Genomic DNA, 72089 nt, shown 5'->3' with positions numbered 1-72089 from the left:
AATGGGTAGCAGCAAGAAAGAAACATATGTTTACAGATTTTCCCTTTAAAAATCTGGGTATGCACTTTTCCCACAACCCACACACCTTCCTATTAAATAGGCATTTTTAATGCTGTTGCCTATTTTCAACCTTCATTCACTATTTTTAATCACTTGTATGTCAATATCGATTTTGATGCAATTCAAGCATATAAGTTTCATCATCACATCAATATATAATTTTCAAAGATTGTTCTGCTGAACACACAGAGGTGTTTGTCTTCAATTAGACAATTACGATAAAGTCGCCATTTAGTCATAAGTTGCAATCTTATGACTATTGACAAATTTTATTGATCTTCATCTCCTAAAAATATTTAGAAAAAACTGACTTTGATGAATAATGCTGTTCAGAATAAAAGTTGAATAGACGGGAAGTCCCCATGGAAATGGTTGCTAAGGTAATGGTATGGCTGGCATCTTGGTAATGCAAGTGAAGGTATAATCCATCATATAACACTATGCAAATGCAATATGACTACCCCTATCATTTCTTTGAGGCCTAGCACTTGTAATCATCATTCATTGCCAGTATGAACACATAATAAAAACAATTTGCTTTGATGTCAGCTGGGAATGTTGATTGATTTGATGGTAGACAGCTTGTATGATTAGATATTTATGATTATTTTCATATTGATACACCTTGTTTTTTTATTCTGCTTTCCCTTAAATTACATTCTACTCTCATTTTCTCTCCTTTTTGAATTCATATATTTCTCTGTGTCACTTTTCATATCCTAGTTGCTTTGCAAATGTAACCCCCCCCCCATTAAAAAATGTTTGATTTTTCATAGAGTTCTGCATTGTTCAATGTTCATCCATTTTAATTCGCCACAATTTTTACAATTTAAAGGTCAAGTCCACCCCCGAGAAATGTTGATTTGAATAAATAGAGAAAAATCAAACTAGCAATACGCTGAAAATTTCGTAAAAATTGGATGTAAAATAAGGTAGTTATGAGACACTTTTGCTTATTTTTCACAAAACAGTGATATGTACAACCCAAATGAGAAAGTTGATGTCCCTCACTCACTATTTGTTTTTTATTGTCTGAACTATATGATATTTCATTTTTTTTTATAGATTTGACCATAAGAACCAACTTCACTGAATCAAATAGTATTAAACAATGCTCATTCCACATTATCGGGGAGGAATTAATCATTGTTTCACTTGACAATGAGGAGAAAAATAGAATATTTCATGTAATGAAATACTTAAGAAATAGTGAGTGGATGATGTCATCAGTCTCCTCATTTGCATACCCACCAGGATGTGCATATAACTGTTTTGTAAAATTAAGCAAAACTTTAAAATTTCATAACTTTCTTATTTTACATCTGATTTTGATTAAATTTTCATGGTTATGTTTGTTGGATTTTTCTCTTTTCATTCAAATCAACTTTTTCTTGGAATGGACTTGTCCTTTAATAAAAAACAACATAAGCATCAAATCTTAACAACTTTTCTTTATCTTGCTTAAATTTGAAGCAAAGTTTTGAACACAAATACACTTTCTTGTTTTTCTACTGTATATTTGTTAGAAAAAGGGCCCTACTTTAAAACTAATATACTGTAATGATCATTGACATTGCCATGTAATATTATCTCTGATGGCATTTTGCCATATCTACTGTCCTCAAAATGTCATTTTATCCTTCATGTGTGACTGTCAATATTTCAATGCATACGTTGCTGGGTAATTTTTCATACTGCTGATAGCAACATATAGTGCCTATTCATTTACAATTCATTAAATGATGCAAATAATAAAACAACAACTTGAAAATATATATGAAATTTTATCTGTTATTAAAGATAATAATCGTACTCTGTTTTTAATTTATTCATTCCTTAATGATCATTGCTGTTGTTTTAGACCTACCCTTTTACAATTCTTATCATTTACATAGATCTCTATATCCAGTTTAGTTGCAAATTTGCTTGATACTGTTACTGGGAAGCAATAAATGAATGGATGAGGAATTCTGATTCACTGTTCTCCTGTAATATAAATGGTTAATGATGCAGTGACTCACGCATTCTGGACTCATTTATTGTGGGGCTTGAAGTGAGGTTATCTTTGTGTCGTTTTACGAGATCAAGGAGCATCTGAGTGTTTTATGCAATCGAGATGGTCAAAAGAGTTACACAGACAATCATGGCTTGACCTATAGATAATTAGAGCAATTAATAACATGACTGAATTAAGGTAAAAGCCAGACAAGGGGCCTTTTGGGATCCACGGACACCCCCTCCCCCATTGATGCAGTTCCAAGGGGGATTTGAAGGCCAAATCCGCCAATATTGTGGAGGCAAATGCATCTTGTCTGCTTTTCTTTCTCATTAATTTTCTTTTCGTATGCAAAGTTTGTATCCCTTATATTGGCCATTATACAGATTTTGATAATTTTGCAAGGCTGGAGATAATGGAGGTACAGGCCTCTTATACCCTTTTTACACAGGCTTAAATTTCCTTAACCCATAATATAGGTGGGGCTAAATTGCCATTTAGCCCCACCTATAGTACAGGGTTAAGCTTAGCCCACTTTCTTTTTACACAGCATTTTTGCAAAGTGGGCTAACCCCACCTTTAGTACAGGATTATTTGGCCTTGCAAAAAAGCAGGGTTATCCCAGCAATTGCGGTGCTAAGAGCGATAGTACGGGGTAAAGATCGCTAGTGTAAAATGAAAGTGGGCTAAGCTTAAAGATAAATTCCAGTTTTGGTAACGATCTCAAAATGACTTTTTACAGAATCTACATGTAATATAAAGACCACCCAAGTGTCTGTTTGTATGAATAAAAAATATGTGCCAAAGGATTCTGGAAGAAATTGTGTAATTGCTGAGAAATCAGCAAAATAAGCGCGGATTCGGTCACTTCCGTCGGGTCTTTATTCCAGCAATAATAATACACTGTCCCACGTGCGCCTATCTGTGTTGGTTATCTTCAGTGTGAACATTTTTCAGCGTAGATTTCAAGATTTCACAAAGTTCAGTTTATGTAACTGTACCAGATCTAGATCCTGACAATTAAGCCTGGTTTTACAGACTTTCTCATGAAATCAGTGTTTACTACAACTACTGGCATTTCTCTTTAACCCCGTACTATAGGTGGGGCTAAATTGCCATTTAGCCCCACCTATAGTACGGGGTTAGGGAAATTTTAGCATGTGTAAAAAGTGTACGAGTGAAGTACTTGTACTATGAATGATCGACAAAAACCACTAGTCCGGGGTTAGCGAGTTTCGTGTGTGAAAATCAAGCATTCCTTATCCGGGGTTAACAATAACAATTTGGCATGTGTGAAAAGGAAAAAAAATAGTACGGGGTTAAGGAAAGTACGGGGTTAGCGATAGTTCGGGGCTAAGAAAATCCTGTGTAAAAAGGGTATTATTTACAAATGACATTTTTTCAGGTAGGGTTGGCAATTTTCCGTCTATTTCTGTATTGATGGGGTAATTTCAATTAAAAATACAAGCCATGTACCATATGCTGAAATCAATTTCAAAATCAGGGTCCCGTAACGCAATGGTTAGCAATTAATCGTATGCTTGATTTTCACGATTGATTGTACATTGTAGTCAATGGAATCAATTGTAGAAAAGTGTTTTACGATAATTGCTAAGCTTTGTGTAGCGGGCCCCAGATCTCATTTTGTTTAATATCATACATGTTCCCAGGCCAGCTTCAGTGTAAGTGAGATCACATGTCATAAGTGTTTTTTTTATAAAGGGCCTTTCATATCGTTCCATGCAAGCTTTGCGGGTGATTGCTCTCAACTCATCCGCAAATAAGTTTAAGTATTTAAAACTTTTCTGCATGCTAATCAGAATTGCGTGCCTTTCTGCGGGCGACTGTGTGTGAGATGCGTGCAATCAAGATACTGTCAATTGATGCGGGCGACCTGCACAGACCTGCCAACTACTCTGAAAATTTCTATTAAACATATCAAATAGGGAAAGAAAATTCCTTTTTGTCCAGATATTATGTATAGTCATCATTGGGATATATGTTGTGACTCCCATTTTTCAAACAAATCACTCCTATTTTGTATGTTTACAGGTTGGAAGGCTTGCCTGCTAGTAGAAAAATTAGATACCCGCAAGTCACACGCAAGGCTTGCACAGAACAATGTGACAGGACCATAACATCAGAATAAGGAAGAGGGTTAAAATATACTGAAATTGTTGTATTTGATTTGCTTATAGCAATTTCTCATAAATTAGTTTAATACTCATCATATCATCCAATTTTTAAAGTACATGAACATGTAGTTTAATACAGACTCATGGTGAAATACATAACCAAATATTAAGTGCTTGTGATATTTCATGATTTCCTATTGGAATTATATGGGATTTCCTTATTTCTGAATTGCAATCCTCTTTTCGGTCAACATTTGCTTGAATTTTACAGGCTTCTCAAAAAATAGTTGTTGATATTGGAGTAAAACATTGTTTAGTTTCATTACGGATGTATCAAACATATTAATATTTGTCGAGTCAACTTCAATTAATTTTAATCCCGGTACAGTACACCAACAATTGGCCCACACAGCACCCTGGGATAGCAGCTGTTTAGTTTGTGCAGGGACCTTGGTATTTGTATGTATGCAAATTCATACCCACTTTGTTATGAAAGTACATGTATAACTACAAGGACCTGTTCATACAAGAAAATATATCCAATGATTTATCTTGCTCATTCACACCTGCCTGAACCTGTACCTTGATTCATAAAACTGTTTGTATAGTTATGCAGGACTTCATGAATGATTGGAACATGGTCTTGGTTGCCTTAATAACACCTCAGTGTTTTTTTTTTTTTTGGGGGGGGGGGTCTGTACCCTTTTGAACATTGCTATGGATAATGGACCTGGGATGAAAACCCTAATTTGTTCGTCTAGGTAAATAATTGAATAGTTCTAAATTTGAAGATGCCTGGATGATCAGAAATCACAAGAAAGTTGACCTATTTACATGACCTAGAAGTGGTCTGAGCAAGCTACTCAGTTGAGTGTCCCAGTAAAGCGTCTTTGACAAGCACGTTGACTCAGGTAAAGGATGTGCTGTCACAATCATTGTCATGTCTTTGAAAGGGTTGTAATGTATGCAATTCATTAAATTTTAGATGAAATTTCATTTGTTATCTTGCACTTTGTTAAAATATCAGATAATATAGCTTTGTACCTCTGATAATTGAATGTCTCAAAACAGTAATCAACATTTGGCCAAGATTCGATAAGTGTAAAAAGTAGTAGGGCCTTTTTGGTTGCAGATTGTTTGAAAAATGACCAAATGTGTTGATTATTCTAGTTTTTAGTCTTAATTGATATAACTCAAATCATTGACCTCCCTCTTCCCTGCCCAACATCGCCAAAATTAGCAGTAGTAGTGAAAGTGTAGAAAATGATGTCATTTTGCTATGGTCCAAAAGCTCAAGTACAAGTGGTATTGAAAAAAAAACTTGACAAAAAGAACAATATAATAAAATAAAGAATGTTTACATGTCTCCATCTAGTCTACTCAAAGAGTTTGTTTCCCCTCATCTTCTATTCTAATCTGGAGTGGAAGTTTTACCTTATCTCCTTTTAAGATTCTGTTATCCTCTTTATGATTTGTTTACAAAATATTATTGTGGGTATGATAGGGCCAATATCTTGATTTTATGGTAGTACTATAGTGTATGGACATGTCTAAAAACACAAAGATTATCCAACTGACTCAAACTGAGTGAAGAAAAGATCATGCTATAGTAATGAAAAGACTGGGGGAAAATGGGAGAGGGAGAGAGAGGGGGGGGGGGGGGGGGCTGGAAGACTTCCAATAATATGTGGTAGCAAATTCCTGGTTGAACTGCTATTCCCTGATGATTAGTCCATGATTGGTCAAAGGAACTTTTGAAACCACACCTCCAGACACACCCCTCATTGCATGTCATTATGCAAATGATCCAGGGGCCAATCATGCTTGCCCTCTAGTCTCTCTCCCTGACTGCTGTCAACCATGGAAGACTGAAGTGTATGAGCATGGAGCTAGTCTATGGTACGCGGAAGCTGAAAAACTGTGTCTGATCATAGAGCTATAGCTCCATGATCTGATCATGATTGTGTACCTTGAAAGCCAATGCACTGAACATCAATTTTACAAAAAATTAAATAAAGTTTCTACTGATGTCTGGCCAAATGCTTACAGTACAATCCCTATTACCATGGACCTACTAGAGATCCATGCTATTACATACATGTAGTTGCTCCTGCAGTTGTTTCCTCTTCCACAATTTGTGAAATGCCAGGGTCACTTTTGTGACCTTTTATGCAGAAAAGAGGACAAAACATTTATGTAGATTTCGAAAATGCCATTGGATTCCAATGGCTATTGCCAAACAGACTTACTATTGTTGAATGGCCTTTACTGGAGCAGGACTCCATGTAATGCAAACTGGTATCTTTCTCTGTTCATTGAAACAGCTCTCTTAAAGGGAAAGTCACCCTGATATTATAAAGTTGATTTTAGTAAATACAGGAAAACAAAGAAATTCTTTAAAGGATTTTCCATATTGATATAAAAATCTGTAAGAACAGCAGAGCTGTGAATCTACAAATTTGATTATGCGATGTCTCATGATGCTAGCAGCTGCCCCATTTTGTCAAAATGTTCATTTTTCTTTGAGGCCTATGGTGAATCGTTCTTTATAACTAAGTGTAAGTCCATGGTTTTTCTTAGAATTATAGAAATGAATAGAAATTTTATGCCTGTATCTGTTGATATATTAAACATACAGGGAGTCCTACATATTTATGGGGGAGCTGCTGATGAAATCGAAATAAAATAAAAATCCAGATCTCTGTTATTCTCAGTGGACCTTACATGTAGCTTAACCTTTGTTACACCCAGTAAAAAATGGCATAGCACATTGCCTGTCACTCTAACAACAAGTTGTCTAAACTTTTTTAATTGTTTAAACTTTTTTTAAAATTGTGTTAACTTTTTTTAACAACTTTTTTTAACAACTTGTTCTGAGAAATGGGCTTAAACAATGTGCTTAAAGTATTAAACAGCATTTTTACAGTGTAAATGTTCATGTCCCTGTTATAATTTTGCTTTTAATTCAAAGAAAGACAACTTTATTTTGAGAAGCAACGATCGCCATAAATGGGAATAATCTGAGTGAATGTGTAGCTACAAAGATGTGAAGTTTCTCAAGTGTTTTCAATAAACTTGTTTAAAAGTTGAAGTGATAGTTATTAGAGAGATGGGCTTAAACAATGCGCTTAAATATTAAACAAAATTTTTACAGTGTAATTGCTTTAATTCAAACCCAGTTGAAATTTTAGAGAGTATTCAAATTCTTAAAACTCAGTAAAAATTGAACTGTAGATTTTACTAGAAACTTTTTTGTGCAGAACAAAAGTATAATGTATAGGCCCTTTGCAGTATTAGATATCCTCTTCACAATCCAAAATGATAATACATTATGAGAAGGAACATATTAACTAAAAGACCATTCAAGTAAGTTATGAAATAATATACAAATTATGTAATTGCGTTGTCAACATCGGCACCAGTATTTGCACTGATCCCCTCCCCGTCCCCCCCCTTGAAAACACTAGAGAATCTTCACATCTTTGTAGCTATGTATTCACTCATGTTATTCCCATTTTTGGCAATCTCCTTGCTTCTCAAAATAAAGTTGTCTTATACGTACAGAAAATGAAGGCTACAAAGAGATGAAAGATAATGGTAGATAATTCATCATCAACAGAGCCCCCTTCCCAGTCTTTAGAGATAGAGAGAGAGAGAGGGGGGGGGGGAATGGATTTGACAATCGAAATCAGCTCAAAATTCAAATTCTTTAATTACTTCTGATTGTACAAACTACACTGTAGGTCTGATCTGTTTCAAAGATGCAATTAGCCAGGCTAACTTCCTGTTATATTTCAAGATTATAGTTCTGAGTCTGTCTCAGTGAATTTCTGTAAAACATAAGTATATGGAAAATAATCCTGCAATATTTTTTTAGATGAAGATCTACTCTGGTTTCGGCTAAGGATAAATCACTAGGGATAATTCATTTTATATCCTACATAAATTAAATCCTGTTTGCTGATTGGTTTGAATAGCATCATGTGACCAAACATATTTTCACTATTTTGCGATAACGTTGAAAATGAAATGCCCACAGAAGAAAATTTACTATTCCGTGACGTTAGTGATGGAAAAGTGCACTATTCCATCATTGATGCCATCGCGCAATGCGTGCAGGCACATATGGGGGGGAATGGAGCACTAAAGTTCCCTACCAAAATCAATTTCATGTGAGTGAGCAAAGTAAGCGAAGGAAAAGAGTTAAACATTTGATCTTGATCTTGACTCTTAAAATTTTTTTTTTTTGGGGGGGAACACCAATTTCAGCATTACCTGAAATTCTGCATATTAATGAGTGGAATATCTTATTGCTACTATATGAAGGTGACATGGGCTTTAAATTTCAATAATGAGTTGTGTCCTGAACATTACGGAGATTGGAATTCAGTAAAATGCCAGTCTGCAAATCTGAGTATCTACATCCCGATAGGAAACCCACAAAGATTTAACTCAGTTGCCTACTTCCTTTCTCAACAACGGGAAAAACAATTGAAAACATCGACCAAGGTGGCACATATATGTATATACATGCCTCTACAAATTACAGTTTAGGCCAAAATAATTGTAAGGAAATCAATGGTGATGCAAGTATGAGGATTTGAGGAAACCGATCTGGGTAAATTTTGTTACACTATCTTATCAAGCAGAACCAGGACTACAAATACTTCCTGCTTGCTTTTCTCTCTGTAAACTGGTATACATTTCCTCATTCACATTAGTCACATTTGTAGTATAAAGGTGTACCATGGCGTTCCTGGTGTTATGTATATATCTTAAGGTAAAATAACACTCAAATTTTTAAAGTTTGAATTAGGTTATGAGCGTCTGAACTCCACCTTCTCCCTTTGCATAATCATACCATGATCATACTCATAAGGTGCATTCATACCTGCCTCTTGATGAAAAGTAATAATAAAAGCTGAGGATTCAAAGTGCTTGCTATTATTAACCTGGCTTTAAGTCGAGCTACCATTACTGGCGCTCACATTTACCTCACCTGGGTCGAGTGCAGCACAGTTTGGATAAAGTTCTTACTGAAGGAAAACATGCCATGGCTAAGAATGGAACCCATGACCCTCTGTTTGAAAGGCGAGAGTCAGAACCACTAAACCATGACATGCCCACTTATGCTAACACCATTTTATCGAGGCAAAGCGATCTTGAAAACTACATCGCTAGGTGGTTTTATGAACCAGTCTGGAAGATCGCTTTGACCGTTCTCATTAAACGTTAGACAAGTTTCCACTAAACTAGTTTTAGGAAGGTAGCGAGAACGGTGTCTAATACCCCTTTCATAGTGAAGGCGAAGTGGAGTTACTCCGGAGTAACTCCGGGTTGAGTTGATCCGCTTGTACTGCGGACCGACTTTAAACCCTCTTTCATATTGGCAAGCACCGCAGCGGTGTATCCGCAGTCGTTGCCATGGTTTCCAAGCGAGTTCGCGCCATACGTGTGGCCGAATTCCCCAACAAGCGATTCGCGCCGAAATTTGTTTTGCAAATGCAGTTGCGCTAGATAGCGATGTGTGCAGCGCGAGCGTCCGGTACTAGATACTCTACTATACTGGCTAGATAATCGTTGGCTATATGATATCGTAATCTGTTCGCTTCCATATCACAATGTTACTTTTGAGTCAGTTCTTACTTCTGACGATTGTGATGATGATTGAACTGGCGGCAAGAACACGGTTAAAAATGCGGGACATTAACAATTCGTTCAACTTACAACTACGGAGATCATAGCGATAAGCGCATACCGCATTTCCGGTGCAGAGTAACTCCGTTTGTAACCCTCTTCTCAAAGTGGGTTGAGTACTCCGCTTTGAATCCGGATCGAACTAATCTCAGAATTTTCATATTGCCCTCCAAAGTGGAGTAACTCCTCCTGGACTCCGGACTAACTCCACTTCGGCTCTCACTATGAAAGGGGTATAAGAGATAAAAGGGAACTTCTTGTACAAGAGGAATGCTATTAAAGTGTGTCTCACGATTATTTATATGGTTTATGGGCAAAGTGTGAGAAAATCTTATGGCCATGCTTCCTTGTAGCAAATTGCCCTATGTATCATAAATTTGAAGCTTATTGAAGTACAAAGATTTGATATTGTGTTCCTCTTGCCTGGTTTGAGTCGCAAATATCACTTGAAATCGATAGAGGGGAATGAAACCCTTGGAACAAGGTAGCTTGTATAAAAAAACAGAAAATACAAGAATAAGATCTATTGAATTTGAGAAAAATTGGACAAAGTTATAAATAAGAAAGTCATGAGCATTTGAATGCTAATACCGCTAAATATATAGAAATCTTCCTGATAGTGGTGTGACCATGATGTGCAATATCACATGTAAAAAAGACTGTATATGAAAGGCTTCCTCCAAACATCTCCTTTTACTCATTTTAAAGTTACAAACTCTTCTTTCCATTATATTAACCCTGTTTCACGTGTCCTTCCATTACATAATCAACTAATGCAGATTGAATTGATTAGTACAATTTAAATAAGATCTTAGCACAAAATAAAGTGCAAGGGGGCATTTAAAATTTTTTTTTGGCAAACTTTCATTGATTCAATGAAGGGCCTTCTGGCAAAAGTTTTGCAATTCAAACAGGTGGAATAGAATCCTTGAACAGAATTAGTAAATAAACAGGCATATTAATAAATTTGTATTTTAGCACATTTTCCTACAAGTACAACATCGGAAGACCCTTATCAATTAATCCTATCAATGATTTTATACATGACATTTTAATGAAATGATGTTGGCACACAATAATTTCCAGTAAATGAAAGAAGTGGGTGGTTTATTAAAAATAAATCTCTATTTCTCTTATTAATAAGTTCATATCAATTACAACAAAATATGAATTTAATTACTTCACTGTAATTATACCACAATAAGCTTTCACTTTTGATCTTTTGATGTAAATTTGTATTTCAGTTTTGTTACAAGAGCTGAAACTGGAATCTAAATGATTAATGTCCAAAGAGAAAATGAAATGACCATATTTATATGGTCCTGTCACAATCATGTAGCAAGTATAGCTGAAGTAGATAAGTGTCCCAAAATACATTTTTAGTGGTTTTATTAATTTGGTTGCAGGTTACTAATGTCACCCACACATCTTGAATTAAAATGATAATTAAAGGAAACAGAAAGTTAAAATGTATAATGTCTGATTGAAAACTTTTCTTCTTGGGATAATAATTAAATGTATTATCAAAGGGCCATAGATCACTATTGAGAAAAAAAAATGATTGGTGCTTTTTATAATTATGTGCATATCTCCATAACAGACCAGTCCACATTTTACACCATGAGCCAATGATTTTGACTGCGTTATTTTAATTGTAAATGTAATTTTCACATTTATGTGTTATTCCCTGTGTTTACAGCCAACATTTCAGTATTGTGAAACCAGGCAGATGTCAGTGGATCATGGTTGGATCCTGACCCCACCAACAAACTCTTGACAGAACAGATCATGGGAGCTTTTCATGACAAGTTCTAACCATGATTTTCAATGATTGATTTGTTCTCAACCAATCAGATGCACGGATTTGCATAAACTCATAGTATTTGATGGTGAAAATCACCGACAAAACTTTTCATGAAACTCTCCATGTTGGTTTTTGAGGCAGAGTGTGTTGAGATGCTTTGAGAGAGTAGGGATATATTCTCCTTCATTTCCCTGCATTGCCATTATCCAGCTAATTACATTCTTGTAATATCTCAGAAGTCGTAATGCATATATTTCCTTGTAATACTTTTAAATGTTGGTTTCCGTTATATTCATCTTTGAAAGGTCAGTGCATGGTATAGGCCTATAAATTATTGGCATTTACTATTCAGATACTTCATTTAAAAAATAACCTCTTTGAGTTAAAGGCATCATAATTCTTATCAGATGGGAGATAACATAAGTAAATTAAAGAGCGTGTTTGTAGGCCTTGTAATTGTCTGTATACTTTTGGTCTGACATTCCTATGTAGTTGGTTACAAATCTATACTAGTCTGCTATGCAGACTCTGAATGGCTCGTGAAGTGGGATCTGCAGCTGGTTTGCGAAGCAAACCAGCCTGAAAGGGCGAGCGAAGCGAACCACCTAGTCTGCTATGCAGACTCCTTGAATCAGCTGTGATACACACACTGCAGATGGTGGGTCTACAGTTGTAGACTAAACGGATACCACCCCCTTCGTAAAATAGAAGAGAAAAGAACTTCCGGAAGCATAGCTTTACAAGCTGTAATGTTAGCAGTGAGATATGAATTTGAGTTTAATAAACCCCATCTTTTTTCAAGGAAGTTTTTCCCTGCTTGTTTACATTAAAGAATTCTTATTTCACAACTAAATAAATTTGTTGACCATTCCTTATTTATCTTGAAAGAAGGAACTAAAACAAAATCTGTGTGATATAGAGTGTATCCAAGTTTCCAACTTATACCCTTTTTACACAGGATTTTCTTAACCCCGGACTATCGCTAACCCCGTACTATCCTTAACCCCGTACTATTGTTTTTCCTTTTCACACATGCCAAATTGTTATTGCTAACCCCGGATAAGGAATGCTTGCTTTTTACACACGAAACTCGCTAACCCCGAACTAGTGGTTTTTGTCGATCATTCGTAGTACAAGTACTTCACTCGTTCACTTTTTACACATGCTAAAATTTCCTTAACCCCGTACTATAGGTGGGGCTAAATTGCTATTTAGCCCCACCTATAGTACGGGGTTAAGCTTAGCCCACTTTCGTTTTACACTAGCGATCTTAACCCCGTACTATCGCTCTTAGCACCGCAATTGCTGGGATAACCCTGCTTTTTTGCAGGGCCAAATAATCCCGTACTATAGGTGGGGTTAGCCCACTTTGCAAAATGCTGTGTAAAAAGAAAATGGGCTAAGCTTAACCCCGTACTATAGGTGGGGCTAAATGGCAATTTAGCCCCACCTATAGTACGGGGTTAAGGAAATTTTAGCCTGTGTAAAAAGGGTATTAGAATACTTCTACAAATCCTTGCGTCCGTCTGTGACTTAAAAAGAATCAAAATATCTTAAAGACCTCAAAGGAACAGTAATTTGTATATAATTTATAGGCCAAGTCCCTTGAATGCATCATATGTGCATTGCATATAGATTATAGCGATGTTTGATTTTTGTATAAATATATGGTGTGATATGATTCTCTGGAGAATCATGTCAATTTATCAATAGGACAGTCTGCACCAGCCTGAGTTTTCAAATAATCACGCTATTTCTGATCCTGCAAATTATCCCGATCTGAACAATCTCGAGATTATTTGCAATGCAGACGCAATTATCGCGCTATTTCGTAGGATTAATCTCGAGATTGCAATCCCAAGTCAACTTGGGACTATTTGCAAAATAGCGCGCTATTTCATGAATTATCGCGCTAATTCGAAGGTGCAGACGCACTCGGGATTATTTATACACGGCAATGCATCGATGCCTCGCTCGAGCAGGAATTGCTCTTCTTGCGATGGTGGAGACGGGATTTCTTGAATCTCGAGATTAATCGCGAAGAGGGTCGATCGGCTAAAATCTTGAGATTGGGCAATTTCGGAATGGTGCAGCACTGCCTTAAGAGACAAGATCTTCCAAAAGCATAGCTTTGCAAGCTGTAATGTCAGCAGTAGGCGGTTTCAAACCGCCTCGATCACAAGAATCCCCGTTAAATTACGAGAACTTTTTAAGGCTAAAAAATACCCGTTAATCATTCCTGCATTCACACCGCCCCGAAACACATCCTTCGGGATAAGTTCCCGAAGTTACGAGCATGCGCAGTATGGTCTGATAAGCAGGAAAGGCGCGAGATTCAAAATCACTAGCCCAGCAGCCACCCACGCCGCCGCGCCCAACGACACGCTGGGCTAAAAGTTCCCGTAATTTGCTTTCACATCGCCAAAATACCTGCGACCTTGGAAAAATCCCCACGAAAGTTCTCGTAATTTCGCCAAGTACCTACTATTTAGCGGGTATTTTCTTTCGGGGAAATTACGCGTAGTTTGCTTTCACATTACCAAAATACCTGGTATTTTCTGATCGGGGTAAATTTCCCTATCAGAGAATACCTGGAACTGGCGAACTTCGAGGCGGTCTGAAACCACCTCCTGAGATATTAGCCTATAATTTGAGTTTAATAAACCCCATCTTTTTCAACTAAGTTATCAAGGAAGTTTTTTCCTGCTTGTTTACATGAATCACCAATAAATAAATTTGTTGACAGTTCCTTGTTCCTTGTTTATCTTATTAAGAAGGAACTTAAAATTTTGCTATCTGTGTGATATAGAGTGTATCCAAGTTTCCAACTTATACAATACTTCCACAGATCCTTGTGTCTGTGACATAAAAAGAATAAATATTTAAAAGACACTTAAAAGGAACAGTAATTTGTATATAGGCCTAGTTCCTAGCTTGAATGCATTTGTGTGTGCACTGAAGTGATTCATGATTCTCTTGAGAATCAGGTCAGTTTTATATCAGTGTCTTACTTTTTGTAATTAAAGATCTTTTACAGCAAAGGCCTTCTTTTTTCAAGAATATAAGTTTTCAGCATTCCAAAATCATTGGATCCCACTTTTTCCACAATGTCAGTCTCTGGATCAAAGCTCAAATTTATCTTCAAAAGACTTCCTGAAATAAATTCTACAAATATAGACCTATAAGGCCAAGTAAAATAAGAAAGTAGTTGATCGTCCTCGCGCGCATCACTTTTGGCCGCCGCATGAAAATTTTTGCTATTTACTATTTTCTAAAAAAAAAAAAAAAAAAAAAAAAAAAAAAAAAAAAAAATTGTGTTGTTTCTCGTCCTCGCCATCTTCCCTTTTTAATTGCAGCATCAATTTTCTTGTTACTAACTATTTTTATGGCTGCTGAATAACGAAAAAAATCACAAGATTACTCTGGGATCTCTCTCGCAACTTCAAAAACAATTGCAAAGTCCGATATCGCCGTTATTGCAAAGTCGATATCGCCGTAATTGCAAGAAAGAAAAAAATTCTGATTTGTTTTTGTATTGGAATTTTGAAGATACCATCATAAATTAGCAAGGAAATAAAGTTTGCAAACTCGGAAAAGATCGCGGATTTCTTTATTTTTATTGCATTTTCGGGGACCCCGCTTACTGAATCTGAACTAATCCGTCGCATGCTCTGGAAATATGGCGCAGATATATCAATTCTAATGACGTAATTTGTATTTCAGCGGGGTTTTTTGGTGAGTGATAGCACCTGTAGTCCTGTACTTAGATGTGTGTTACGGTGATTGTGTGCTTGTGACTCAGTTGGGAGAACTGCATGTGTGCTAGGATGATGTGATTGACTGTGCTGGCGTGACATGTGAATTTGTGAAATGCATTGAATTTTCTGGCGAGTTTTCTAATGTCTGGAGGCAATGCATCAAATATTCAATTAGGGATTTAATATTCAATATCAATTTTAAAAATGAATAAAAATTGAGCAGTAGTATTAAACATTATGTAAACGAACAAGCACCCGAAAACTGCGATGCGAAACCATGCCCAGAGCTAAAAATGAGATTGGCTCTGGAAAATTGAACAAGACTCCATGACAATAAAAAAGACCCCCCCCATGCATTTTTTACCCTTAAATAAATTAAAATGTTTAAATTATTCACTTGACATGAACATTCTGTTTGACAACAATACAGTACCAGTATACATCAGTAATAATACATCAATAGATTTTTATCGCACAATACATTTTCCATAGATTTCCAATCAATCGTAGATATTTATACATAATATATATATTTCTAATCATTCATTATTACTATTGAGCATACATCAATCACATAATTCGAGCTTGACATGGCCTGACAATCATTTGAATAAAAAATAGCAAAAAAAATAGTAAATAGTAAGGACCTCCCTCATCACTGATATCAAAAATCGGACCGAGAAAATGTCTCCGTGTTCTTAAAAAAAATAGTAAGATAGCAAATAGCAAGGACCTCCCTCATCACCGCTCTCAAAAAACCCGGACGATCAACTACTATCTTTTTTTACCCCTCTCTGTTGGCCTAATCCTATCTAGGCATAACAACCCTTTGACAAGCTGTGCTATCAGGTATCGGGTATTATTATCTTCCGACTTGTTCTCCTATTTCTTGTTAGTGTTATAAACATCACCTCAAAACATCCATGATTTGATATATGAATTTGACCTCTTTTCGTGAGACCAACTGCTAGGAGGTGTCACCTATAAGTTTTTGACCTTTGAACTTGATCATTATCTGGTTCTGCCTTGAAACAATAATGTGAAAATATTACATTTCATGTAAAATCTAGAGGTACTTTCACACCTGCCAAATAACAAAAACGGCTGCTATTTAGCCAGTACAATGGTAGAGGATACCTGTTTGAATGAAATTTGTTTTATTAATTTTTCCCCTCTTAGATTGAATAATAACCCAATTTGCCTCTTTAATAATATTTTTGTGTCTGTATTTGTCCATAACATACATTTTTTATCACATGGTAGGGGCAACCTTAAGAATTAAGAAGTAACAACCAAATTATTGCCCAATAATATTTCCAGAAATGATATTGTGCCAATATGCCTACTTCTTGGAAATTCTAAACCTCAAAAGGATGTTGATTATGATTCCAGTTGTGGTTGACCTGCTCAAGTTTTCTTCCATTCTTAATAAAACTACAACACAATTTCCTCAGTGTAGACACATCCTATCTGGACCCTCTCAATAGGTGGTTTCAGACCGCCTCGAAGTTCGCCAGTTCCAGGTATTCTCTGATAGGGAAATTTACCCCGATCAGAAAATACCAGGTATTTTGGTAATGTGAAAGCAAACTACGCGTAATATCCCTGAAAGAAAATACCCGCTAAATAGTAGGTACTTGGCAAAATTACGAGAACTTTCATGGGGATTTTTCCAAGGTCGCAGGTATTTTGGCGATGTGAAAGCAAATTACGGGAACTTTTATCCCAGCGTGTCGTTGGGCGCGGCGGCGTGGGTGGCTGCTGGGCTAGTGATTTTGAATCTCCTGCCTTGCCTGCTTATCAGACCACACTGCGCATGCTCGTAACTTTGGGAACTTATCCCGAAGGATGTGTTTCGGGGCGGTGTGAATGCAGGAATAATTAACGGGTATTTTTTAGCCTTAAAAAGTTCTCGTAATTTAACGGGGATTCTTGTGATCGAGGCGGTTTGAAACCACCTACTAGCTACTCATGAAATACCAGTTCAGTTCAAGTTTCCAAGAAATACAAAAAATAGCTACTAGTTTAATGGCATGCTTGAAACGTGAAACTGTTGAGTCACTGATGTGGTCTTTCAGGGTCTGGTTGAGGTTTATCCAGAATGTCTAGATGAAATGAGACTTGGAATGTTCACCCTTGATAAACCAGTATGAACAAAACACCATGGGGAATCACTATCGTGTTCCCAAAAGTAAATGGGACGTAAGAAATCGTATATGTTGGCCATAATAAGTCTTTTCCAGCTTCAGTGGATTGAAGTCACATTTTAAAAAGTATCTTTGTTTACGTTGATAATTATCAATAATTAATCATTTGCATTATTCAGAAATTAATACAGAGTGATTATGTGCTATCATGATGACGAGCATCAATACTAATCTATTAGAAAAGAAGGAAAAAAGAAATTATGGGAAATATCAAAATGAAACAAAAAATGAACATAAGGTCAAGAAGCTTGGATGTTAGGTGTCCCATCACTACCAAACGTACTCACTTCCATGATCCAACCTTTACCTAATCAGTTGAACATTAAGACCTACATACATATATCCTTTGTGTTAGCATAAATTATTGTATCACAATTCAATGTAATTCACGACATAAGGAGTGTTGAAATTCAATTGAGTTTTACACATGCTTGTACCATCAAATTTGGTCATGTGAACATGGTGTTGATGGAAGGAGACAGAGAATGAGTCAGACAGTGCATATTTGTAGCTCAAAATGCAATCATTCCCAAATAAGCCATTCTATTTCCAGATGATGCTGTCACTGTTGGAACATCTTTCTTAGAATCGACAGTGCCTCGCTGCATGAGAAAGACTGTAGTTACTGTGAAACAAAGGAAAGGTCTCAATTGCATCCATCATTACTACAGGACTGAATGAATCAGATTTCCTTGTCATGGTGGTATTTATTTTTATTTTGACATTGAGTTCTAGAAAGCAGTGACAGATAAATATTATAATTATAAATCTCTATCATAAAATATCTTGGAAACATTCATCAATTTTGAAAAAAAGTGATATTATATCATGCAGGCCTATAGTTGTTATGACTTGTTCATTTATTATTGTTGTGATCATTTATTGAGAAATTATTTGTTCCTTCCCAATATGGAACATCTAGAAAAATAATTATTGCAACAATGCTACAGTTTAAGAAATCTGATCAAAGTTAATTCTAAATATCATCTTTAATCTTAATTTTTCTATGATTAAAAAAATATGTACATCAAGTAAATAGCAAAATTTGTGCAACAAATGTGCTATGTATATTAACTTAGAGCTTCCCATGTAAGCGAATAGATTTTTCAAGTGTGGCTTGCAATATAGAATGAAAATTGCCATGGCAACCATGGCCTTAGGCATTTCAATGCTTCTAGGTGAAAACAGATGAAATCTTTTTTTTTAGTTAAACACATCTCTTGGCTTGCGTCTGGTCTTGGTGTTTGACTGGTGTATACATGTAGGCCTAATGAATGATTTGAATTCACCACTATTCTGATATTTCTGTTTTACTTTTCTCTTTCTGATATCATAACAAATAATGGCAGGGGTACCTGCTTTGAGATTCATTATGATGTATTTTTTTTTGTGATAAGAAATGTTAAATAAGAAGGAAGTTAAGGAGAGAGAGAGAGAGAGCAAGTTGGGGTGGGGTCAGTTATGTTTATTTTAATAAAAGCAGGATACCCAAATTAAATGTAGATATAATTTATTTGATATTCTTATTCACATGCCCACAGCCGTTCTTTTGGGCACTTGATTGAGGTCCATTATTCGAAGTACAAAGCCAGATTGCTTTCACACGAACACATCTGGGGTTCAAAACAGATTTATCCTCAAACTCGTCTGCTCATCTTCTATCTTTTCTTATTTGCCATGGTCCCTAGGGCTGTTATCATTTTCTACCAAGATATTAAGACCTGCATTATGTTAACCATGTTAATTGGTTTAATTACCCATGAACATCTGCCCACTCTCCATGGCTCAGGACTGAGGTGAGGATTAGGTTGTGCCTCCAGCGTGGTTGGAGATGAACTTGTACTGTGGGGTGAGGTGTTTACACCAGGAAAGTTTTCTTGTGTCTATGTGTGGTAGATGGCTATTAATATGATGACAATTATGATGATGATGACTATTATGATGATGATGATGACAATGATGACGATTATGATCATGATGATGACGATTATGATGATGATGACGATTATGATGATGATGATTATGATGATGACGATTATGATGTTGATGATGACGATTATATAAATGATGATGATGATGAGTATGATGATCGTGATGATGATGATGGTTTTGATAGTAGTGGTGATAATGAATATGATTGTGATGACTGATGATTATGAGAAGGATGAGGATGAAGATGGTGTTGATGTTGATTGTGGTGTTGGTGTTGATGATAAGGGAGACGAGGGTGATGATGATGTTGATGATGATGATGTTAATGGTGATAAATTTAGGTATTTTATTTGAAGAGAGGCACTGTAACAAAAGTTCAATTCAGTAAATTTCTCATACACTAACTCTGTTACAGTCATCCTGGCAGAATTCCCATGAAAACACAAATGCTCACCTTTGAAATCCTCTTTGGACTGGGTTGATGTTATCCCTTCATCATAACCAATTACTACACTGTCTAACCAGATAATGTATATACGGTTAATCTCCTTGGTGTGAATGACTACACATGAAATAGAAGTGAATGCACTTTCTCTTGTCCAGGGGACCATGCATATTATTGATATTGAGATGCAATAAAAAAAAGTGAAAAAAGCTTGTTACTTGTGAAGGTATCAAGATGCCTTGTTTTTTCAGAGGTCTTGTGGTATGGAGTGTGTCAGATGTAGTTCCCAAAGTCCCTTTATCAGTTTAAGATCATTTCTAATTATTTCTTTATGTGCATGCATATGTGTGGATGGGTGTGTTTTGAGGGATAAGCTAGATATTGAATATTTAGGCATATTCTTTGGCTGACTACAACGACTGAAATATAGTGCAAAGCTGAAAGGGAAAACATCAAAATAGGTTTGCCTCATTCTTGCAATCCTCATCGCACTCCACTCCTCTTTTCTAGGAGCCAGTCTATACAGGTACAATTCACTCATTGTGCAATTTAAATGCCATTGGTGTATACAAAAGCTATAGGCCTAGATGGGCACGGCAGATTCCCCATGTTGGTCTAAATTTTCATTTAATCTAGAATTCTTTGACAGAGGCATATTTAATAGGGTTTAGATTTGTTTAGCGGATGAAATATTGGCCTACACTCACAGAGACCATATTTGAAATAAATCCATTATGCATTTTAATTATGATTTTGAGACCCTCTGTTGTCAAATGCAAAAGGGTAGGGCCTACCCAGTGATGTGGTGGATGCAAAGGATGGAAAGCCCCCTGTCTTTTCATGATAAAAAATTGAAATTAGTAGGGCTTATATTCATGGGGACTGTGGAGCAGATGGCTCGACCTGCTATATAACACCAAGATATGAATCACATGACCAATAAACCATGACATGATATATCCTTGTTAAAGGACCAGTATATATATTTGTATACGTCCCATTAGCAGCAAGGTCAAAAGTATAAGAAGGCCAGTCAAAACAATGCATAGGGTTTGTTTATTTCTAGGAGCTATTGATTTCAAGAGTGATCTATTTCTTTAATTGCTTTATTTCTTAGAGTTGCTATTATTTCTATTTTTTCATACGCATCATGTGAGAATGATATTAACCTACAAATAAATGAAGCATTATTCATGTAAAGAAAAATTTCAAAAATCCATAATTTAAACTTATACAGTGGGCCTGATGCAATACAATTTAAGAATACAGGTGATGATACTGACTAAACACGTGGAGATTGGCCCCAATTATGAGCTCGTATTCTATTTTCAGAACATGACTCACCTATCAGTATTGACTTGTTCTTCCCTTCAATGAGTGTGTATGTGTTGGAATGATATTGATCAGAGAGATCGAGATTTGAAGTTAGAGACAATCTATTGATCTGAAATGACTGGCATAGACTGTATCATGACAGGTGGTGTTGACTGACTCTAGATATAGCATGGCATCAGGGTGTCTACAATCATCATCCACAAAAGGTGGTTTCAAACCGCCTCGATCACAAGAATCCCCGTTAAATTACGGGAACTGTTTTCGGCTAAAAAATACCCATTAATTATTCCTGCATTCACACCGCCCCGAAACATACCCTTCGGGATAAGTTCCTGAAGTTACGAGCATGCGCATAGTATGGTCTGATAAGCAGGCAAGGCGCGAGATTCAAAATCACTAGCCCAGCAGCCACCCACAGCTCCCGCGCCCAACGACACGCTGGGCTAAAAGTTCCTGTAATTTGCTTTCACATCGCCAAAAATACCTGCGACCTTGGAAAAATCCCTGCGAAAGTTCTCATAATTTCGCCAAGTACCTACTATTTAGCGGGTATTTCTTTTGGGGAGATTACGCGTAGTTTGCTTTCACATTACCAAAATACCTGGTATTTTCTGATCGGGGTAAATTTCCTGATCAGAGAATACCTGGAACTGACGAACTTCGAGGTGGTCTGAATATAGTGGGGATGTTTGCACATTGCTTGATGGGGGGGGAGTCATTCAACTTGAACTAAAGTTTCATATGTCCCCAAACTAAATTTGTTATAGGTCAAATGCATACCCTATAAACACATTTCATATTCTTCACACACACAAAAAGGAAGCCAAAACCAATATTAAAATACAGTCCTTAAAATAAGGAATTCCCTGGAAAAGATAGACAGTTGTGAGGGGAAAATATGCTCAATGTGCTTTGATCTGTTTGATCAACTAGAAACATACGCATAGGCATCGCCACTTTTCTTGAATTTTTAGCATATAGTTTTTTCTGATTTCATTTTTTTTTTCCACCATCAACAAGTCATGCCAACTCTGAGTCTCTACTGGCAAGGAAAAAGAAATAGGCCTATACATGTATATACAAAAAGGGTTTTCAGTTTTGTGTGCGTTTTCCTGGTTTCTTGTGTGTACCCCCCCCTAGGTTTGACATTACAAATAATCTTGAGATTGCTCAGATCGGGAAAATTCGCCAGATCAGAAATTGCGTGCTAATATGAGAACTCGGGCTGGTGCAGGCGGCCCTAGAGCTCTGCACTTCAGATGTCGATAAGTTTGTCTAGAGTATTGGGCTAACCAAATAACAAGGAAATACGAACAGTTCTCACACAGCTTAGAATGACCAATCAATTAATCTATCTCCTACTTGCTCAATGAATATCTAATATGATTTTCTTTTTAGGTATAGTTATGTACTGCTAAGCAGGGCACGTCCCTGTGCTAAGGTATATTAGACTGCAAATGTCCCGATATTAAAGATCATTTCCCATTGCTTTAATTTTTCAGTTTCTGGGTAAGCAGACGAGGCATCAGGTGCATGTTTCTAAGAGGTCGGAAATTGAGAGCTGTGTAATTTGATTGATTGTAACTCCTAATTAATTGATATTGATCATAAAAATGTTAGCCTCAAGTCTGTCATTAAGGCCCAATCATTAAAACCTTTAACACTAAACACACACAAGTGAAGGAATTGGTTACTTTTTGGCTCCATAATTGATGGCTGTATTTTCCCATTCAGCTTACATCTTGCATGCAGCCTGAAAACATTTCCTTGCTGAACCAGGGACCATTTTTAACCACCATGGTCTATGGTTCGATACACCACAATCCAGAGGAATAAATGGGAAACGGAGCTCTATTTTCCTGTCCATCCTTCCTGCTTGCTTTGGCTTCTCTCCGGTTGGCTGGCCTCCCATGATATCATTCATACGTTGTGTGGGTGGGTATTAAAACTCAATCTAACCAATCAAGAAATAGGTGTGGTGTTGAGCTAAAAGCAAGCCTTAGGTTGCTGAGAGAGTTGGTTGCTGATTCTATGCCATGCTGGTCGGTCGTTCACTGTAATTCTCATTCCTTCTTCCTGGTTTGATTCTGTCATGGGTTCCTTCTTAGTCCATGATTTTTTATAAATTTGTTATAGATTTGGTGTATGACATGAATGATGTAACAAGACAAGGGTGCCATTTTATCAGGCAAAACCCTAAATTTTAAGTGATAATATAGGCCTATTACTTAAGGCCATATTATTACATGTGGGCCAGTAGGGCCACAATATGTTTTTCCCTACATCATCTTGATACAGATAATTATAATGGCAGATCCCTGCAACCCAATAATATATAGTATAAAAATAAATGTACATATATTACCAAAGTCCATTTATATGTCATTTGAGTCATTTCATGAAAATAATTATGGAATGGAATATGGAATTTGTTTAGAATGCATAGAGGTGTAGGGGTTTTGCCCAGATACAGAATGGGCCTAATTGATTTTTTTTGTGATTGATTGTGGTTTGGAAAAGTTTGTTTTGGTAGTTAAGATTTAAAAAATAAGTTAGCCTATTTAACTAGGATACATGCAATTGTGATTTTATTCACATATCATTAATAAAATGAATAAGATCAAATCATTGTCTGATCATCCCCTTTAAGACCAGTGGTGTCAGTGACAATATGAACACATGAAACAAGTGTTTGTCTAAATGTACAATAGAAATAACCTTGGCTCGATTGATTGTTGCACTTTTAATGAATGAAATAGTTGGTTGCTGGCAGTTCTCTTTTTTCCACATCAATTTAGAATATTGATCACTTAAAAGTAATCTGGGGGCCCATGATACAAAGCATACAATGACCGTAGATAGTTCTTTTTACATTTGCATTGACTACAATGTATAATCATGAAAATCAAGCGTGTGATTAATCACTAAACCTTGTGTTACAGGATTCTGGTCCTCACTTGATACATGAGTGATATTGATTGTCTAATTAGAAAAAGTTCAGGAACCAAGGAATTAGATCATACTATAGTCATTCTTTTTGTAGTTTGCAGAGCTGCCAATTAGTAAGGATATTAATGGAAAAGTGACACTGAAATGGATATTCTTATACCCCTTACATAAACCCAATTATGTGGCTAATAGCAGCATAATTTGGTCATAAAATTGGAGGAGGACCAGAGTTATCCACATTATTTTGATGCTGCTATTATCCGCATAATAGCAGCATCGGGACAGGATTTTTAGTTTATGAACGCATTTCCAAATAATGCGGATAATTGCCATGGTGCGGTCACAAGGTCACCCTTTCCAACAAAACCGCATCGGAGGGGGCGTGTCCAGTTGTCATGATGATTATCCGCCTTTTTCAGGACGGGCGCTCGTAAAAAGGAGTTTGTGAACGCAATTTTTATTGAATTATCCGCATTACTCTTAGGCGGCTACTTGGAGGATAGGTTTATGAAAAGGGTATTATAGAATAAGAAATAGGATTCAATGAAACTTGTAACAATGATGAGTTCGGTATGTTTTCCAAAATTTTAAAGAAAAATTAGATTTTAGGCTTGAGAAATAGGATAAAAAGAAACAATGAATATGATTTTTTTTCACAATTAAGGTTGGCGGTTCTGTATTGAATTTAACATGTATTGGCCTGTAGTCTATACCAAGGCAATGTTCTATAGCTGTACAAGGAAATACATGCGTCTTGTAGGCCAGTATTTTGTACGTTGGAAACAGTGCAATCTCTTCCACTTATTTCAACCTGCCACGCCCATTTATTGCTTTTGTATGTATACCAGGACAGTATTTAAATTGCACAAGAGTTGAATGGTAGGTTCTCTGGTGCCAAGGAGTTGATGTACAATAGGGATAATAAGGTCCACTGAATACTGGAGTTATTCACATCCAAAGGCCTACTTGTATCTGAAATGTTCCTTTCTTCCATTTTGATAGTAGTACTAAGTTCACAATTGGTGAAACTTAAAGAGGCCTGTGTGGCTCTGTAGCTATAGTATCAAATTCAGCTTTTATGCTGTGAAGTATTTTTATGACACTTTCTTTCAATGGGGTTTCAATAATTCCTTTGTGCAAAAGATGTAGGCTTATTGGTAAGCCTGAAACTGAGAATTTAAAAATTGGCACTTGAAAGGTTGTGTTTATGCTTCAGAAGCCTTCAAAATAGTCTAGCTTCTGTAGGGGAAGGGTGTGTCTGATCAGCATGAGACAAATTTATGTAAATATTAAGAGGCTGTAACCTTGTGTAATCCAATGTAATTTTCAAATTGGTTTACATGTGACAACATATATGTAAATACACATACATGTATGTAATAATCTGCAAGGATTTTCACTGTTTCATTCACACACACACACACACCTGGCCTGTAATGCAATTTGTTAGTTATCCATTATTTGCTATATATTTGGCATTGATGATTGCTATCTTCGGCCAAGCCTTGATGACACATTTAATTTTCTTCAAACAATAAAGGTCAATCATGGAATATATATTTGCACCAGCGGTTGAGACTTGAGTCAACACCAGTCTGTCTGTATGATAGCTGTCTTCACACCCTTTCCAATCAGCAAAAATGCCATGTATTCTTGAGTCAACACAGGTCTGTCTGTGATAGCCATCTTCATACCTTCCCAATCATAAAAATACCATGTATTCTTGAGTCAGCGCATGTCTATTTTTGAAGCCATCTTCACACTTTCCCAATCTGAAAAATACCATGTATTTTAGTCAGTGTGAATGTAGAGCAATTGTGACATCTCAGAAAAAGAATAAACACAAATAAATTAATTGGTACTTTTCAGAATTCACCATGATTCCTCCAGGTTTCTCATGTAGGGGAGAGGGGGGCAATTTGAGCCCCCTTTTTTACATTTTTAAAAATATCTTACAAAATAAAACATGCTGGAACCTAATAATACATCAGGTAATAGTAGCAGACAAGGTGAATAATACCATGTATGAATAATTTCTCCAGCTTAATTAATTTGCATAGTAATTGATAATGATGTTTAATGACTACCACAAGGGGCTCATTTTACCCCACGGAAATGGGGTAAAATGAGCCCCTTCTCAAAATCATGTTTCATTACTTAAATTCAAGGCTGTAACACACAATAATGAAGTGTGCTAACCTCACAATTATCTCCCAAGCATGACAGCAATACAAATAGCCCAATTTAACCATAATTAATTAATTACTTCAGTACTTAATGCTACAATTATGACATAGCGTACATGTTTTTAATTGTATTGTCATTGTTCAATGTCCATAACTGTTGTCAAATGTCTGTTCTACATCATTTGTTGGCAATGATTGCATACAAAATCTACTGTTGCAATATCTGTTACTGAGGAGATATCAATGCCACAACAGGCAACACTCTTGCAAAACCACTTTGGACAAAGGTCACAACCAATGAACTGGTCAGAGTTGGTGGTGTCATCAATTTTACAACACGCTTCACATTTTTCAACTTCCTTGTCCTCATTTTGGGTTTCATTGTAACTTTGTGGAAGTTCAACTGGTTCATCAGAAACATTTTATGTTTCTTCTCTTTGCTGTTGATTCTTTCTGTTCTGCTTTCCTTTAGTTTTCTTAGCCTTTTCACTCTTTCTTCTTTTCACCTGAAGTTCCTCCTGCAGACGCTGCACACATTCTGCACTTCTGCACATGTAGGATATTGCCTTTAAATGTGGTCCTAATTACTTGATTACTTGAATATCACTTAATACAGATGTTTACATAATCAAATAGTTTAAATCATGAATTTTATTTAAATATCTTACTCAATTCATCATTTACAGCACCCAGAATCCATATACAACAGAGGGGGCTCATTTTACCCCACGGGGTACTATTACACACTTTCACACCCAGGGACAAAATATAAATGATTCTTATTAAAATTACTTTATAATGTTCACTCACTATGACTACTCAACACAACCAAGAAATAATATAACAATTCAATTAAAGAGGTAGATATAATGCTCGCCTTTCCAAAGCGAACAAGCCACTTTCAATATGAAGTTTTCTAGTTCTATGTGTTTTTTTCTGCACCTCCTTGCTATGTGCTGTGGGATGTAGAGACACTTTATACTGCAGCTTGGGGCAGAGATATTGACCAATATACCACCCAAGTAATGGCCGGTTAGGCCTTGGCATATTTCAGCAGTGAGCAAAAACTCTTGAGGGGGCTCAAATTACCCCAGGGCTCAGATTGCCCCCCTCTCCCCTATCTGCTACTACATGTATACTATGAAAAGTAAATTTTGAGAGCCATCATTTCAATCAGGAAGATGGGGCAATAAAGTGTGCATTAATCTCAATAGAAATGTAAAAATCTCATTCCTATTTCATGAACTGCACTAACACCTGGGTCACACTTGCTCTACGGCATCCATATGGCGAGTCGAAAAAAACTGTTATATTCATATTTATTCAAATCATCTATGTAGCTGGTATAACAAAATGTTGAAACTGTCGTTTTCAACTCGCCGAGCAAATGTGACCGAGGTATAACTTTCTAGTTTTGGAATTAAGTGAATGTGCAATAATTATGAGTCTCGAAAAAGTCCTTGCTATTCAAAGGTATATTTTTTGATTGGACAGGTACATGTATATAATATTCGTTTTGTTAAATATTATAAAATAGGTGTATTATTTCAAGCATCGCGATTGGCCAATACGGTCACATGACATCCAACTTTTTTTTGTGCAGTGCACGGCAATGCAAAAGGTGGGAAAACGAAAATTGACATTGCACGCTCAAGGAAACCAGTGCGGTAGAAGTCCTGGGAAAAGTCCAACAAAACAGTACTGTAACTTTTTTAGAATTTGTTTCTGTGTTGGTATTTTATTATACAAATAATGCACTTGCTCTGTCGTGCGTAAAAGTAAATGCAGAGAAAGCTCGGTTTCTTCAGATGATGCACACTGGGCACTCGCCGCAAGCGGCTCGTGCACAGTGCGGCATCTAAAGAAACCTCGTGTGCTCTGCATTTCCACTAACGCACTCGGCCGCATGCATTATTTGTATATTATTGTATCAGGTGATAATGACAGCTGTCTTTTCATTAACCTCTAGTTCATTGCGGCTAACTCTTTTCTTGTGCTTTTTTGAGCTGGCTTGATAGAGACTTCCACATCAGTCTTTGCACTTCTAAGCTTTTTTAAAAAAAAAATTGTTGTAATACTGGCAGCTTTTAAACTTCATGGAAAAGCACCTGATGTGAACGTGACAATTCTGTTTATGCTGCTATAGACTGTGTCACACCCTTTTGTTCCGTTAACAATGGTCTTGAAGGTCTCCTTTTATGGAAATGGTACAAAAGAAAGTTCTGGCTTTATGCTATGATTGTGCTGTTCTCTTGAGCAATGTACTGAATGCTTCAGTGTAGCACCAATGTCAGTCAATAGATGTTTACAAAAATGAATGATTTCAATTTTATTCAATTACATTTAAGTATGGCTTAGGTTTGATAGTGTCTGTTGACATAACCTCATTGTCAGGGTAAGAAATAATTCTTATTTTTAGGGAGTAATTTTTATCGTTCTGGGGCAGTTTTGAATTTGGGGGCTATATTTTTCATTTTGGGGCTTTATTTTTCATTTCAAGGGCTACTTTTTTTTGCAATTGGCAATTATTATACAGCAAGAACAATAATCATTAGGCTGAATGTAGAATATTGATTTTCTGAATATTTACCCCAATTGTTTATGGCTGATCTTTGGGGTGACTTTTGAAAAGATGATTGCCCTAATTCTAGTTTAGGAATTTTATGGGCGATTTGGGCTGTCATGAATGTGAGATTGCCCATTGCCCTGATGTATTTCAGGGTTGTGAGAGTTCAGATTTTGATCTGATTTCAGATTTTTTTTCTTTTGATTTTCAGCTTAATTTCAGCCTTTTTTGGCTTTCCTCTGTCCAAAAAGAATGGGAGCTCATTCTATTTCAGACTTTTTCACCACTCCCCAGCTTTTATCAGATCTTTTTATTTGTAACCACTCACACCCCTGGTATTTCCAATGCTACTCGTCTGTTGAGGTCCACATTTAAGGTTGACCGATATTGCTTTGGAGTTTGGATCCCTACTCTCGTGATCTGGACATGGTAGATTGATTTTTATCACCTTGCAGAACTAGACATTTTCTGGAGTCATATGAATTCAGACCTCAATGTAATTATGATAATGGACATCACATTTTTCTCTGTGAAGGTCAGACTCCTCAACCCAGGTATTGTGCATAGTTCATAGAAACTACTTCACAAGTATCCATAGCTTGTGTGTTCATACATAAATTGGAAAACATATTAAAAGGTAGCTTATTCTGATAATATCCCATGTGTTTGTAACAGATTTATGTGTTAATCATGCCAACAATATGGAAAGAGGGTATTTCTGTAATCACTGAGAAATTATGCATTTATTTTTTATGGTGAAAACCTGTGGTCGGGGGTGTGTACAGCGATATCGTTGGTATTTGAGTGTTACCCCCCCCCCCCTGCAATGTAGGCCTAAAGCCAAGGGAAGGTCAATGACACCTATAGGCCCTATTCCATCAACTACATGGCATGCTGTACACTCAACACCGAGGGATACAAGTGTTTGACCCAGAAGAATTTCAGCACAATATCGAGACAAAAAAATGAGGACCTGTTATTAGTATAACCCACTAATTCCATGCATATTTTCTGCAATGAAATTAGGTTTTCAAGACACTTGCTTACCAGAACACTACCAGATATAGCAACAGCTGATAACTTGCAAGATTCTTTTTGAAAGTGGTACCCAGCATAGTCTGCAACATAAACCACACAGACTAACCACCTATGGACTAACCAAGAATTCTCATAATTGAAAAGCAAGGGAGGGGAGCTTATTTTTGTAGCAATGACCAATTTTTCATTGTGATCAAATTGAGTGTATAGATCTACATGCAAAGTTCCTTGTGAAGTGTCTTGAAATTATTTTGCTGTTAACTGTCGGAAAATGAGGGATGAATGTTAAATGCACCTGGTCACGTTTTAGTGTATGCAAAGCCTAGAAACAGCATGCAATTCACATTCTGCCTATTGAAATATTTGATATACAAATACAATTATTCATCCTTCATACATGTAGGCGAGTAAAAGGAATCATTTCTACAAAAGTCCTTCAAAGTTTGCATCTTGTACCCTCTTCACACTGGTTTTCATATTTATCCTGGTGCTGTCACGAGACGGCGACACCGCTATAAACCCGCTGAAAATGCATTCACAATTATCCCGGCACAGTCCCGGGATGAATTTCATGTACACATTCACACTGCTGCAAGTGAGGGTAGTTTATTGCTGGTCCAAGAATACACACTGAAGGCAACACCGCTACAGTGTTGGGACAGTCCTGGTACTCTTGCAGTGTTTGAGGCCAGTGTGTAGAGGGTATTGGATTCATGGGGGGGGGAGATGTGTTGATTTTTTCAGTTTTTGTAGAACTGAAAAATTTAGGATCAAAGTGAAAAAAAAAATCATAAAATCAAATTTTAAGTTAGATACATTTTGCAGTTGAGCAGTGTTATACTCAAATTTAATGATGCAGTGTTTTAATACAGAATATTTGTAGAAGATATGATTATCTTCTAATCTGATATTTGGCAGTGCATAAATATGAAATCATCATGCCATACTCAATCCTGGGCTCTGACAGATGTAAGTTTTGGTTTGAGTGAGAGCTGGTCATGTTCCCTGCTTGAATTAGACATCAATTGAGAAGGAATGTTTATCCATTTTATATTTCCCATATGTTACACCTGGTCCTCTCTCATTGGCCTTCACATTCGTCCAACATTTCATTTTTTCTCTTTCCCTTTCTTTCAAATTCTAAAATTCAAGTCCATGTCAGATGAAAGACTATCTCAGAATTGGCCCAGACATTACCATTTGTTCTGGCACATTTGCCAGTCTTTGAGATAACAAGAGGCATGATCCTGTCAATTGTTTTGCTTTACTGTCAGGTTGAGAGCATGCACTCAACAACAGTCACACATGGTAGGAATTGAAAACATCCAGACAGGGTGCATAGTGCTTTTCAGGCCAAGCCCATTGGCTGTTGACCTGAGCTGAGGTGAGAGAATACCCTGGGGATTTATTAACATAAACCAAACTGAAACTGATATCCTGGAACTTACACCAGGTGCTGGGTGACCTAGGTCAGTTGGAATTCCTGTGAATAGTGAGGAAAAAAAGGACTCCGATATCACAATTCTTGTTTGTGAAAGGATGTAGATGGTAGGTCAGTAGGTCTACTGAATCACTCTCCTATTGCAACACGCTGTTGGGGAACCTGAATTGCTATAGGAATCTTCGATAGCTACTGAATGGTAGTGAGCAGGAACCTGTTGCTGAAATGGTAGCAATCGAACACAATGCTATTGAAGAAAAAATGAATGCCAATTGTTACTCTTTCTGTAAACAGAGTCTCTGATCATGATGATGACATCATTCAAACCTCAGCCTTGACCTACAAGTCACATGCAACCAGTAAATTTGACAACATGACTTGTCTGACCATAGAAAATATATTATGCCGACATGTAGGCCCTACATGTATTTACGCTTATAAGATGACATCAAGTTTTGGTAAATTGAATGGCCCTTGAAGACATAGAAAAAGAATTGTTGAAGGTAATATAAACAGTTTCCTTGTCAACCACTTTTACATTTTATTCTATGAAGGCAGTGCTACCAGACTCATTGACATCAGACTAGTGCAAATAAGGACCATGGTCAGACTGATATTTGCCGTTGCCTGTCCTTGGACTAGAATCAAGGCGCGCCAATACCATTTTATTGTCATGCTCATGTCTGCCTATGGAACACTTTGTTATATTGAAAGGAATTTTCATGATTAGAGCAGTACACAGCTAAGTCAATTAACTCAATCTTTCATGGTTGTAATTCAAATATTCATGCAATGACGGTAATTACTCCTCTGTTCATTTATAGTCTTTGGCTCTAGACTGAATGTGTGAGGATAAAAAAAAATTAAATAAGTGAACGCAATAATGCTTAATTCCTTATGAGGGTATTCTATTAACTCATGTTCAATTTATTTTGCTTTTCATATCGATTTGAAACTCTCAGAACACAAGAAAATAAAGAGTGAAGAATGGCAGTCTTTTCTCATATAATTGCTTTTGAATTCCTACTCATGCATGACCTGTTTCTGCTTTCATGATAAGAATTCAGAAACCTGAATCCAAATCAAAGCCATTTACCATTTGCACTGGAAAAATACATTTTAAAAACAATTTCAAAAAATGTATTTAATAACAGTTTAAAATGAATAAAAAAATACATCAGGTTTTTGATCAATTTTTATTTTGATTGTATTTTCCTAGCGGAGCTTCTAAAATAATAATATCAGTATTTGAGGAAAAGTTGATTTTTGCTTGTGCTAGAGTTAGGCAAATGAGATTTGATACATTTATATTACCTATGGATTGCCCTTGGACAAAAGCTCCATGGTAATAATGTGTGCTAGAAAGTTGTGAAGACTGTTAAAAACCAACATCATGATCAGTGCTTGGGTCAATGGCAGGATACATTGGGTCACTGCTTAACTGAATTTGTATTGTCAGACCTCAAGCATAAAAGGGACTATTACATTTATTCATAGTTTGCCCTCTGACTCAATGGGTGTGCCAGGGTGCCCTGTCTGAATGCCTGTCTGGTCATAACAATAGTTGTTTTCACACACAGGATAAATTGAAGTGAAAAGTTCATTTTCATTTGAATTACTAGTATAGGGTTAGGCCCACACACCCTATCAACTTCTCCTTTTTATTACTCTTCATTCTTTTTTCTCTGCTTCCTGTTTCTCTTATTTGAATTTTTTTTCACTACTTTAATAATGGGGGAGGATGCAGCATCAATTATATTGCTCTTATGCTGAACGAAGTGATACTTCTGATGTGGAAGACCATGAAAAGCAATCACCTTATATATATCTATATCTATAGGCCTATATGAAATCAATAACCAAGTGTAATGAGCAATATCTCTTTAAAAAATACATTTTTTTTCTGAGGCAGTGACATTTTTATTGAATTCTACAGCCATATCATAGTGATAATTTTCACCTTTAATCATTTTTATGAGTATGTCAGATTTTGCTCATTTACGCTAATTACATTTAGGCCTAGTTACAAGTCAATGTTCATTATTTGATCATGCACATGTTATCATCATAGAACAACGATGTATATTTACACATTTCTGAACTTTGGAATATTCTCTGTAGGCATAGCCCTTGCGACAAATCCTAAACATGAAATTTTCCTGTAATGGATGTGAGTTGGTTGTCTCATCTTGTTGGCTGTTTTGGAAACCACTAAATTAGTCCATTGGGGATGTATCATTTAGGCTTGATTATTGCATGGACCTGTATTATATAGGTCCATGATTATTGTAAGTCTCATGCTATAAAGCACCTTTTCCAAAAGCAATCTGGGCCCATCTTACAAGGAGTTACGATTGATCCGATCAATCACAACTATGGACGGCCAGCAATGTCAACATCTAAAATACATGTTTGTTGATCAAAACATTTTCTAACTATGATGTATATTCATGCATTCATTGTTTTCTTGAAAATTCACTGTGCTTCTTTTTGTTTACAGAGGACATTGTGCAGATTTTTTGTGGAAAAAATTATGACACTGATGGATTTCCATTAAGTTACGATTGATTGGAACAATCATAACTCTTTGTAAGACAGGCCCCTGATATGCCATCCCTGGTCATCATTGCAGATGAAATTTATACAAATGCAATAATTTGAAATAAATCAATTGTGATTGTCATTGACATTTCGCCATTCCGTTTTCCTCTTGTATAAATGTTAACCTTAAACCTGATTACATTATCACATTTTCAATAATTTTCACTTCATATTTTACCAATTGTAGTTACAATAGGTTGTGTAGCTTGAGTCCCTACCTCATTAGTTGTGACACATCCCCATAGAGGTCTCAGAGGTTCTTTGTCGCATCAAATACTTTGTCATTATTGATGTGAAAAACTGAGAATTTTGCTTTTGTTGCTCGCTCTTTGCCCTTCTTTGTAGGTTATATGTTTCTATGCTATGCCATAAAAATGCAATGAAGCATAGTGTCTGTGCATGGTACCACAGTAAAGGGTATAAGCTTATACCCTTTTCATAAACCTATCCTCCAATTAGCCGCCTAAGAGTAATGCGGATAATTCAATAAAAATTGCGTTCACAAACTCCGAAAATAAGCCGCATTATTTTTACGAGCGCTCGTCCTGAAAAAGGCGGATAATCGTCATGACAACTGGACACGCCCCCTCCGATGCGGTTGCGTTGGGAAAGGGTGACCTTGTGACCGCACCATGGCAATTATCCGCATTATTTGGAAATGCGTTCATAAACTCAAAATCTTGTCCTGATGCTGCTATTATGCGGATAATAGCAGCATCAAAATAATGCAGATTACTCTTGTCCTCCTCCAATTTTACGACCAAATTATGCTGCTATTAGCCGCATAATTGGGTTTATGAAAGGGGTATTATTCATCATTTTTCAGACTTGACTTTATAAATTCTAAGTCATTAAAAAAAAATAGAAATGTAGTGATTAGGAATGTGGTCTTATTATCAAATCCTGAACACAGGCTTGTTAATGTATTCAAAAATAGTGTTCTTATATGTTTCTTAAGATGGGAGTGTTTGCATACAATCATTGAAATAATGTATCATTGAAATTGAAATGTTAGTTCATTTATAAAGGCCTACCTATGTGGTATTCTATCATGGCTATCATACAGCAAAAATATACCAGGAAGAAAATAGTTACCAATGGAGTGCTCTATTCTTAGATGCATGATTGATATACAGTACTGGTTATTTCCTTGAAGATGGTATGACTTTACCAGCTTCGATTACATGAAGATGGATGTTTTTGGGAGTTTTAAAGATACATGTAAACTATAGGTTTAGTTAGCAGCCTTAATTGTGTAAGGAAGCATTCTGGGAAGGTTCTTGCATGGAGTTACTGATATCTCCATGGTTCTTTTAATAAATATGTTTGCAGTAGGTTATTGAAATTACCAATAGAGTGATGAATTCTTGCATATTTATATGCACACTGTACACAAAGTGAATGTTGGGGACTACGTACAAACTATCGACCAGGTATTTCAAAATTTTATGAATATTTTTCAAAATTATGTCATGATTGTGAAGGCATTTGAAGGGCAAGTCTTTGCAGTGTATCATAAGGTGGTTTCAAAGCGCCTCCATCATAAGAATCCCTGTTAAATTACGAGAACTTTTTTAGGCTAAAAAATACCCATTAATTATTCCTGCATTCACACCGCCCCAAAACATACCCTTCAGAATATGTTCCTGAAGTTACGAGCATGCGCAGTATGGTCTGTATAAGCAGGCAAGGCGCGAGATTCAAAATCACTAGCCCAGCAGCCACCCACGGCATCCGCGCCCAACGACACGCTGGGCTAAAAGTTCCCGAAAATTGCTTTTACATTGCCAAAATACCAGCGAACTTGGAAAAATCCCTGCGTTCTCATTTCGCCAAGTACCTATTATTTAGCGGGTATTTTCTTTCGGGGAAATTACCCGTAGTTTGCTTTCACATTACCAAAATACCTGGTATTTTCTGATTGGGGTAAATTTCTCGATCAGAGAATACCTGGAACTGACATTTATGTACAAAATTCCCTTGAAACATCACCCAAAACATTAAAATCGTGCAATACAAGGTTATACAACTGAACTGTAACTTTAATTGCCTGTACAGAGAAAACAGATTTTGTACAACCAGGAAATTAGTTTGTAATCTTCATTGATAATATGCAAATCGTTGCAGATTCCAACTACCTAATGTAGCTGAAAGTTGCTGTCTTTACTTTCACTTCTACAGACAAATAGCACTGTAAATTATGTAGGCACTGTGAAGAGAAATTTTGCTGGAAGTGTGAAAGGGGATTGTTCATGTGTGCAAAAAAAACCTGCAAAATTGTGAGCATTTCTCACAGTAAACGTTTAAAATTGCCTTAATAACTTCTGGCAATGATTCTTAGCTGGATAATAATGATGATGAAAACAATAATGATGGTTATGATGATGAAGCCGGTGATAGTTATGCTGATAATGATATGGTGTTATTTAATTTGTTTTCCAGTTCCAATGGATAGAATGCATTGCTTTGTGTTGTATGTATGTCAGTTAAATGATATAATGGGAACTAAAAGAACAAGATGAAATAACTGTAACAGATGTTATTTCCTAAGAAAATGATTTTCATCAGACTCCATTATGTTTTATTTACTGAAAACATACTGTCTCTCTTGGAGATAAAATTTCATAGATGGTTTTATGTTTATATGTGACTATATACTACCGTATATGTGACTTTACTAAGTGATGAATTTCTTATAATTTATATTTGAAAATTTCATCTTTTGAAATAGATTGTCATTTGAGTCAAAGTAATATTTGATTTGATGCAAATTAAATTGATCATTTAGATTCAAACAAATACTCTCAATTTCGTGGAAGTGTGATTTGTAATCAATCACCCATTCATTACACTTCTTTTGTTATATCTCTTCCTTATAGATATTCTTCAAAGACAAGACAGTTGATGAGGATGGGTATGTGATCGGTGTGAGGAAGAACGCTCTTCAAATCTTCATTCCAAAGTTTGGATTAGAGGGCACACTCTACGTTCAACAAAATGAGGATGGAGTCAAGACTAGTCCTTTCACATATGATGATGAGGTAATAAGAAGTGAATTATTAGTCTTTTGAAAATTATTATCATTGGTTTTTGCATAGTCGTTTTCGCCGTCTCCATCGTAATCATTGTTTATGATGATTTATTAACCAAAATAATATATTGTCCTTGATCAGAGCAATCATACTTCCCATGATATGTCTTTGTGTCTCCATGCCGACAAAAATAGTTATTACTCCCACCATTGTCATAACTATCATATTTATCTTCACCTCCTTTCATTATTATCAACAGTATTATCGTCGTCATATCATCATCAGTATCATCACCGTCACCACTGCCATCATCATTATCATCATCATCACCAACACAACCATCTCCAAAATCATAACCATCATCATATTTATCCCCATTTCTCATTTCTCCGTGGACTTTCACAATCATATTCTGCCACCTCAGTTCTGTTTTAAAGTCCGTTCACCCATCATAGGTCCATGGTTCACCTCATTTAGTGAGAATGAAATGGATAATCAGGGATGGATCCAGGATTTCAGATATGAGGGGTATCTGTGCCATCATAGAATATGGTTTGACCTGTTCCAGTAAATCAAAACAAGCAAACAAATTATAAAAAAAATGGGGGATCACTTCAAATGGGGCAGGGGGCATATTGCCAATTTGGCACAAAAATGGGGCACAAGGTAGAAAGGGGCATGCCCCCCTTGCCCCCCCCCCCTTAGCGCCATGTCTTTATTGTATTGACAGGTGTATCTCCCTTTGAGAATTCAATCTCCAACCTGTCACCCAGTGATGTGTGATAGACACCTAGGTACAGCTGGTGGGAGGGTGGAATTCATTATCCACACACTCTTTTGGGGGTTTCACATGTGGGGTTGAGAGAGTGGAGGGGGGGGGGGTGTCACTTATCTGAAATGTGGGGTCATATCTGTGACCCTCTTCCAATCTGTGTTTGATTCATGAAAAAAATATTTCCAGGATATGTTAGGTTTATTCATAGTTCAAAAAAGCGTTAACTTTTTTTTTTAATGTGGCTTAGAAGTTTGCAGATAGTAACAGTGGCAGCTCTCCTTGGGGGAGGGGGGGGGGGGATGGCTACCCTCAAGGATTTTTATGTAAAAGACAATAGAAATGTGTATACAAAATGTTTTGAATCCCCTGGGAGAGGGAGGGTGATCAAAATGATGACCTTTTTTCCTGCTCTCTGAAGAAGCAAAATGATTGGAAAGTTGCAATTTTGGGGCTTGATGGTTGGACAATTCTTAAAGTAAATGGGTCCCCAGTATGCACCACCCCTTTAAGAAATCCTGGACCTACTACTGCTCAAGAGAACCAATCATATTTGAAAATTGACACAAGAAAGGGTTGAATTATAGATCCTTTTATTTCTTGACTTAGAAACAACAAAATTAAGATAAGACTCATGACATTAAAATACAAAAACAAAAGAAAAATATGAAATTTAAGTGAGTGAACAGGGTCCCTTCTTGCAGTTACAAAAAGTTATGATTAAACCGCGCAATCACAACTATGAAAGTCAGCAATGTCAACATCTTAAATACATGCTTATTTGTAATACTTTCTAGATATGTAGCTTATAGGCTAGTCATACATTCATCGCTTTCTTGAAATTCGGTGTGCTTCTCTTTGTTTACAAAAGACATTGTGCAAATTTCTTGTAGAAAAAAATATGAAATTGATGGATTTCCATATAGTTGAGATTTGAGATTGATAGGATCAATTGCAACTCTCAGTAAGATGGGACCATGAATTGAATCTGAAGGTTCTTACCAACTTCAAGTAAATGCTCGTTTCACTGGTGATACCATGGCAACCAATTGACATTGGTTGACATTGTGATAGATGCAAACACTCCAGGGAGGTGACAGGTGGGGATCAAAACATACATGTATTGGCCTTCCAAATATTGACTGTCATATTTGTGCAAATGAGAGAAGACAATGTAGTCTTTGTTCACACTAAGAACACACATGATTACAAATGTTTGCCATATCAAAGTACACATTCAAAGATAGTGTTCATGTTCACAATAAGTTAGATTGGCATAATGTTTCTCGAAATGTAGGCTTAAAGGGGTACTGCAGGCTGAAACTGAAATGATATGAACAGATTAAGAAAAATTGGACAAACAAAACACTGAAAATTTGATAAAAATGGGACAAGGAATAACAAGGTTATGGCATTTTAAAGATTTGCATTATTCTGGTAAAACATACAGTTCTAGGCATGACTTCATGAATATTCAATGAGCAAACTGATGATGTCATATCCCCACTTGTTCTTTTGTATTTTATTTGTGAAATTAGGTTTATTCAATTTTTCTTTTCAAGAACCAAAAATATTAGATCACTGCTGCAACTTATTTCATGACAACAATGGAGACACATCATTCACACATGTATGAAAAAGTGAAACAATTATGATTTCATGTAATAACATTATAAGAGAAAGGAAAGTAGGGATGTGACATCATCATTCCATATATTGAATATTCATGGCAACATGCAAATTACTGTTCTCAAAATATGATGCTAAATTTTTAAAATTCAATAACTTCGCTATTTGTCATCAGATTTTGATGAAATTTTCAGCATTTTTCTCTGTGACTTTTACTCTATTTATTTAGATATAAATATTTTCAGCCTGGAGCATCCTCTTAATTAATGATACAGCTTTTGAGAGACCCATTTGCCGTTGCTGAGGCTGCCTCAACTCCAATCTACACATATTGTATAACTGCAAGGCAATTTATTAGAAATTTATGCATATTTTTTGAGAGGTTTTTGGTATACTTTAGAATAATTAACTTGCCCTGTTAGGCAACCCTAAATAAATCGATTTTTCTTATATCTGTAGGTAGAGGGCCATCACATTTTTTTGGGGGGTACATGATCTCAAATATAATTGAAATGTGCATGAAATCAGTAGTTATTACTGGCTCAGGCACAATATGCCCATAAAGACAAAGTGTTCAAACAAATAGAAAAACATGTACATATTTAAGTAAAATTCATACATTTACAGGTATGTTTGAAAACCTTTTTTTAGGCGTATAGAGAGAAATGAGGTAAGTGTGCCCCTTCCTCCATGGGTTTCCATTCCTAATTCTCATGTAAAAAATGATGCATATCTCTTACTTGGAGGAAGTGATTGCTTCAATTACATTTTTGTTATGTGTTCTTTTATTCTGCTATGGCTTGATGCATTCCAGACGTAATACCCTTTCCTTTTTCTTCATTTTGTTTTGCTCATGCATAATGGTGAAATAAATCTCCCTTTCTCAACTCATTGCAGTGCCATTCCATATTACCATCCCTTGTAAGATATTTGCATGAAGCTAGGCTCCTCACTTCAAATGACTATCGATTGAGGTTGTGTGAGAATCTGTCTCAAATTAAACGCTTTTTGAGAAAGCCTTGCTCAGAAAGGCTGAATGTGGGAACCCCCTAGTGACATCATTTTATCTTTGGGGAAAATCCCCAGTGATGTCATTATCTAGTATGAGGGAAATCCCTAATGACATCATCTTCCCAGGGTTCAAAGTGCATTGTCTAGGGAAGGGTGAGATGCAGAGAGTGTCAACACATCCTGAGTATTAGCCCATTTCTATTCTCCTGTAGTCACATAACCATGTAATAACAAGAAATCTGTGTTTTGACCCATGGATGTGTAACAGCCCTTGAAGTCTCTGTTGAATTATAGTTTCATGGGGACTGTTGCAGAGAGAGTTTAACCCTAAAAGGACTGGGCTATTAGAGATGTATTGAGGACTGGGGGGGGGGGCATGATGGCCTCCTGATCTCGGCTGCCGTTCGCGCAATCACGCTGAAATTTGGCATGCACATTCCTTACCACATAAACTACAAAATAGTATAAAAAAATTTCTGAAAATAATAATTTTTTATTTATTATGAATAAAATATGCAAAATTATTCATGAAAAAACATTATTGTATATTTAATACTTAATTTTAATACCTAATTTAAAGATTTCCACAAAGAAAAATTGCGAAAGCCATTTTTGTCTCACCTGCATAGCAGAGTGAGACTAAAGGCGCCGCTTTTGCGACGGCGATGGGGGTATCTGTTGAATTACAATCAAAACTTTTTGGATCTGATTCCTGAAACTTGGACATAATAGTATTCAAGTATCACTGAACATCCTGTGTGCATTTTAGGTCACATGACCAAGGTTAAAGGTCAATGAACTTTGGCCATAAATGGGGTATCTGTTGAATTACCATCATGACTTTGCAAGTTTATTGATCTGACTTTTGAAACTTGGACATAAGAGTAATCAAGTATAACTGTATATCCTGTGCAAGTTTCAGGTCACATGATCAAGGTCAAAGGTCATGTGAGATCAATGAACTTTGGCCGCATTGGGGGTATTTGTTGAAATACCATCCTATCTCTGTAAGTGTATTGGTCTAATTCTAAAACATGGATATAAGAGTAACCAACTATCACTGAACATCTTGTGTGAGTTATAGTAGTTTTCAAAGTCAGCACTGCTGCTATGTTGAATCGCGTGATGCAGGTGAGACGGCCAGATGCATTCCACTTGTTTTCCTTATGTATTTCTTTGTTTTTTCATCTTTTGTTTTTCATTGTTTTTTTCAATGAAAATTATTACAGACCATTTAACAACTAAATTAAACCATGAATTGATTAAGCAGAAGAAATAGAATGAAAAGAAGTAATCACCCTTTTATGAATTTCATCTCCCATGGACTTTGTACACAAAGTATAAGAATGAGCCCTTTTCATCATGACATTGTCTCTTAAAAAGTCACATGATGTCGAGATTCTATGCGTGTAATGCCTTGTATGTCGCGAAATTGGTCTCAAAAGTTGCACAAGACTTCCAAAAAAAGTCACAAAATATTGCGGTCTATCTGTATGCGTTTCGAAAATATTGCATGAAGCGTCGAGGGGGTCCTATTAGGGTTAAAATAAAAATCAGACACATGGTTTTCAACCAGAAGTGAACATTCGGATACTAGTAGATGTTTTGTTGTTTTAAAGCTTTATTTTTGCTTTAATACAAGCATTCATGTTTTTATATAAATCGGGTAAAAAAATCACTACTAAATTACCAAAATAAATGGACTTCCCAGAATTCAAACGTGCATGGACTTATCAGCCTATAATATTCCAGATGGTTTAAAATTGCAATACTTGCATCAAAAATTCAAAATTGTTATCTATTTTGTGTTCTATGCTCTTTTCTGGCATGTATATCAGTTTTAGGTATAAGATGTGCACTGCAGTGTTTGAAATATTGCAAATATGGACTTGTTGTGTTACATAGAGGCTGTATCCCCCCCAAAAAATAAACAAAGCAAAAAAAACCCACCTCTGATTCCATCATAATTTTTCTTTCAAAAAATGTGTTCCTGAGTTTGGTAGGCTTTGCTTAAAGACTGAACCATAAAGAACTGGAAGAGAAATAGAAATTATGAATTTCGGGTTCAGCCTTTATTACACAACTTATTTTTTCGTGGACCTCTTCCTTATTTTGAAATTCCCATAGAATTTTAGACAAGGGATTTTTCAAACAATTTTGTCCTTTCAGAAATTAAGAACTCTGTTCCTCATCCATGAAATACATGTCTTTGTATAAAACAGATTCTTTACATTTGGGAATTAGTGGAAGGGTTCCTAGTCTTTTGATGTTTTGAGAAGTCATTCCCTGTTTAAAATGACATGGCAAATATTAACCAAAAGATGAGAGGGAACTGGTAAACAAGGTTGCAGTTCTTTTTCTGAACGGTACTTGAGGAGGGTTGAAATACACCTGCAAGCTATAAAAGAGGAAGTGCCCTTAAGAAACCGTCTTTATCCATAATTGAAATCAAAAGAAGTTTCACAAGCCCGAAATTGTCAACATTTTTCTAACCCTGTCAGGAGCATCTTTTTATCACTTGAAGTCCTTTAAGCTCTGTACCAGATTCTTTGTTTTGCTGTCATTGTCACAACAGGAAAAAAGTAGATAAGTGGGTACCAAGATACATGTATTATTTACTTGAACCTGGGAGATAAATTACTCAGTAAATATGTTCAGTAGTTTAGACCAGTCAAGGAGCACTTTTATAAATGTACGTCCACATAGTGGACTGGAACGAGATGACGTCATTTTTTGGCCTGCCATATGCCTCAGGTCCTCACACACGTCCACTATCAAAATCGAGAACCTCGCCACATCCATTTTGCGGTTCTCCTAAATCATAGACGACGTGCACGTGAGTGACGTCATTTTAACCGTTCAAGCCCAGCATGAAGATCAACCTTTCTCTTTTAAAACACAGTTTTCAGTGACTTTTCTCAAAATTAATGTAAGTTGTACGATGCATTATGTTTATCATATTTGAAATTGCTTTCTGATCTCCAACATATACATCTATATATATCCAAACTCGCGTAAAAAGGAATCAAAGCAAGGGAAAGGGCACATGTGCACAAGTTGCACCTTCGCATCACCCGACCGGGTCGCCAAGCGATGGTGCGCCAGATATTCCGGGTCGGGCAGAGTGTCATGACCCGCTCGTTATCGCGCTGTTCCGTGTGGACGTACGTACACGTACAAGTCGAGTGAAATCTAAAGTATTCGCATCTGTAGTGAACAAGGGCAGACGACGACGTTGACTCGAACGATCAGAGGACTGCTACGTCGTTCACGTTCACTGCTCCTAAAACTCTCTAAGGAATGGTTTCATGGCTATATGTAGACTGCAAAGGTATTTGTTATTGTTCTGTGCGGCAATAAAATAGGTCTTGTAATTCCTCCTAAATCCTTTTATTACAAAAACCACTCTGGACCCTGCCCACACATTGTTAACAATAATGAATCTCTTGTTGTTCTTATCCATGTATGTTTTCTTGATCAAATTTAATGCAGGAATTGGATTAGAAATAGAATGCTGTAGAGTATACATTGTAGGAAATAAGATAATTGAAATTTGTATATTTTTCTGAAAATACTTATAATGAGAGCAATGATGCAGCATTTAAGAATAAAAAAATAAAAAGTACTATAATAATGGAGGCTGACAAAGGAACTTCTTTCTTCAAAAGACTATACAAATAGAATTTAGACAAAATATTAGTATTATATCTGAAATTGTATTCATTGATCTGGAACAAAACCTTCTTATTTGAAGTATAGCATGATTAAAGTGATTTGGTAATACCTTGGTCACATTTTCTCTACGGAGGCCCACAAGTCGAAAACAGCTATTTTATTACTTTCAATTCAAACCACCTATATGTATTTGGTACAAAAATGTTGAAACAGCTGTTTTTGACTCGCCTTACGGCCGCCGTATAGCAAATGTGACCATGGTATAATATTGTTTGAAAACAATATGCTATATGCCCACTGACAATAACAGTGATTGATCGTTTAATTGTTTTATTCATTCAAAAAATTGTTTGGTTTTATTGTTTTTACTCTGTAATTGTCATGATTACCAAATGTATTTCATTTCAATTTGATTTTTTTTAAAGATTATTCTTATAATGTTTTCTTATTTGAATTAAGTTACACTCATAATGTTTCCTATTCAAATACTGTAGCACTGTTTGACAAATGAATAATACTAATTTGCAGATTATATGTTAATTTAGAATCCTAGATCTCAGGGTGTGGGGTGGAGCTACATGTAGGAGCCTGCAATAATACCTTCCATAGTAGCCCAGCCACACAATTGTAAAGGGGTTATCTCTAAGTGGGCTTATTTTTTATTAATTTTTTGTTCACAGACTCTTTATAGGATAAAATCTAATCAAATCTACTTTTCCTATCTATTTTAACAATTATGGCCTTTGTAATTCACAGCATTGGCTTTAATTTTCAGACTCTTACACAAAATATGAGACAGGATTCAAATACTTTTTTCATGGAACATTGTGCATGATATGTTGGAGTAGGATAAAGCCAGCTTGCCACCCCCCCCCCCCTCCTCGACCCAGACAAGCTGATCGATATGACCTATATGAGCAATTACCTGTATAGATAATGACCAAAGGTCTGTTTTATATACTTGAAAAAACAGGACTTTTATAATATGGATATTTTTTTCCTTTCTTCAGGAACCAAGTCAGAATGCGGGTGATGTAAAGCTCCGAGCCTTTGATTATGTCAAAGTTCAAATCAGTATGCAAGCAACTAGTATACAACACCAGAAGCTGAGGTTACAATTGGTCCATCCAGAGGTAAGCTCTTGTCTTTTAAAAGTTTTAAGTTCAAGTTTTAAAAAATATTATAATGCATCTAGGACTGCATCTATTTTACCACTTCTACTAATGTCTTCCTCTCAATTTTCATCTCTTTTTCTTGATTTACCATTTGATATCATATTTCCCTCAATCTTTTGTCATCCTCCATCTCTTTCTCTTATTCTTCCTTTCATTGATCTTTGATCTTCTCATCCATCTCTTTCCTTTCTATATTCTTCCTTCCCTTGCCGCCTCTTGATCATGTTCCTTGTTTCTCCTTGCCTCATTTTTGTCTCTTCCCGCTCTCTGTCCCACTTTTCTCCCTCTTTTCCACTCCTCTCTCTTTTTTACCCCAGTCATTTTATCGTTTATTTTTTACTCTGTTTTTTTCTTTCGATTCCCTTCTGTTCCTTATTTCCTTTATCTATTTATCTATCTGTCTGTCTGTCTGTCTGTCGGTCGGTCGGTCCGTCCGTCTATCTTCCTTTTTTTTTTACCCTATATTACTCCCCTCTGTCTCTTGTTCCTTCCAGTACATTCCCCCCCCCCCCCGGATTTCGAAAAGTGAAAAGGAAAAAAAGTGTACATGAATTTGTAAATAAGATATAGGCCAAAGCAATACCATTTTCATAGTTCAATACTTGATTTTTTTCACACTCATTCGCTGTTACCTCATTCGTATACCCAGATAATAAAGCTCATATTTGATGCTTGCTTTGCAGAAGCTGTAAGCATTTTCTCAACAGCCCCCTCCCCAACATTTTTTGGCCCATCACTACTATTACAACCTGGGTGTTGCCACTACCCTACGCATAAATACAATATCATGGTTAGAAGCCAGTGAGGAAAATTGAATCAGACATATGCCTTTAACTAGAGAGACAGCACATCAATGTTTCGCTTTATTGAAGAAAAAAAAACATTAATGCTCACATTTTCAACAAATTGCTGTGAATTACAAAGGTTCCTAATCTGTAAACCTCAAAATGGTTTGTTGATGCTGTAAACAATACATAGATATCCTTTCATTTAAAATTATACCATTCCGTAACTAATGGGTATTTCCTCTATGTTCTGCCGCCTGCTTTGAGTCGATTGCCTGGGCCTGTCTGGAGCAGCAGACAATAGAACAGTATAATATCTGGGTTGTTGAAGGCGAGACATCCACTGACATGACTCATAATGCGTGTCTGCATAATACATTCATGATGAACAAATGCCTCCATGTGCACATACATGTAGCATCAGGGATGGAGATGAAGCATACTACAACCATGAGGTCCATGCTGCAACAGACTTGCACAATGTACCACGTGTAATGCTCCACGCGCCCTCTTGGATTTGAGTCGGCAGGTGGGGGGGGGGAGAGGTTGGGCCTGTGGTTTACTGTAGATGTACAATTATATTTATATTACTGTAGTGTGTTTCTTTTATGTTGATACAAGACCATTGTCAGAGGACTGTTGCATGTATGCCCGAGGGGGAGGAGGGGGGGGGGCACTTCCATTGACGAGTGGATACCACGCATGGCCAAGGGGTCTCAAAAAGCACCCTAAACAGGTATTTTCCATATTCTGAAAATGCACCCCTTAATAAGTATTGGCGTGTGAAACCCTACCCTTAACAGGTATTGGAGAAAAAAAACGATACTTTTGGCAAGTATTCCCTGAATTGAACCCCCTAAACAAGTACAGCGATATTTCAATTGTTATTTTGTTACTAAAATTTGTTAATATTCTGGATAACAAAGAAAATCATAAAAGTATTATTACACTGTATGTAAAATATTTTCTTCTATCTCTTGTATTTATAGTATGTATTGTAGCTTTGCTTTGTCCTGGGTTTGTTTGGCTTTTGTTGTCTCATTTTTAGTGTAATTTCTTATTTCAAGTTTTACCATTTTAAGTATCTTGGGTTGGCATTCTTTAGTTCGTCCTATCTTGCCACTGCCCACACTCATGTTCACTACAATTTTCTTGTGTATTCATGTATATTATATATGTCTGTTGATTGCTTTTTATGAGTGAAAAATAACTACGAATTGGATTGAAAAATAGATTATACCTTAGTGTAAATCTTTTTTCAAGGTTGGGATGCATTTACTTTTGCTCTGACAGCATATGCTAGTACAGTACACACATGACTATACTTATGGGCCAGCCAGGGTTTTTGTGAAATGCTAGAGGCCTCGATTTACCCGTTACTGCTCGGAGAGCCGCCTTTTAGTGTGCCTCTCTTTATTAGCATGTGAAAGTGGCTGAACGCTGCCATTTCGGAATATTTTTGTCCTGCCTGCTCGAGATGAGATGCAAACGAACTTTCCCTCTCAAGAGCATCACTTACAATATAGGGTGCAATCTTTATCAGCGTGGTTTCGTCAGACTTGTGTAGGTTTGTAGTTTGTTTTTAGGTTAATGTTAAAACAAGCAGCTGGATAGGAAATGAAGATCTTGGTGTTGGGTTGTTTTGTGCTCAGTGTGTCATATACTGTAGCCATGGATAATACCAACTACGGGATACTTGGTAAAGCCAAATGCAGATTTTATTCATTTATTCATAAGTTGGCTGTATCTACTCTCTTTCAGTTGTGTATTTTTAATGCATATTATTTCCAAGTTTTCATTCTTGTTATCATTTATGATGAAGTTCTATTTCTGTGATTAATCAAGTGAAATAAAAGGGAATGCTATCCTTTTTCCTTGATCTCTCCTTCTCCTTCTTACCCCCCCCCCCACCTCTCTCTGTATTGATTTCTTGATTTAGTACCTACCTACAACCTAAATTTTCTGACATCACACTCCTAGTCATCCAAGCTTGTCCGCTCACCACGTTGTCTACTTTCATTTAGTCTAATGCCATTCCGTCCATCAACATTTCATCTAACAACCATTTGGTCCCATCATCACTTCGTCTAATCGCCATTTTGTCTATGAATATTTCATCCCATAACCAGTTGGTGTAGTATCCATATCATTTTCATTCATTTTGCACAATTAGACCAAATGGTATATGGACTATTAAATGGCTATTAGACCAACTGATTATTAGACAGAATGGCATTAGACTAAATGAAAGTAGACCATGCGGTGAGTGGATGAACTGATGGTAGACCAAATGATAGTAGACGAGTTGGCAATTGGACGAAGTGGCATTAGATGAATTGGAAATATACCATCCCAATAACACATGAGTATTTTCACACTAGGCCTTTTAATGTCACTATAATTCTGGCTTTCATCGGGTCCACAACAAGCAAATACCTTTGTGGAATTGCAGCTTTAGAGTGTGTGATGTGGATAAATTACAAACCAGAATCTCCTAACTTTAATTTGCATTGTACTTTGTAATATTTGAATATATCTAACCCGTCTCATTTCTATACTCACGATTTTAGATCCTGTCAGAATGATTTGAAAATCACTCGTCGAAAAATGCATAGTAAATGTATTCACTGATGATCTTATTAGAGCTGGGTACATGTAGTTAAAGGTAAAGTCCACCCCAGAAAAAAGGTTCATTTGAATCAATTGAGAAAAATTAAACAAGCACTGTGCTGAAAATTTCATCAAAATTAAATGTAAAATAAGAAACTTATGACATTTTAAAGTTTTGCAGATTTTACAATAAGGACCCTCTTGATTGAATCACAGAATGTTCAAACAAGGGTATTTCCACAAGTTCAGGTAGGAATGAGGAGAGATTGAAATATTTTATATTCATATCAATAGATTTTTAAAAAATATAGTGAGCGGGTGATGATGTGATTGGTCCCCTCATTTGCATACTGAACAGGACGTGCATATAACTGTTTAGTGAAATAAAGCAGAACTTGAAAATGTCATAAATTTCCTATTTTACATCCCATTTTGATGAAATTTTCAGTGTTTATATGCTTGTTGGGTTTTCTTTTTTGTTTCAAATCAACTTTAATGTTGTTTAAGTGGACATGTCCTTTAAGTATTCCCACTGATACTAAGAGCATGTGGATGGGCATTATTGCTTAATGGATATCTTAATGTTGTGCACAAAGATTAGATCTATTATCCAGTATTTAGCCTGCAAGCCTGCAATCATAAAAGAGTTGTACAAAGCTTACAGTGCCTGGAAAAGCAGGTGTGACTTTTTTTCCTTTTTATTAACTTCTTCTTTGCTGAAGCCAATGTAACTGACAAGAGTAGGTATTGTCAAGACACAGTTTTACGCTTACTTTGAAATAAGTTTTGTTGTAACAGTCAGAGAATTCACTGCAGGTTTCCAGACAAAGAAACAAATAATGTATGTATTCTGTGACTTTTGATGTTCATTGATAACTGATATAATTTAATTGAATTTTATTAATGTAATGCATTGTCACTCCATCCCAGAATTTAAGAAATAAGTCATTGAGTATTCACCTCACCCCCCCCAAAAAAAAAGAATTTCTGCTTCCCTGTTGAAGACTAGTACTAGAAATAGAAAGCATAGTACTAACCTATTAAAGGTCAAGTCCACCTCAGAAAAATGTTGATTTGAATCAATAGAGAAAAACAGACAAGTACAATGCTGAAGATTTCATCAAAATTGGATGTAAAATAAGAAAGTTATGATATTTCAAAGTTTCGCTTATTTTTAACACAATAGTTATATGAACGAGCCAGTTACATCCAAATGAGAGAGTTGATGATGTCACTCACTCACTATTTCTTTTGTTTTTTATTGTTTGAATTATACAATATTTCAATTTTTACGAATTTGACGATTAGGACCTCCTTGCCTGAAGCACAAAATGTTAAAATAATCGAATTCCACGTGTTCAAGGAGGAATGAAACTTAATTTCACATGACAATGACGAGAAAATCAAAATATTTCATATTTCAAACAATTAAAAACAAAAGTAATAGTGAGTGAATACATCATCGACTCTCTCATTTGGATGTAGCTAGATCGTTCATATAACCGTTTTTGTGAAATGAAGCGAAATTTTGAAATGTCATATCTTTCTTATTTTACATCCGATTTTGATGAAATTTTCAGTGTTATGCTTGTTGAATTTTTCTCTTTTTATTCAAATCAATTTTTTGTTGGGGTTGACTTGTCCTTTAAAATTTGAGGTTTGTAGCAGGCGCGGATCCAGGGGGGGGGGGCACAGGGGGCACGTGCCCACCTTTTTGAGAAGCAAAATGAAAACTTTGTAATGTAAAAATGCCATTAAAACAGAGGTGTGCCCCTCTTTTGAAATTGAAGACCTTTTTTTTTGCTTGTCAAATTTTTTTGGGTATGAAATATCCTTAATTTGTCGTTGAAAACCTTTTTTTTTCTTTGCGATTGTCAAAATTTTCCTCCGAAAAATTTGTCCCCCCCAGTGCAAAATCTGCCCCAGGTTTGTAGCGCTGTCTTTTCTGGTCAATTGAAGATATTGTGTGATTTTTTTTGGTAAATAATTTATTGTTTATGAGGCACTTACACTGCTTGAAGTAATGGATGCATGCTTAAAAACTACTGAACATTATTAAGTCAACTGTTATGTTCACAAACTTCACTGGTGCACTGAGAATATTCTAGTGCAAAGTCATTATTGTAATTGCCACTTTTTTCCTTGCAAACTGTGAAGTGTGTGTTTTATGGGAAAGTTGTCATTTTCACACTGAGTTTCGTTTCATGAAGAATTCTCATTAAACAGCACATTTTTAAAAATCATAAATCAAATTCTTGATACAAATTCCAACACTGTGGCCTTTGGTACTTTCTATCCCTCCCTATAGGTAAACTCTTCTCAGGTTTCTCAGCGAAACTCTTATTTATCACAGCTAATGGTTGTAAATCAGTTGTATTTATCAACAAACATGATACCAGTAGACATTGATGAGAGGGAGGGACGGGCTTATCATCTGTTCAAACCCCATTCATTCATTTCATAGAGAAATGAATGATAAAGTTTGGTGCATTCAATCTACACTTAACTTTTCACTAAGTTACAAACACGTTTTCCAAAGGTACAAGCCGGGGCAGACAGCAATTTTTCTCTGTGTAAACGCGAAGTCGAATGTTCCCCAGCAATTAGCGGAGCAACTTCCAGTTTAAGCACGTTAACGCGACGCTGGATAATCCGCGGGCCAATTCTGCTCCATGTGGCAGGTCTGCCCCCACGAGCTGATGTAGTGTGTAAATGCGGTATCTGAGAAAACGATGCAATTGAACAATCTCATAAACCATGTTTTGGGTTTGAACTTTGATCTGCGATTCAAGCCTAAGAAAATGGATTAAACGCATCCCATTGTCTCTATTGGGACGACAGATTTTGTTGTTAAATTTCAAACCTCTTTTCATTGAAATGGCGGATGCATAGGTCATGTGAAGCTCTAATAGCTTCGATGTTGTGTAACAGCTTTTATTTGTATATCATCTATTCATTATGCTGGTATTTAGAAGCATTCTTGTATATTTGATTTAGTTTTTGCAGAAACTAATATGCTTTGATGATTTAATCAAGTAAATATTGAATGCATTGGATTTTAGAAAGATGTATTGAAAAGTAATTTATTATGAATATTTTCATTTGTTGGCTTTCTGTCTATTGTGGCAGCTAGTGCTTTTATTTCTTATTACAGTTTTGATTTGTTTATTGAATTCACAGATCAAGAGCGTTGTGTGTATTCAACATATTCAGTAATGATAATGAGGCAAAAAAGGGTGAAAAATAGGCAAAATGAGGCAAAAAGGGAAAAAGTCTTACAAGTATTACTGTGATATTCACACACATCTTGCCATGAAATAGGAATAGAAGAGCAACCTTTCTATCGAGTACCCACGCTATTGATAATTAGACTTCATTCTTTGAAATTAAATTGGGAGTATAATTTGGTTACAGGAGGTGGTTTCAGACCGCCTCGAAGTTCGCCAGTTCCAGGTATTCTCTGATCGGGAAATTTACCCCGATCAGAAAATACCAGGTATTTAGGTAATGTGAAAGCAAACTACGCGTAATTTCCCCGAAAGAAAATACCCGCTAAATAGTAGGTACTTGGCGAAATTACGAGAACTTTCGTGGGGATTTTTCCAAGGTCGCAGGTATTTTGGCGATGTGAAAGCAAATTACGGGAACTTTTAGCCCAGCGTGTCGTTGGGCGCGGCGGCGTGGGTGGCTGCTGGGCTAGTGATTTTGAATCTCGCGCCTTGCCTGCTTATCAGACCATGCTGCGCATGCTCGTAACTTCGGGAACTTATCCCAAAGGATGTGTTTCGTGGCAGTGTAAATGCAGGAATAATTAACGGGTATTTTTTAGCCTTAAAAAGTTCTCGTAATTTAACAGGGATTCTTGTGATCGAGGCGGTTTGAAACCACCTAAAGTGTCAATTTTTTTTAATCAAAAGAATAAGCTTGCCTTACATTTTGAGAAGATTCATGAAAGGTCGAGGACCAGAATAATTCGATTGGTGTTATTTAAGGTTGCGCCGACTGACTGAAACATGTTATGTGCTTTTCGCTACATAGGGATATCACTAGCCAAGCCATTGGTAACTCACTAGTATTATGAAAAATCATTAGGAGCACATGATCCTCACTCAACCTCATATTTGAATTCTAGAACACAATTTTTATTGCCAAGTCCTGTGCCAGTCTAGACAGTTGAAGGGTAGATTTTACGAAATGGGCATCAGATGCATGCTAATACTGAGCTTGTCATTTTAGTGCTTTTGCATTTCGTAAAGTGAAAATCAAAGGATTTCATGCATAGATTTGGTGAATTTTGTGAAAATCTTCAGTAGAAAAAAAAGTTTTCAAAATTTCTGCCCCCGCCCACCCACCCCCCCCCCCCCCCTGCGTATGACCATGACTATACATGTAGGGCCTACATGATCCTCTCAAGTTCTTATACACATAGGTAAATTGGTCTAGGTGAGTAGTGAAATATGATGCACGTGACATTAACCTTTTAAAATGGATGACAAAATGCACTCATAAAATGCTTTGTAATAAGGAAGTTTATTCTGATGCTTTAAAGTCTCATGAGATTGCTATTGGAAGCAAGGCTGAGCTGGGATCTTTACTTTTATTTTAATTCTAAATCATTAGGCTTGTTTTACATTTAAGTCCATTTCGATCAGCCTGACTTTACACAAATTATCACAATATTTATATTGCAGAACTAGTAATCTGATATGAACCCCCCCCCCCCCTCATCCTGGCAGTCATGTTAGTTTTTCACAAGATTTCATTGAAATTCTGCCTGAATTTTACTAATGATGCTATTTTCATGCAAATTGGATTTCATCCCTGTCAGATAGAATGTTACCCAATATAGTATAGTATATTATAGTATAGTAGGTATAGTATAGTATAATATAGTATCACAGGGAAATGAGGATCACTTTAGGTTAATATTGATGAATGACAAATATGAGCTCTATAATGCTGAAGTAAATTACTTTTCACAGTAGAGGGACAAAGCCTCCTATATTAGCCCTGTTCAGACGAGCAAGTGTCTTTGTATAGCTATCAAAAAGTTAGCAATAAACCTCACGATGGATGTAAAATAATAAAGTTATGACATTTTAAACTTTCACTTAATTTCACAAAACAGTTATATGCACATCCTGGTCGGTATGCAAATGAGGAGACTGATGATGTCATTCACTCACCATTTCTCTTGTATTTCATTGTATTAAATATTCAAATTTTCTCCTGAATGTCAAGTTAGAAGATTAATTCCTCTTGAACATGTGAAATTAGCACTGTTTAATATCATTCAGTCAAGTTGGTCCTAATTTTAAAATCTGTAAAAAATTAATTATTGTATAATTCAAACAATAAAAAAGAAAAGAAATAGTGAGTGATGGACATCATCGCCTATCTCATTTGCATGTCACCGAGTTGTGCATATCACTGTTTTGTGAAAAAATAAGTGAAACTTTAAAATGTCATAACTTTAAATACATCCGATTTTGATGAAATTTCCAATATTACGCTAGTTTGATTTTTCTCTATTTATTCAAATCAACATTTTTCTGGGGTGGACTTTAAGGATGACATCACACTGGTAATAAATTGGCTTTCATGAAAACAGAAAAAATAAATAGAAATATAAATAACAAAGTTTAATGAAATTATGTCAAAGAGTATACATTAAAACAGAGTTATGAATATTTTGATTCTGAGATTTCACAGATGAGTAGCTCCTCCATATGTCTTGTGTGAATTAGTTTCCCCAAGATATCATTTTCTAAATCAACTGAAAGGGATTTTTGTCTGTGCATTTGATATATCAGCAGTGGTATATTCGTAATAATCATAATTTTATTCTCTAATGAGACATATATCTGTAGGGACTGGATTATGAAGTGTCAGTGATTTATCATCGCTGAGTAGTCGGCCATTTATTGAACATTACCTTTTCATTTCTGTGTATGGAGTGAGAGTGTTTGTAATAATATATCTTGTGAAGCAGTACAGTTCTTTGTAGGTGCTTGTTCAAATACAGTGTTACAACATGGAACACTTATGGTTCTTATACTGATAGGGTGTTGAGGGTGTTCTTGTGTTGACAAGACAAATTTAATACAAGTAAACTGTGTGAATTCATTGATGCAGGCCTACCAGCCTATGCCTGATAATCTTATGTCCCATTATTCATTAATCCATACTTTCTGTAGTATTAAATTTTACTGTACGTTTCCTCTCCTATGAAATTCTTACAGTCTGAACATGCTGATACAACCTTGTCATGCTGAAAAAAATATACATTTTATATTGATAACCATCTGAGTGTGAAAAATAATGAAGAAAATACTAGGCCTCGATTTTTTTCTCTGCGAGGACATTAGCCTCTTATACCGTGTTTACACAGTGACACGGCTCGGGGGTTCGACACGCGAGCCGTGCTCAACATGGCAATTTTATGCTGTGTAAACGCGATCAGTGTGATCCGCGAGCCATGTCGAACACGGCTTTTTTGATCCGCCAAAATCGTAGGTTTCAACCCGCGAGTCGAGTCAGACTCGGCAATTTTTTCGTGTGTAATTAGAAAGCCGTGTCGAACTCTCTTGACCAGGTCACTGCGCGCGCTTTCACTTTTGGCATTGTTGTTGTTCGCACGGACAAGATTCGATTCCGGCGGTGAATTTCCCGCGTTTAATTTGCGACGTCATAATTCTTCCGTTCGAGATCCGCGAGCCGTGTTGAACTCGCCTTTTTATATGTACGTATAAACGCGATCTCTGATCCCTTCGCAGTGTTCAACCCGGCTCGCGGATTCAACACGCGAGCCGAGTCAATGTGTAAACACGGTATAAGTTTAGTATCAAGTGATGCCAGGCAGTTAATTGCTTTTATATGTCAATGTTCAAGGATAGATCTTATTGCTGCAAACAATGAAGTGGAGATTTCATCTTTCTCAACATATTCTCAAGTGCATTTTGTGATATTTATCATTGACTGAGGTTGTGTGATAATGATTTGTAGAAATGATAGTGCTGTATGCTGCATTACCTGAGCTATAGGTTGATGTTACTTGTAGTGGAACTATATAATGTGTTGTTGGCCTTTGATATGATGATGATGGTGATGGTGGTGGTGATGGTGATGATGGTGATGGTGATGGTGATGATGGTGATGATGGTGATGATGATGGTGATGATGATGGTGATGGTGGTGATGGTGATGATGATGATGATGATGATGATAGGGTATGAGATCATGACGAGAATGCTCAAGAAGTCTTCTAAACTTGTTTTGTGTTGTGGTTTAGTAGACACCTTCTATAGGAAAGTACATGAGAGTGGGGATCTTACTCTTAGTTTAGTTAAGTTTTACAAGCACAAGACATAATGTACAGCAAACTCAACGATGAATGATGGTTCCCAGTGAAGGTCTTTGCAAAAATACCTGTAAAAAATTGAAATGTTTTTTTCTTGTACAAGTGTACTAACAGCTTCCTCATTTGTGTGCCCCCTTCCCTGGGGAAATCCTAATATATTATGGTCTATCATGCCTGCATTCATATAGGTATACACAATGATTTTTTTTATTGAAAGTTAAATTTGGTATCGAGATAAAACATGAAGTTATGCATTTGCTGGGTGCTGTGTAAATCTGAATCTGTATATTATAAAAACATTCCATTCCCATGAGGTACTTCTTTGTATTCTGAGCAGACACAACATTTGTGATAAGCATTCATACCCACATGACCTTATGGGGTCAGCAAACAACTCACTAAGGTCAGTTGATGACCCTGACTGAGCATTAGTCTTGACAATTAGACTTCAGGTTTCATCAACATTTTCAGCTTCTTGCACTACAATAGAATGGGCCTACATGGATGACAGAGTTTTTGTTTCAGGAGTGAATCTTCCATGAAATTCCTACCTCAGTAATTCAGAATGAGGCACGTAAGGAAAATAAAAGTTGCTAGGTGATTAGTTTTGATGTAAAAGAAGAGGGGGCTCTGAAAATGGCAGTTCTTGTAGGAACCTTTACTGTTTCCAGAAGAAGTACCAGTGGCAGAACCGGGGGGGGGGGGGGGGGGGGGGGTTAAGCATTTATTTCCCCACCTTGGGCTTCCTATGAATAATTTTTTAAAAGGGAGTGTAGGATCAAAACTCCAACACCCCTTCCCTGTTTACGAGGGTTGCGCAAGCAGAACAGCATTCTATTATACTCCTTTCAAGGTCTGTGTATAGTAGACTACTGTAGATACATTGGTGGAACCTTGAAATTGAATTTGAAATGTACCAGACTTTGAAAGATCTCCTTTGTTTGCTGCCAGAACCTTGTTTTCTCCAGCCGCATTGCCTCTGGTATATACAATGGCACACCATACTGTAAAGTTTCTAATGGTATGAATGAATGAAGTAGACTTTAATTTAAAGGGATTGTTTAACTTTGTGAGCAGCCGATTTAAAAAATTCTCAAACCAAGATGAAACATGTGTACAAGTGCATGTAGTAGAACTAATAAACCCTGAAAACAACCATTATTGAGAATGAAAAGCTAAAACTACAAGGCAAACCCTGTTTTTGTAAATAGGTGTCTTATAGACGCCTAAATAGTACACATAAGTGTATGGGATGAGATTAAGATGGTGTTTACGGTCACTTTATATTTCAATTTTTGAAGCACTAAATAATGATTTTCGGACGCAATTTTTTCTGGGCTTCATTTTTGTAACATATCACAGACACAGGTGACAAGTGTGACCTTCTAGCTCAGATTTTTTAAAAGTCAAACCAATGTTAACCAATCACTTTAATCACTCTTTTACATGTACCTCCACACTCTGGTATTAGATTCATCTGCACCTCTTGATTCTTGAATGATTTCTTTTTTACCACTGGCATGCGTAAACTTACCATGTGCTTTATACTGCCATTTAGGGGGATCGATTGTTCAACCCCCCCCCCCCCCCTCAACCCTGCTGCCATTTGAGTAGCAGCATGTGGCGTTATCAGTAATAGGCCTACATAGTTTACATACATTTTTCATGTTTTATTGATAAATGTTTGATGAAACAAATTCCAGTCAACCGTTACATAAGTTGATCTCTCCTGCCTGAAATTATTGGTGATTTAATTTAATCCATTAATTGGTATTGGCAGAAAGGAGTTAACATATAGGCCTCAATGTTATTCCATAGGGTACGTACCCTGTGAAGCTAAACGCCTTGGCTATTGCCAGGTGCAGATCCAGAGTTGAAATTTTACGGGGTGCTACAGGATCCAGGATTTTTTAAAAGGGGTGGTACATTTTACCCATTAGAAATTTGACAAGCAAAAGAAAAAGGTTATCACCTAAATGTGAGGTCAATAATTCATAGCACACCTACAGGCCCATTCCCCCCCCCTGGTTCTGTGCCTGATTGTATATGCTATTACATGGATCAAACAAACTTAACTAATTTCCTTTTAATAAAAGAGGTAGAAAAACATTGATGTTCTTCTCTTTTTTGTTTTTTCTATAGGTTCCAGGGTTTAGTGTTCCTGCAGTCGAGGAAACACAAGGAGAGAACACAGACAAACAGGATGAACCTCCCGCAAAGAAAGCAAGAACCAAGTCCAAGTAAAACCAATACCCCACATCCTGGTTTACATTTTTAAACAATGATCGGAGGAAGTTCTCACAATGTTCCTTTAAGGGTAGTTTGCACCCTTCCCATTGTTAGTGGAAACTCGCTAAATTAGTCTGAAGTTTCAAATTATCGAGACTGAGCGTGGATTGTGTAGTTCAGCTCCTCCTCCTCCTCCAAGCAAGAACTTGTGCTAGACTTGTCCCATCATGGACCTACTACAATCAGGATCTGTGTATCCAGATTTCCAGGGGGGGGGGGGTGCTTTGCACATGGCATTGAATGGCTGTACACATGCATCCCCCACAATGAGCACGTTTTACTGATGAAATACATGGCATAGTGCACATTAGGGTGATAAACGAATGTAAGAACCTTGGCCTAGACATCTTTTGAAGAAAAGTAGAGAACTCTCAAATGGGATGTAAATTCAGATTCAGATGTTTTGATTGTCCATGATGCAATAGTACACAGGGAATTGTATTACCAACAGATAACCATACATTAGATTAGGTTGATTTGAAAAACCCTAATCACAAATGTATGTAATCACTTGCGTACCGACTGCCCCCCCCCCCCCATGTAAGTTTCTTTATACTTTATAATGGTCAAGATTGTCAAATCTTCAGTTAACACCCTTTTTATCACATTTTCTCCTTTTTAAATTGAATTCTTTTAAGATTGTAGTTTTATTTCTATAACCATTTAATTATCAATTATCCCGTATCAATGACAGTAAATTTTGTGAAAATCTTTATTTATCCGTGATCTGATTTTAATATGCATTTTCCTTTTAAATCTCAATTTTAATCTCTGGATTTTAAAGAACATCACAACAAACCATTTTTGGTAAACTCTGTACAATTTTTACCTTTTTATTGCTTGAATTGATATGCCTTTTCCTGCTTTTATATTGTTGTTATTTCCCCCTTTCCATTGAAAACCTTATAAAAAGGAAGTCGATTTGATAACACTTGAATCTTTGTTTTTAAAGGTGTCAAGTAATATTATGGATATATTCTCACTGGGTGTGCCATAAAGACCAATTGTCAACTTCAATCTCTAAAGCTACATTGTTTGTAAAGATTACTGCTTCCATGATGTAGGTCATATGGGTCGTTGCAAGAAACTTGCGATCAATCGCAAGTCTATTTTGGTTCCCGCAATCAAGCATATGCCATGCAATTAATTGTAAATTTGTAATTGATTGCTTATCTGCTCCTTGAAACAAGTACTAGTAGTGTAATTTGATTTGCTACAAATATTAGTGATCAATCAATTAGGAAATTGCAACTGAATATTTGCGATTGATTGCAAATATGTTCTTGCAACACCCCTTTAGACTGAAGGGAGAGATGGTGTACAATTGTACATTACTAAAAAAAACATTGCAATGATCGTGATTTGGAAGCATTGACAGGTTTATAATTAATTCTCTGTGTGATTCTCATAAAGATATAAATAATTTACGGCAGTCATACTTAACTCTAATTGATGTAAGCCAGGAGTCGACTCGATTAGAAGACATGGCTCAGTTTAACAAATTAATTTGACTCAAAATGGTTTGGCAACTTTGGCATCAAATGAGAACCATTTAATCGGTGTCAGAATGCATCAGAAATCCATTAATTCTGATTTGAATAAGAGTAGATTCCCAGCTGAATGCATTTATATTGGACTCTGTAGGAACTTCAACCATGGTATTTGAAAGAAGATTGCCACATTTTTTATTTGTTTAGTTTTTTTTTATTTACCGGTATTCATTTATTTATATATTCATTTATTTATTTGTTTATTTATTTGTTTGTTTATTCATTATTTCTTTTTACAATTTTCTTTAATTTAATTTTATTAATTTTATTCTGAATTTATCTCTTTCTTTATATATTGTTAGTTTTTTTGTTTTCAGGGGTCTTTCAAAAAAGAAATAAACAATATATCTTTGTTTTTTTTGCATATGTGCATCTTAAGATGTCCATGAATGTTGATGTTACCACAAAATATGAGAGTATGCATACATGCATACGGTCTCTTTGTAAGGAAAACATACCATTCGTCTTTATTAAAAAGCAGCAAATGAACATTTCTAAATTTTGAGTCATCTGAGTGTCTGTCTAGTTTTATATCTCTGATATGAAAGGGATGGTCCAGGCCGGAGATAAATAGAGTAAAATTCACAAAGAAAAACGCTGAAAATTTGATCAAAATCGGATAACAAATAACGAAGTTATTGAATTGAAGATTTGCATTATTCTGGTGAAGACATTAAGTGGGCTTGATGATATCATACCCCCACTTATTCTCTTGTATTTTATTATATGAAAATTAGGTTTGTTCAACATTTTTCTACCAAGAACTAAACCAACTGGATTGAAAACTGATTAAGTGCATTACTTATTTATTGCCACAATTTATTTCATCATAATGGAGACACATGTATGAAATAATGAAACATTTATGATTTCATGTAATAACATAAGAAAACGAAAAGTGGGGATGTGACATCATCAGCCCACCTAATGAATATTCATGACAATGTGCATATAACTATTTTCACAAAATATTGATAAAGTTTAGAATTCAATAACTTTATTTGTTATCTTATTTTTATTATAATTTTCAGCATTTTGCTCTGTGAATTTTACTCTATTTATTTAGATATGAATATTTTCAGCCTGGACCATCCCTTTAAGAGTTTATGAAAAAAAGAGGGGAAATCTGGTAAATTGCCACATAGTCTTCACATGCTTTGTCTACATCCAGTTTGTTGTAAAATAACTTACCACTTGGTCTTATTGTCATTTTAGCCCTGTTACAAGTTTGTCTAATTACCAGGTAGACATTACACATTTCATCTAATACCCACTTTATCTAACACCACTTTAGTTCTTGTACAGCTAAGTACACATAGAATGTTTTGACAAATTTTTTTTTAGTGTTATAACTTTCTTATTGTACATCAGATATTGATGAAGCTTTCAGTAATGTGCTTGTTTGATTTTTTTTCTATTCAAATCATCATTTTTCTGAGGTGGACCTTTAAGTTTGGTGGACAAGACCAACCCAGAAAGTATAAAAAAAATGAAATCAGAATAGATTGACATGGAAAACTTCATTGAAATTGTATGTAAAATAAGAAAGTTAAAACATGTCTAAGGTTCGCTCATTGCACAAACCAGTAAACATGCATCATGGACAATTCGCCACACAATCATGTCACACATTATTTCTTTCATATATATTGTATTATATGAAATATCAAATATTTACATTCATTCCTCCCATAATGTCATATTGGTTAATTTCCAGTTCGTCTTCTGCCCCGGGGGGGGGGGGGGGCCACTTCCATTCACCATTGGATACCATGCGTGACCATGGGGTCTCGAAAAGCACCCTAAACACGTAATTTCTATATTCTGAAATGTACCCCTTAACAAGTATTGGTGTGTGAAACCCTACCCTTAACAAATATTGGAAACAAAACGATCCTCTTGGCAAAAATTCCCTGAAATGAACCCCTAAACAAGTACAGGAATGTTTTATTGTTACGAGTCCTTTGGTCATCGGCTTTACCTTATCTTGGTTTAGTACGACCCCACCTTCTACACCTAGCTCAAATCGGACTCTAAATACAAAGTGTTGGGGCAAAAAGGACATCCTTTCTAAAACATTTTAATTTTGTTTTATCATCCCCGCAAATTTCCTAGCGAAATAGATACCCTTTTTTCATTATTTTTGTGTTTTTGACACCCTTATCACGTTACGTACGTAACGTGCCCTATCGTGAAAAAGACATCCTTTTTACGTGTTTTTTTGGTCGCCCATGGTATCCACTCGTCAATGTAAGTGCCCCCCCCCCCCCCGGGTCTTCTGCCAACTTGTCCACTCACCACATGGTCTACTTCCATTTAGTCTAATGCCATTCCATCCATCAACATTTTGTCTAACAACCATTTGGTTCACTAACCATTAAATCCAATCATCACTTCGTCTAATCACTGTTTCGGTTATGACCATTGTGTCTTATAACCAGTTGGTCTAATGTCCATTTCATTTTCATTCATTTCGCACGATTGAACACTTAAGTCCAATTAGACCAAATGGTATATGGACTCAATGGCTATTGGACCAACAGCTTATGAAAGTAGACCATGTGATAAGTGGATGAACTGATGGTAGACCAAATGATAGTGGATGAGTTGGCAATTGGACTAATTGGCATGAGATGAATATTGGTAATAAGCCGTCATATTTGCTTTGATTCCTGATGTTATAGTAATTTATTATTATTCGGCAGAGACCCTTTTTTGCCCAAACTGTAAAAGTTCACATAATAAACAAGTGTACATCACTGGCTTCCTCATTTGTATACTGATTAGGATTGTTTTCTGAAAATGTGCATTATTTGAAATTCCAAAGCTTTTATGTTTACATCTGATTGTGATGAAATTTTCGGTATTATACTTTGTCTGATTTTTCTCTACTTCAAATAAACTATTTGGGGATGGAGTTAAACCTTTACAATGTAAATTAAACTTAACTGATTGGGATATCATTGAATCTAACATTTTTTTCTGAATATAAAGGCCTGGTCACACCGCCCGAGCGTTGTTGGAGCGGTAGGGAGAGAGGGTCGAATTTTGCTCACAAAATTGGGGAAAAATCGAAAACAAAAATACAACAAAAAACAATCTAAATCGAAAATGGTGAACGGTAGCGAGCGGTAATGATTTTTTTCTCTCAGCTCCACGACCGCTCCAACAATGCTCGGGTGGTGTGACCAGGCCTTAAAAGAGCAACACCTTAGTATACCATCAACACCTTACATTAGAATTCTGACGCTACAGATCAGGGGCCACAAAACGGTTTTCAAAGTGGGGGGAAGGGCTGGCCATGCAAAAAAACACAATCATATGGTAATTTTCATGTTTTTGGTAAAAAGTAGGAGCCTAAAGCCCCCCCCCCCCCCTCTTCTGCAACCGCTGCATATGATATGATAAATCAGAGTGTAAGGACAGCAGCTACAAATTCAAATTTGTTGAAGTCTGTAGGGGAAATCACAAATTTCTGGTTTATGTTGCCTTTGATGGTTTGCCTCTGAAGTTGGATGCAATGAGAGCCCTTTGTGAGTTTGGCAGGTTTTCTTCCAGTGGGTCACAACAAGTCTTTGAATAGTGCTTGCCTACCATAGCAATACACGCCAATTGGAAACAAATTGGCCAAATTCTGTAATAAGGGGCTGTGATTGCATCCAACTTTGTGGGCAAACCACTGTGAACTGCGATCTAAACCAGCAATGTATGATCTTTGGATAGAAAGCCAAGAAAGTACAACATCCAACGATTAATTTATTCAGTGTTGAGAATATATGCTTTTATGGCAAGATAGTTCCAGGACTAGTCCACCCCAACAAAACATTTGGATTAAAAATGAAAAATCCAACAAGCATTAACTGAAAATTTCATCAAAATCTGATGTAAAATAAAGTTATGACATTTAATTTCACAAAACAGTTATATGCACATCCTGCCCATTGATGAGTGGATACCATGTGCGAGCATGGGGTCTCGAAAAGCACCCTAAACTCGTAATTTCCATATTCTGAAAATGTACCTCTTAACAAGTATTGGCATGTGAAACCCATACCCTTAACAAGAATTGGAAACAAAATGGTAAATATTCCCTGAAATGAACTGCTAAGCAAGTACAGGAATATTTTGTTATGCCACGGGTCCTTCGGTCGTCGGTTTTACCCACCTTTATACACACCATTTGGTCTAGTACGACGCCAAGTACACCTCATGCAAATCGGACTCTTAACACGGAGTGTTGGGGCAAAAAGGACATCCTATATACAACATTTTAATTTTGTTTTATCATCCCTGCAAATTTGACCCTAAACATGCATTTTTCCTAGCGAAATAGATTCCCTTTTTTCGTTATTTTTTTGTTTTTGACACCCTTATCACCTTACGTACGTAACGTGCCCTATAGTGAAAAAGACATCCTTTAAAACATGTTTTTTGGGGCGCGCATGGTATCCACTCGTCAATGTAAGTGACCCCCCGGGACATCCTGGTCAGTATGCAAATGAGGGGACTGATGACGCCATCCACTCACTACTTCCTTTCTATGTTATATGAAACGTGAAATATTTTCATTTTCTCCTTGTTGTCAAATGAAACGATTAATTCCTCCCTTAACATGTGGAAATTAGCATTTTTTATTACTATAGGGTTCAATCAAGTCGAGTTGTGCATGTTTTGTGAAAAATTTGCGAAACTTAAAAAATGTCATAGCTTTCTTATTTTACATCAGATTTTGATAGAATTTTCAGCATTATGCTTCTTTAATTTTTCTCTATATATTCAAATCAAGATTTTTCGGGGAGGGAGGGTGGGGGGGGGGGATTTGACCTTTTCATAAAATACAAATAACTTCTATCATCCTTTCATAGCTTTCTAAACATCTATTCCTTTTCTGCCCCTTTCCACAATAGGTTGTGCGACCATTTGACCTACAGCTCCATGATATGACCAATGCAATCATGTGCATGTATCCAGATGGTCGCACAGCCAAATGTGAAAGGGGCCTCAGTTTACTCTTCCTCATATCTCTCGCAGCTGAATATATTTTTATAAAAGCTGTTCTATCATCAGTCTCTCACCTAACCTATCTAGGCAGATGCTGGAGTGACATCTCTGCAGTTACACTAAACAGGGGCTGCATCAAAAACAACAGGTCCAACAGAGTACCACCCACCGCTTTTACTTTCGTCATGCTTATAGTCGTTTTCTTTGAGACTACATTTTAGTGCAGATTTTTCAAACAAAAAAGCTGCGACTGGACATTCGTTGATAGTAAGAAAACTAAAGACCAACGATCAGTGCAAAGGTGATAGGTACCTTTACCCTGACCATTTAGTCTTGCCACAACAGATATATCACTTATGTTTTGTGCAACGGCATATATAATATCTGCAGCTTCTGCCTTGATTGTAGGCCATCTCTCACCCTTCTAATTACAGTCTCTCGTCACCACATTGGTACACAATTCACATTGGATTATCCAAGTTGCTTTCATTTCCTCAATTTCGATATAGAGATGTCTATTATTTTTTCTTTGTAATTTTATTGGGGGGTCATCTTTTTTTGCTAAATTTTACTTCTTGCCAACAAAAATACTGAATTTAAAATTAACCCCATCTTCGCATCCTCAAAAACTTCTCTCATTCCTTCTCATATTCATTACATACAGGTAACTTTGCCGAAGTCAAATCTTTTTGGATCAAAGAAATCTGTTCGACTTGGAGAAATTTGACTTGGAAGTATGTATGCAAGTGTTGATTTATCAATCTTGTCTAAAATATTTTTTCGACTTTAATAAGCAATTATTTGACTTGGCAGAGTTTCCTGTATAAATACTGATATTTAACTTCACATTTAGCATTAATCAAACTTGACTTCTGTATGATTTTTGTACTGTAACTAGAAGACCAAAAAAATTGCGAGTTTGAACCTTTGACCTTATACCAAAATTTCCTCAAAATACCATTTCCTCAGTTCCACTCTGTACAAAAGTAACTTCTTCATTACCATAAGGCATTTTGAACCCTTCACGAGTGGTTTTTGCAGTTTACTAAAACCTGGTAGCCCCCAAAACAAGGCTATTGGAACTACATGATGCAGTAGTCAATGAATCTTAATCGGGTTTTCTGATTCAGGTTGTTTCAATGTTCAGATTGGTCGATTGATTGCAAATTCTACAAAAACTACCCACAAGGTACTTAACAGTACTATAGCAACTGAAATCATAAATCTGAAATAGATGTCACATTTTGATGTTATTTTATTTCATCTGTAGGCATAACCTTAAGATGGTTGCACAGAATGTTGATGGTAAAATGCACACAAGGTTTTGAGCATTACATGCACCAATTATCCTGATTCAATCACAAGGAATCACAGATTTTACAAAAGATCTTGCGAATGTTCATTTCTTTGATCCATACACCGTTCAACACAAAATGATCTCACATTAATCACCAGTGAACATTAACACAGTGCATCTAATCCATTGAGAATAGTTAGTACAAAAAGCTACATTGCCTTACAAATGATATGTATAAATGCCTCTTTTTCGTATATTTTTATAATATTTTTTTTAGATTTTTGTAAATTGTAATATATTTGTGGAAGAGTATTGCAGTTTATCGTGTGGCTATGAAACAAAAGGAGCTCGTTGTCAGCTGTCGACCTCGTCGGGGGGCGAGACCAGGTACCGATGCTTCAGCAGTTGCTCTCACATGGTGCAATCTCAAAGTCGTTTTGGCCACGAGTTCGTCTTCCATGTCGATGATCGTTCAAGCACCTCCCATTGGGTCTTACATGATCTAACATGACAACTACAACTTAAAATAACAATAATTTAGGCAAAGGCACTGCTAGCAGAATACGCCCATGGAAATCCCACTTAAGCTGCATAAACATGGTACTGGACTTTTGTGTATGTGCTCTGCACAAAAAGAAATTTATATTTACATAATGTAGAGAGCCCAACATAAACTTTTATTTCAAGCTGTAAATTAATCAAGTTTGCTTCTATGAAGGTCTGATTTGATCACAAACTCTATGTACTGTTATAATAAAGGGCTGACAATGTGCAGTCGAGATCTTCAACAAGACATAGGAGTATACAATGTACAATATTACAAATACATACATCTTTAGACCTCTCCATCTGTCCCTACAGTCCCATTTGCTTATTTTCAAGCTGGCTACAAAACCCTATCACCAACATTGTACGAATGATATTTTTTTTCACACACAATCACTTTCCACATTGGCAATATTAAAATAGTACTACAATACCACTTGTGCTGACAATATGAAGTGACTCAATCTAAACCAGCTTCCATAAAGAGAGCCAAACGGACTCTGGCCGCGGAGAAACGGGCCGATTTGAGTTGCTTTTCAAGGAATTGTAGCCACATGATCCATCATCATCCCACCCTTTCTCGTCTTCATAATAATATTAAATCAGAAAAATATCTTTAAAAAAACTAGCTAAATGGGAGTGTAATGTACAAGGGGGAGGGAGTTTGAGAGCCATCCAAAGTTAAGCCGACTTCTCTTGCTCAATTGCTGTAGGAAGAAACAAAATACAGAACAAGTACATTAGACATAATGCCACAGGTTTTATGCTCTTTCTTTTATTCTGTTTCATGGAAGGTGTAGATAACCGACTTATTAAAACATTTAATGGAGCTTTTCATTTTCATTCAGAACTATTTTATGCAAATTTCTTTCCCATTTATAAGGGATTGGGGTTTTAACTTTGTTCAAGTAAAATGTAATGGTACCACAATTGCCTGTTCAACTAAAAAAAAATTGAAGAGGTACATGATGCATTTCACATCATCTGGACTACAAAACTGCTTAGAATATTTGAATATTTGACTTCTGAAAGGTCACTAAAGCTAATTTAAAATATCTCACTCATTAATTATTCTAACAATTTACCAAAGATATGAAATGAGCAGCTTGTGAAAAATAAAATTTAATAGAATGCAATCAACTGTAATTTGCACTATATTAAAAATTGAATATATGTTAATCCAGTTGGTTCCATTGCATGAAAGAATGATGCAATGTGATACTATCATGCTAGTGTTTATCAGGGGCTTTGGAATGGGGGGGGGCCTTCAGCCACCCTATATTTTTCAATAAACCTGTAACAAAATTTAAAAATTACCATCTGTGTTTTAGTTATTTTTAGGGCATGATCAACCCCCAACTTTTGGCTCAGCCCATTAACGTTTTTAAAGGTCAAGTCCACCTCAGAAAAATGTTGATTTAAATCAATAGAGAAAAATCAGACAAGCACAATGCTGAAAATTTCATCAAAATCGGATGTAAAATAAGAAAGTTATGACATTTCAAAGTTTCGCTTATTTTCAACAAAATAGTTATATGAACGAGCCAATTACATCCAAATGAGAGAGTCGATGACGTCACTCACTATTTCTTTGTTTTTTATTGTTTGAAATATACAATATTTCAATTTTTACGAATTTGATGATTAGGACCTCATTGCCTGAAGCACAAAATGTTAAAATAATGGAATTCCACGTGTTCAGGGAGGAATGAAACTTCATTTCACATGACAATGACGAGAAAATAAAAATATTTCATATTTCATATAATAAAATACAAAAGAAATAGTGAGTGATGTCATCAACTCTCTCATTTGGATGTAACTGGCTCGTTCATATAACTATTTTGTTGAAAATGAGCGAAACTTTAAAATGCCATAACTTTCTTATTTTACATCCGATTTTGATGAAATTTTCAGTGTTATGCTTGTTGAATTTTTCTGTTTATTCAAATCAAGTTTTTGTTGGGGTGGACTTGTCCTTTAATGAATTATATCAGTGAATAATTTAGTCATGAATGATTCATTAGGAAGAAAACATTTTTACACATTCAGTCAGTCTTGCATTCCAGATGTCTTTGTTATATTTGGCAAAGAAACATTTTATTGCCAGCAAAATAAATGGACTTACTTTCTTTCGTGGGTAGAGTGTTCTTCTCTGCAGTCTCGGTTTTCTTAAGTTTTGACTTGTCAAAGGTTTCGACTTCTTTTACGTCTGGTTTGTCACTCATGATTACAAGTTTATGTCTGTAAAAAAAAAATTATCATATTGATAAACCTAACTTGTAAAATCTTGGGAATGAATTTTGTGTATCGTCGAACTTATGCCAGGAGTCCATATAATTAACTTCAAGTAAAACAATAAGTAGAATTATAAGTATTGTAAAATATTGCTGTACACAGGCATGAACCCAAAAATAGTTTTTTCAGTTTTGTTAATATCAAGAACACTTATTTTCAAAAAATGGGTTGTTTTGAAAGACTGGTCAATGGTCAAATTTGGGGTATTTTTTTCTCCAAAGCTTTTTTTTAAAGACTAGCCAACTTAGGGTATGTTTTTTCCCCCAAGCTTTTTCCCCCGGGGTTATATTCTGGCGACAACTTGTTTAGGGGCCAAAATGTGTAAATAAAGCCCACAAAAAAATTGTTTAGGGGGTTATTTTGCACACAGAAAAACTTTTTAAGAGGGTGTTTGGAAATAATTTGGCCATGCGTGTTTACAGCTCCTTCACTCTAAATTATATTGATGTAACATCTAAAATCTAATTTAACTTCAGTTTCATTTATTTTTCCTTAAGAGATCAGATAAAGACAAAATATTTTATTTACCTTTTTAATTAGACAGTGAATAACAATAATTGTTCAAACAAATTAAAGAAAATGGCCAAAAGGAAAATACCATAAGATAGGCAAACCCATAACCAACTAAGACATAATACAATGGAATTACAATTACAGATACAAAAATAAATAAACCAATAAACTAAAACGGATGTGATGGCCTGATGGGAGAGCCAGAAATAAAGTCAAAGAATTTAGTAAAAATGTATTGTATTTCTTTTTTAAAAACAAGATACTGAAGGGCTTAATTTAACATGGGAAGGGATTGAAATTAAATTCAAAATAATTTCAATAAAACAAAATAGACTGGAAAGCTGATGTCTCAACAAAACAAGTAAGGTAAGCAAAGCAAAATACTTCCAAACTCAAATTATTGGGAGGCATGTGATAGATGTCATCAAATATCCAATTAGCACTATGTTAGCAAGATAACCAGGGCAATCATCAAATATGATAAATTGCTGGCTAAATGTCATAGGTCAATTGTCTCTAAAAAAGAAAAAATATCCAAGCACAAATTTTGCAATGTCTTAAAACTATGGCACACTAATTTTGGCCAAATTATCCCCAAGACCAACAAAGAAATTGCCCCCCACAATAAATATGAATGTCAGTATTTCACAGAATTTGCATGGGTTGGTTTGGGAAAATACCAGTTTCCACTGAATAAATCTCCAAGAAAGCCCACTGTTGTGCACTCTGGCACAAATACTAGATGTGGTCAAGTCAGTGAGGTTTAATTCCATTTTCTATATTTTTTTGTATGAATGTGGAAACTTCTGATTTTAATTTATTTTGAATTAAATGAATGTCGAAACTTCTGATTTTAATTATTTTGAACTAAAGAGTATAAAATTAAGATTGGTGGAAAATGGTAAATGCATCAGGGCTACTGGAGATGTTATATTATTAATTAAAAGTATCAAATATTTCCTATTAAAAAAATAGAAATTGATTGGTCACATGAGAGGGGACATTTTGACACTTTGACCGAGTCATCATGCTTTGAACATGGAGCTACTTTTAAATTTGCTGCCACCATATGCATGAATTTTTAGAGAATCATTTGCCCTCAAGTTTCAGGGTAAAAAAAAACCCTACTAAAACCACAGATGCATTCACTGAATTTCATGAATGCGGAGCCTATACAAAATGGATAAAGATTACACAAAATCTAGCCTTGAGTCCCGATTTTGTACTACATGTATGCCTATGTGTTAGGCAAAGTTGATCAAAGTCAGAAATTCCTTCGCAATATATAAACGCATAATTTAGCAAATAAGCATATAAATTCAAAAGCATCATAAACACTAGGAATCGAAAATTGCCACATTATGTATATTTAAAAATTAATAACTTGGGCAAACTCATCCACCTGAAATGAGCCTATATTGAAATAATGAGTGATATGGGGTCTGGAAGATAAGACTATGCAACTGAATGAAGTCAGGTCAATGAACTGTAGTAATATGGGCATATCTGTGCCTGTGGTGGACTGGCAGACTTTCCACAACCAACTAGTCAATGAGATCAACTGGGGACCTTTCCAACTCAACATAATCATGTCATGCAATGGGGCTCCACTCATTTTTAAAAATACTCGTAAATGAAATTTTTATTTGGATACAATGAATATTAGAGATTCAAACCAACAAGCATAATATTTTTAATTTTCTTCAGATACTAGGCCATACAAAACTTAAATTTGTCTGCATAATGTAGTGTGTTTGAATGATCAGACATTCTTCCCCTAATAGTCCCAGGGGGTTAACTTTTTTTATCTCACATTTTTGCTAAACCTTTCAAGTTTCCTTAATTTCAATTTTTCATTTTGCTCAGCTTATCGATCCCAAGAAGGAAGCAGATATTTAAGATATAGCCTGGTAAATATATAGCTTTAGCTTCATTTTTTAGATACATTACAGGTAACTTTGCTAAACTTCTGAAGTCAAATATTTGAGGACCACAGAAATACGTTTGACCTCAGAGAATTTAATTTAAGAGACATAGGTAGATACTATGATTGCACAGTTTCAAAAAATTAAATGCTTAGAATTTTGTGGATATTAAACTTGTTTAAAGGTCAATTTATTGATTTCCCTATTTAGTAGCCTTTCCATAAAGATTTCAAACCATCTTTTTAATTTAATATTTCACAATTTTTCTTAAAATGTAGTCAATCAATTTCAAAAGTAGACTGGAGTCATTTGCAACAAGAAAACACATTTTCTCTTATTCCAATTAGGAAGAAAACTAGCATTCTTACTTACAGATCTGAAATGTGATTTCAAGATCAGCATTCAATTTAATCTATAAAAAAAATGGTCATTTAATTGTAAAGATTTAAGAATCAATTAAAAAAAGGAAAA

The 72089-nt window shown here is 36.0% G+C and overlaps 1 protein-coding gene across 5 annotated transcripts; it reads left to right on the top strand.

Moving 5' to 3' along the window:
* The first annotated feature begins 31665 nt into the window (after positions 1-31665).
* LOC121412564 (exosome complex exonuclease RRP44-like) lies at positions 31666-58913 on the top strand. Of its 5 annotated transcripts, none has more exons than XM_041605651.1 (4): positions 31666-31748; positions 37030-37191; positions 45280-45402; positions 58342-58913. In XM_041605651.1, exons 1-4 carry the CDS (start codon positions 31746-31748, stop codon positions 58441-58443), a joined length of 390 nt encoding a protein of 129 aa, XP_041461585.1. In that variant the 5' UTR covers positions 31666-31745; the 3' UTR covers positions 58444-58913. The 5 variants fall into 5 exon arrangements, with proteins under 5 accessions (XP_041461585.1, XP_041461383.1, XP_041461315.1 ...); XM_041605449.1 differs by lacking the exon at positions 31666-31748 and adding an exon at positions 31785-32052 and having other exon boundaries at positions 37030-37186; positions 45278-45402; XM_041605381.1 differs by lacking the exon at positions 31666-31748 and adding an exon at positions 31805-32052.
* Positions 58914-72089: the final 13176 nt, after the last annotated feature.

The sequence above is a fragment of the Lytechinus variegatus genome, chromosome 1 (assembly GCF_018143015.1).
Source record: "Lytechinus variegatus isolate NC3 chromosome 1, Lvar_3.0, whole genome shotgun sequence".
Lineage (NCBI taxonomy): Eukaryota > Metazoa > Echinodermata > Echinoidea > Temnopleuroida > Toxopneustidae > Lytechinus > Lytechinus variegatus.
The sequence above is the reverse complement of the archived record's forward strand: the minus strand, read 5'-3'. Positions and strand labels throughout refer to the sequence as shown.

Coding starts and splice junctions, on each gene's coding strand:
- LOC121412564 (XM_041605381.1), top strand. CDS start 32,017: ATGGCCCTTGAAGACATAGAAAAAGAATTGTTGAAG. Junction 32,053..37,029: donor TAGAAAAAGAATTGTTGAAG/GTAATATAAACA, acceptor TCTTCCTTATAG/ATATTCTTCAAAGACAAGAC. Junction 45,403..58,341: donor TACAATTGGTCCATCCAGAG/GTAAGCTCTTGT, acceptor TTTTTTCTATAG/GTTCCAGGGTTTAGTGTTCC.